This window comes from Cyprinus carpio, chromosome B4 (assembly GCF_018340385.1).
Source record: "Cyprinus carpio isolate SPL01 chromosome B4, ASM1834038v1, whole genome shotgun sequence".
Lineage (NCBI taxonomy): Eukaryota > Metazoa > Chordata > Actinopteri > Cypriniformes > Cyprinidae > Cyprinus > Cyprinus carpio.
Window position 1 is genome coordinate 20061805 of NC_056600.1, and position 60948 is coordinate 20122752.

A 60948-nucleotide genomic window follows, 5' to 3' on the forward strand; every position below is an offset into this window, starting at 1 on the left:
ACAATATGTGACAAATGACAGGAAATTATATATTAGAAATGGTTTCTATTTCTACAGCTTTGCATGTAGACAAGACAAACTGTGTGTCCAAGATGATAATCTGAGGTACTTTTTATGTGTTTTGTCTAGTGTTAAAAGGTATAATCTTAAAGTTGAACGTTTAAATGGCTAATTTATCTGAGATCTTGAAATTAAATGAAAGGAAACAAAGTGCTTGTCGCTGGAATCTAATAGCATTGCGTTTATTAAGTACACAGTGTCAACTGCATACATTAAAGTGCATACAGTAGCGTTTCTATAATATCACAATGTCTGTTATTATCTCTTTGCAATCTGGAAGCAGTGCACTTAAATAGCATAAAACATAGCTAAGAAGTACTATACATATATGCAGTATTTTCAGTATCTTCTAAGACTAGTTTAGAACATAAATTCAGGAAAATGTCATCATTTCATTCACCAATGTATTACACATTTATATGCAGTAAACAAACAATATTTACCTAAAATAAAGGGAATAACAAAATGTGTACCTCAATTTCTGAGTCAGAAGCACTGTGAAAATGTAATAGCACACATACACACAAGCTAATTTCATCTCCACACGTTCAGACCTTATAAAAGATTCAGTAGCTCTCAGCGCTGTTACACACACTCAAACCGGACTAGCTGTGTGAGGCTGTGAGGTCATTTTATGTATCCATCCCCATCCATCTGTCCCTGAATAAAACCTCATTGACTTCCTCTGCTAATGGTTTCACACTGGGACATTATGAGTGTTGGCAGAACAACACAAAGACTCACTGCAAATTACTTTGAGAGCTCACTGACAGTGTCTATATTATTCTCCAACATTTAAATATAAAAGCAATTACACAAAGACTAAACTGTGGGGAAAAAAAGTGTCATTCTCAGGCCAACCCATTTATATCCCAGTGGAGGATCCTGACATAGGCGATACAGGATTGCGCAATTTCAAGTTTCACATTTGCAGTGTAATGGATAGGTTAAATAAATAAATAAATAAATGAATGAATAAAACTGCAGTCTTTGCAGCTTAAAAGGTTAGTTCACCCAAAAATTTTAATTATATCATCAATTACTCATCCTCATGTCATTCCAAACCCATAAGACCTTTGTTCATCTTCGGAACACAAATTAAGATATTTTTAATGAAATCCGAGAGCTCTCAGACCCTGCATAGATAGCAACGTAACTTACTACCATGATCAAGGTCCAGAAACGTAACAAGGACATCAGTAAAATAATCCATGTGACCTCAGGGGTTCAACTGTAATTTTACAAAGCTACAAAAATACTTTCTGTGCGCAAGATTTTTGGGTGAATTATCCTTTTAAATTATCATTTAAAACATGTAACAACAGTGAAATCATTATTAACTACATAATACTGCTGGCAAGTTTATGCATGTAAAGGCTACTATAGCAGGGCGTTAACTGCAGTTGGGTTGTGCTGTTTTGAGTAGGTCCTGGCCTGTTTTTGAGTCCCAGCCCATCTCTGATCATCATTTTATGCATATTCATGTCAAGAAACGCCCACTTAAGACAGGAAAAACACTGATTGATGCTGAATTTAAAGACTGTGGGCATGCCATCAATTTCCCAAAGAAGAAGAGCCTGACCAACCTCAAACACAACTTAAAGCGAAGTTCACAAGAGGTCACTTGTAAGTTGCTGGTCTTAGGAAGCTTACATGTGCTCTTACTAAGCATGGCAGCAATTGAAGTAAACCTATTAAGAGCACAGCAGAGATGAATGACCCTGGCCTGGAGAAATACTAACAACAAAACTAATAAAGCTAACAGCTAACAAGCTCCCTGATAGCTCAGAACGAATGTTCTACTAATGCTGTCTATTCCTCTGTCATTCGGTCTCTACTTGTGTAATTAGCATTGACCAGTGGCCTGGTTTGCTGTTCTGGTTATACTGTCACACTTCATTGCATCGTGGGACTATAGCTGTGTTGGCAAGACATGTTTTAGTGTTGTCACAACACACCATCAAACTCTCAGCCAGTGTCTTAATATGTGTGGATGCCACAGGACAAGTATATCAATTATCCTAAATACTACACTTTTAAAAAGCAATGGAAGCTAAATACCACTCCAGATACAGAATTATTAATACAGATTTGTGTACTTAAAGAATCAGTACATCCAAAAATAAGTTACTCATCGTTCCAACCTTCTTTGACTTTAATTCTTCTGTGAAATTCAAAGAGAGTATTTGCATTGCATTGCAGGTCTTTCATTTAATTAGAATGAATTTTCAATTATTAATTTCAAAGCACTATAAATATTTCCTAAAATTAATCCATATAACTACCTGCTATATTTGACAGGTTTATGTGAGAAAAAAAGTTGGAAATTTAAGTAATTCAAACTGGTCTAAATGTTTTATCCACAAATCAGCTCACTGACTCAAGGATCCAGTCATAGTGATTGTGGTTAAATGCTCACTGGAGAGGAAGATTATCAGTGAAAACTTACATTTCAGTCTATCGTTTACAAATAACTTCACAAGGCATTTGTGATGCTGCTTATATGGTGCTTTTTTGTTGTTGTTGTTGTTCATTGTTTTTGCTTGAAAGCCTCGGTCTCCATTCATTGTAAATGAAAAAGGACACTACTTTGCTCACAAACAGGACATTTCAGCTGTGGAGAGACAGCTTTTTTCCCATATGAACAGTTCTACAAGTTCTTTTTACAAGGTTCTCAAGGATTGCGGATCTTTAAATACGGACTTATTGAAGAGGACATGGGAAAGGACACTTGATATACAAATCACAGACGATCAATTGGAGGAAGCATGAAAGAATGCAGGGACATTAAGCATATGTAACAGAGTAAAAGCAATACAGCTGAAAATTAAGCACAGAGCTCACATTTCTCCTTCGCGGAAGCACAGGTTTAAAGAAGACTGCTCGCCAATGTGCCCGAAATGTAAATCAGAGGAAGGAGACCTAATTCACTGTTTCTGGACTTGTAAGGAAATTCAGAAGTTTTGGGTCATGGTTGAACAATAACTTAAAGGGTTAGTTCACCGAAAAATTTAAATTATGTCATTAATGACTCACCCTCATGTCGTTACAAACCTGTAAGACCTCTGTTCATCTTCGGGAACACAGTTTAAGATATTTTAGATTTAGTTCGAGAGCTTTCTGTCCCTCCATTGAAAATGTATGTACGGTATACTGTCCATGTCCAGAGAGGTAATAAAAACATCATCAAAGTAGTCCATGTGACATCAGTGGGTCAGTTAGAATTTGTTGAAGCATCAAAAATACATTTTGGTCCAAAAATAACAAAAATGACAACTTTATTCAGCATTGTCTTCTCTTCCGGGTCTGTTGTGAGCATGTTCAGACCCGGAAGAGAAGACAATGCTGAATAAAGTCGTAAATCTAAAATATCTTAAACTGTGTTCCGAAGATGAACGGAGGTCTTACAGGTTTGGAACAACATGAGGGTGAGTCATTAATGACATAATTTTCATTTTTCGGTGAACTAACCTTTTAATTCTATCTTATCTATTAATATTGGCTATGGTCCAAAACACATGTTGCTTGGAATATACAATGACATAGACAAACATAAAAAGACACTTTGCAAGTTCCTAACATTCTGTGCAATAAAATATGTTCTTTTGAACTGGTTAGTTGATAAAGCCCCTTCTAGGTCACTATTGCACAGGGTTATATTGGAATATGTTTCTTTAGATTATCTAACCTGTGCGTCTTATAATAAAGATGTCCTATTTTATAGAAGGTGGGAGCCATTTCTGATATATATGGGCTTAGATATATCCTCTATTCTTATTAGAGGGTTTGTTTAATGAGGTTTAAATATGTGTGGCAGATTGGAGCAAAATTATGTAAGATATATTGTTTGTATGATTATGCTATTCTCTATTTCATTTATTTCTTAAATTGATTTATTGAAGTGGTAAGCCATTTAATTATTATTATTATTATTACTATTTGATTGATTTACCCTTTTTATCTCTCTCTCCTTCTATTGTTTGATTCGAAATGTTGTTTTGTAATGTTGTTTTGTAATGAAATAAATATATTTCACAAAAAAAAAAAAAAAAAAATCATTCGTAATTTGCATGCTCAAATAGCTTGGTATATCTTTATTAAAACCAGTCACTACTGGACACCTATTCATAACATTTTTTTTCCTGCTTTTCCAGACCAGCATCCTGTTTCTAAGAAACTTCTTGAGGTGCATCTCATCTGTCTGTGGGTACACATGAAATGATTACTTATTGTACCTCAAAGGCAGAAAATCCAGTTCCAATTCTTTTAACCAAACACCAATGACCAAAACAATCATAATTTTCTACTTTGACATCACAGAAAGATATAACCATCAGATAGCACAGTATGAATATTGCTTTGTTTGTGCTCCTTTATTTTACTGAGCAATGCTCAAATCTTGTGGATTTTGGTCTAGACTTCGAAATACATCACTTTTTTTTTTTTTTTTTTTTGCACAAAAAAGGAAAGAAAATAAATCAAAATGGTGTTGGATAAACAGGTCTTGGTTTGGATTTAGGTGTTGAATCTTGACATTTGGGGACTTGTCTATGCCTGGCTCTCAGGGTTTGGGACTTGGTCTAATGGGGTCTAGTATTGGTCTGAATCTGGTGTTTGGAAGTCTGGTATTGCCCTTGGTCTTAGGCAGTCTGTTATTGATTTGTTATTGTCAGAGTTTTGCGGAAGGGCCTGTTATTATTGTGGGTCTGGGCTTTAGGGAAGACTGGTATTCATCTGGATCTGATATTGGTCTGGGTTTTATCAGCCTCTAGAGTCTTTGGGAGTCTGGAAAAGGCTTAGTCTTAAGGTCTTTTGAGAGTTTTGGTAATAGTATGAGCCTTTGGGAGGCTCGAATTGGTCATAGCCTGAGGAGGTCTGGTATTGAAGTGTCTCTGGGACTTCAGGGGCCATAGAGTATTAGGTATTAGTTTAGGTATTTAAGGAGTTGGTCCTATTTTATATTAGTTCTCCTTAATTACTATGTACTTACATAAAAAAAAGTACAATGTACTTACTGTGTTCACATTGCATTGTAAAACACTTCTGCTGCTATTGAGGTGGGATACTGGTGAGACAGGGACAGGTTTAGGTGGTATGGGTTAAGGGGTAAGAGATGGGTCAATGGTGTAACTATAAATGTAATTACAGAAATTAATTACAGATGTAATTACATGCAGCCATTTTTAAAATATAAGTAGAATGTAAAAACATGTATGTACACAATCAATGCATTGTACTAAATAATTCATTTACATGCATAGTAGTTATAAGGCTACTTAATATAAATTGGGTCCTAAGAGTTTGACATTGTTTGAGTCTACTAGGGAGTCTGGAATTGGTCTAGGTTTTAGGGGGTCTGGCACTTGAAGACTTTGGAGATTGATATTGAGACATTATCCAATATTAAAATTGAGGAGATCATTATTAAGTTACATTTTTAATGCCAAGGCAACAATATTTCAGTAAAGTATAATACATGGTTGAATGGACTAGTCTGTCATCATCTTTAATTATTCATGTTGAGATCTGTACGTTCTTAGTTTTGCGAGCCTAGGGTTGAGACATGGTTGGCGTATTGTTGTACTGTGATGTGTGCTGCCTTTCACAGCAGCGATACTCTCATTCCTCTGAGAGGAAACATAAGCTTTCTCTCTCTGAGTCAGCTGCAGCCTTTCAGAGCAACAATAAACCTCTAACTGAATGCCGCTGTCGCATGGTAACCTGCCTGAAAGGAAGAGAAAGCGAGGTGAGGGTGTGGGTGTAGTAAATAAGAGACAGTCTCTCAGAGTTTAGGAGGAACACAATTGGAGGAGTACTGAGGGAGAATTTTCTGAACCACCAGGCTTCTGGTGGCATTTATCTCTATAATGTGTGGGGCTCTTCCAGGGGGGCAAATTACCAAGACTATTTAGTTTTTAGAGGTATAATGAAAGTCATTTTCATATATTATTCTCTCTTAACATCCTTGTTTTCTCTTTCTGCTGTTTTATTCTCTTCTGTCTATCTAGTCTCTGTGTAAAGAGCTCTGTATCACTGTTGGCCCACTCACTGGCCTAATTCTGTCCCGCTCTTCAGCTGATATTTTACAGGCTGTCACAGTTCCTGCCAGCGGCACCACTGTCATACTAATTATAAGTCAAGGCCACAATGAAGAGACAGATCTGACAAGCAACCAATGATGCTTTATGACTTTGAAGTTTATGAAGAGAAAATTTATTTTTACATTTCTAAAGATATGTGAAATGGTGTGTTATGAATTGTATGTTAATGTATATAAAATTTATGTTTATGTTTTTTTAGATATTTTTTGCCTCTACGATTATGGTGGAATATTTTATGATTGATTATTTGTAAATGTAAATGTAATGTGAGAGGTGTTTGCCGGTTCTAAGTGGTTGTTAGGGATTATTCATATTCTGAAACCGGCATGTGAGTTGGGTCCTTCTTTCAATGTAAATGTAAATGTAATGTGAGAGGTGTTTGCCTCTACAAAACTAGCCACAACGATTATGCTGGACTATTGCCTGCAGCACAAATAATGCAAAACTATGTGTTGAAGTGTATTACTTTAGTTTGTTCAAATCACTAATGATAACTGTAAGCAATAGTAAAAGAGTGCAACAGTCGTGCAAAAACAGCATTCATTTTCTCCATAGGGAAATAGATTTTTAACGATAAACCTTTAGACCTAGCTATAAGAGATATGAGGCTGTAAGTTAATGGTACTAGCTTATGTTTAAGTTGCCAGCCTGCATTACTTCAATTAATTTTTTAAATAATCATGTTTCACAGTGGAATTATTGCTGAAAAACAACATTACCCATGATGCATGATGCAAAAATCCCACCAGTCAGAATCAAAACACACATAATTTGCCAAAAAATCTATCTAGCTCTGTATACTGCCATTGAGCACTGCAAATGTGCAGTCAAGTCAGCTTCCCGACATTTTATAATGAATTGCTTTATATTTCTCTGTCATTTTTAATATCATTCACAATGTTTCATGGGATCCTAGTTCGTTGCCTCATTAAAGCTGTGAAGTATGCAGTCTTGAACTTTTTTTTTTTTATATATATAATTTTCAAATACTTGTTTGCTTCAAATTCAAGTTTGTAATGTTTTGCTTCACCTGAATGATTGGCTTGGTTCATGGTGTTTAACAAAGACTTTTTAAAGGAACCAATTCTGCTGAAAAAGGGGATGGGCACGTTACACTCTTCAATGAAATTCATACTCACTACAAAAGACGATAATGCGTGGGTCCTATAAAACAAAACAGAACTCTACTGACATTTGGTTGCTCTTATATTGTACAAAACAAAAGTTAAAGCTGGTGTTAAAGGAATAGTTTCCCCAAAAATGAAAATTTTGTCATCATTTACTCACCCTCATGTCTTTCCAAACTTGTATAAGTTCCTTTCTTATGTTGATCACAAAAGAAGATATTTCTGATAGTTCTGAAGAACCAAATAGTTATGATCCCCACTGACTTCCATAGTAGGGAAAGAAATACTATGGAAGTCAATGCAGACCATCAACAATTTGATTACCAGCATTATTTAAAATATTTACTTTTTCTTAAGAAACTAAAAGAAGATGCTGTGCCGACTATATTGGTATCTGACTATAATATTGCACCTCAAGTGTGCTTTCATTACGTGGTCACTATTGCTTCGCCCATCTATGAGTAATGAATGCTGTCAAACATACACAACTATTAGCCAATCACAGCAGTGGGCGTTTACCTCCAAGTCTACAATCCACCACGCCTATTTAAACAAAGCTTTCCAATGATGGGGGTTAAAAACAAGACAAAAAATTAGCTTACTACTTCTAAATTATGAAGTTTAAAAATCTTGACATCATTATAAGTGGACCTTAGAGAACAGTACAAAATAAAAAACACAGGCAGTTCATGACCCCTTTAAACAATTTGGCAAAAACTATAAATGATGTTTATAGCCTTTTCTAATTTCTTTCTGGAAACCAAACCAAACCAAACAAAACATGATGTCTACTGTGTGGAGGGAGGAAAGGGAAATACGAGACAGAAAAAATGGGATAAAAATAACAGTAAAGAGAATAGCTCATAATAGAGTCTGGTGTTAAGCTGGGAGATTGAAAGTAAATAATGCAGGAAAAGGAATCCTCAGCTCTGATTCACTAGGAACTGTTATGAAACACTTATTCCCACACATGTGTTATGAATATTGAGAATGGTAATTTTCAAAACCGAAGCCTCAGATAAATAATGGTTGGATTTTCTTTGTGTCCCAGACATTTGAGCTTCCATGCATATTTCTACTCTGAAGCTTAGCATTCAGCTTAAATGTAGTCAGCTTTCACATAATATAGCTTAAACTAAAACATGTCCTTTATATGGTTGAATCAGCATTTTCATTTGGTTTCAGTTTGTGTTTGGTATGTGCTGCCAGAGAGAAGGCAATGAACTTTTCATCTCTTAATCTCATTACTTAACCCTAATGGACATAGAACTATGACATTACAGCAGACACACACACACATGCTGCCATGACTCAATAATGTCTATATATCACATCAGAAAACCATTATATATAAAGTTAGGTTCAAAAGTCTGACACCACACTGAATCTAAGATCCAAAATGTAATGTAAACCTCTTTGTAGGTCACTAATCAAATAAGCAAATTTGTGAGACATATTAAATAATAAGACCTTCGAAAATTCATGAATACTGTTGATAATATACAGTAAGATGTATAAAACATATTACATTAGAAAAACAATAGAAACCTTCTTTAATAGTGGTCTCAGACTTGTGGTTCTTATTCTATATCCTCACTGTAGTACAGACTGTGGCTTGTAAACTCAAAATACAGAATTATTTTCCCCATACAAATGTCTATTAAGCAAGAGTTACTTGATACTGAGAAAAGTACATTATTCAACAAAACTACATTAGTTATTAATGATATATTTGTTGGATAGTGTGTACATTTAAAATTTTTGAATGCCATCTTACGTATCTTACACAGGCATGATCATTTTGCAAAGAAAATTTCACCAAGCACTAGTTATTTTTATGTTATTATGTGTTTGAAAGGCATGAATGTATGGTAGCAGGCTAGCAGCTACAATTGCAATATGTTAATATAGTTTCAGTTACAGTATTAAGTTAGCTACATTTGAATAATGTGTAGTAATGTTTTGAGTTGATAGGACTTACACATTTTTTATTATTTATCATACAAAAATAAGAAAAAACGTATCAACAAATAATTGAACTTTTTATAATTAGACATTTTATGGACTAATTTTGCTTAAAAATAATGCACCAAATGAAGCCATACCCCCCCCCCCCCCCCAAAAAAAAAAGTACATTCACAATTATCAAATATAATATTATTATATCATATCACATATAAACTTGTTACGTATATATCTAATTTCTAGAAAAATACTAAAACAATACTGAAGACAAAAGTGTAACAGGAAATGTCTGTGATGTCAGCACAACTACTCTGCGATGACTGGTAATGCTGTGTTAAATGGGTCAGAGCTATAAGACGTGAACACATGGGATAAACACACACACACACTTAAAATAGACTCTGAGTCATACGTCGGAATTGATGTCAGCAGAGGGTCAAACTCAGCGTCTGTTCCACACACACTCCCATCAATAATATCTGTAGCCTAACTGATAGATAATGGTGCTCGTAACAGCAAGATCATGGGTTCAACATCCAGGAAAAGTAAGTCATTTTGGATATTGGTGATTTGCAATGTGAAACTACAGTACAAAAAGGACAGAAAAGCACAATAAAAGCCCATAGGACTCTGTATTTCAAGAGGCGATAGCTTTGTCTGATGAACAGTCAAATATTTAAGTCATTGTCCTCTGAAACGCTTAAATCTCAATCATGTTCAATTCAATTCAAACTTGGGATCAATTAAAAAGAAAATATATATATGGCTTTAGACATGTCATGCCAAATCTTACTTCAGAAGACCTATTGTTGTTATCATGTATCTTTTTACATCCTGTAGCTCAAGCAGTAGAGAAGGACAATGCCAAAGTCATGGGTTCAATTCCCAGAACTGAAAAGATATATGTTCTTTTCAGTTTGTAGACATTCCAGTCAAGCAGATACAGCTCTTATGTTGTCATACAATCAAACTCTAGATTGCATGACAAGACTTCCATTCACAACAACCACAAAGTTCTACAACGTTGTAATTTCTAGCATTAAAAATTCTCCCATTCACATATATGTGCTACATCTTTGAAAGGAAACACATCAGAGCTCACAGACATGACTATAATTCTGCTTCTCCTGATGCTCTAGAAGTTTTCCTCAATCCTTTTCCTGCTTTATATTTTATATCTCTCTCCCATTCATTTTCCTGTAGCTTGTGTGTGCTGTCTCACTCCCTCTGCAGAGCTCATGTGGGTTCTCCTGTGTGTGGGAGTCTGCTGACAGTAGCATGCTTAGGGTTATATAACAGCTGATTGTGACTGTGTCGTCCACTAATGACCTTCGTTTGCTGTTCATATGTCATTCCAGTGTTTACTGTAGCTGTGATGGACACAATGATCATATACACTGAGCTAATTATATTGTCTATACCTCTAACTCTTACAGACACATTGCATTTAACATTTTATGCATTTGGCAGATGTACTTTATTATTATTTTATCCAGATTCAGTTTTCAGCAGTTCACTGATTCTCAGTGATAATAAGTTGAATTTGATTTGTTCCTCACAATGAAGACTTCCGAAGGCTTTCTATGTAGAGTCGTGTGGATGACTTTTATCATATTTATATGCTGCTTTTACATCTTTTTGTAAAGCTTAAAAAGCTTCAGTTTCTATTTCTTCAGCAGAATAAAGTTGGATCAACATGACAAGCTTGATTTTTGGCTGAACTATTCCTTTAATGAAGACATTATTTAGTTCCATTAGCAAACAGTTTTCTGCAGCAACATTTTGTCCCCAGTGTAGGTGTTTTAAGCTTTACTATCATAGTGCTAACATTCTGATGCATAAAAAGATGGCAAATGCTCACTCATGACAACAACCATACACACGCATCTAAAAGATTATTCACTCACACACATCCACACACAGGGTGATCAGGCTAAGCAGTCTAAAATGGCTAACAATTGTAATTAGCTTGCACCAGTTGTGTTTGTTTGTGTGAACAAGCCTTAAACAATGTGGTAAAATGACCACATGAGTGTGTCTCTTCCATTAAACCAACCACATAAACACAATCCCACTGTCAAGATACAGAGGAAATTGTGGCCATTCACAAAACTGAAGACTATAACATCTAACATAGTTTACCTATAGCATGAGAATGCACAAAGAGACCTTCAAGAACAAACCAAAGTGCTGAATCATTACTGAGCTCTGGATTTAAATTGAAACACAATATTTATAATAAAGAAAAGTCTTCTTAAAAACTTGTATATTGGCTATTTTACAGCGGCTTTAAGTATGGCTCATCCCATAATAATGCAGAGTTAGAACCAATATAAGAAATGTTTATGTAATGAATGTTTAGATAAAATGTTTGACCTCTGAAACAGAATTCCATGAAAATCTCATCAATTTAGGACAAAATCTCTACTGAATTAATCAAATTAAATTCTGAACAAATCTTTCTGTTTTGTCACAAGCTCTAGTTAATTTTTCACCCTGGCCAGAAGTATTTTTTTAGAATAATGGTCATTATAGTAAATACTTCATAAATCATACAATAAAAATAAACTGTGGAAGTATGCTATAGTAATACTATTAAACTTCTCAGCACATTGTCATTTGGGTCAGGCATTGAAAAGGATTGTATCATACCGCTGTAAATTTTTTATATGGTATACAACACATGCTGTGTTCTACAATATTCATAAACTGTAGGTATGAATGAAATACTGCACATATAAATAAAGGGCATCCCAACTTTTGTTTAGCTTTATATTCCATATATCATACATTTAATACAAGCACAGACATCCCTCCAGTACTTACGTAGGAAGTGTTTCTCCAGTAAGGCAATTTCCAAATGACCCTTGACCTCATTGAGACGTTCCGATTCACTCCTCAGGTCATGCATGACAGACAAAGTCCCTAAACCAGCCTAGAAAAAAAACCACAGGGTTATTGACAGATAAGAACCTAAAACAAACCACACATAAACTAGTCTCTCCAAGCTGTGACTTACAGAATACCAGCCCTCTCTATGGTGTCTTCCTCCTGTTTTAGTTAGATAAGGCTCAAACTGGAGGCCGGTCTCAATGACAAACGTAGACTGTAATATTCTGACTCACTGATAGCACGGCATGAACCTGCTCTGACTCCATCCCGCCCCACACACACACACACAGGCTGAAAGAACGCAAGATCTGCAGAAAGACGAGCCGCAGTGAGAGAGAGACAGAGAAAGTAGGTGAGTGAGAGATTAGGAGAGAGGGCGGCACTGCAGAGAGAGACAGAAAAGCAGAGGTATCTCTTTAAGAGGCCAATGCGACTGACAGTGCAGGCATGCTCTCTTCTCTGACACACACACACATGCATTTGATTTCATAGCATAATACCTCCGACAGTAAAATGCTTGCTTCACGCAATTTGCAGCAGAAATACATCCAGGCTGATGAGACATATATAAACACATAAGCAACAGTAGGGCAAATAGAAAATAGGAAAATGTGATAGCAAATTAGGGATGCACGTGGAAGAGAAATTAAGGCAATGAGAGAGACCCAGAAGAGCACAAAATAGCGAAAAAAGAAGCATTTAAGCAACAAAGTAGCTTGATCATGGGCGCTTAGTTCTGGGCTACGTTTCCCAAAAGCATTGTACAAGTTGATCGTAGCTCCATTGGTTTCAAAGGGTCAACGATGTACTTAAGCTAACAATGCTTTTGGGAAATGTTGCTCTGGGCTACAGGTTTTTACGAGGCCATCACGTGCACCATAAATGTCATGTGACCAATCACCCTGGAGCCACAGGAACTTTTATACATAATAGCATAATAATGCTAATTATATTACAGGGCTGTTGAATGCTTGAATCTGATTGGTTGACGAACATTCTAAGGTGTGCAATTATTTTCAGGGAAACACACGGCTTAAGTAGTTCCAGGCAGGGCTCAACTGCATTACACGTCCATAACACTTCACCAAATGATTTCAGCTATTTCAAAGGTCCTTACAGCTTACAATGGCAAAAGAAAATAACAAGAAGTTAAAACTTCAACAAGTTGACTCCAGGCCATTGAATTATTAGAAAATAATGCTCACCTGAGGTGTAACGGCTGCATCACCACCTCAAGTGTGCTTATTTCCTAATAATTCTGTAGTCAATTATTCCTTACTTAATGCATTAACTAATGTTAACTTATGGGATACTTATTGTAAGGTGTTACTCATGAATCAGTATTAATAAGAATACCGCCAAATTCCGAATCATATGCAATCGTAGTCAACAGCTTGTTTCCATCACCCTATTTTAATGTGCATTTTGAAGTATCACATGAGAAATGAGTGATGGAAATGCGAAATTTCAAATAAAAATCCTTTTATTCGCCAAAAAGTTTTTTACACTTGCTTGAGCTGGTTTTTGCAAAAAAGGGTTAATGCAAATATGGGGAGATGGAAATGCATTTTGCGAATAATTTCCTCCAAGCACATCTAAAAAGTCATGTGACTTTGTGCTATGGGACAGCAAAACCTTGACTAACCAGTGGACCGATCTCATTCCACAGCATCTGAAATGTTGTTATGGGCATTCGGAAGAGCCAGAGCAAAGTCCGTCATCAAAGTATTTCTGTATAATTGCCTACCTGAAATGTCTTACAAGACTGTATTCCCAAACAGCAGGCATCCACCTCCGAAAGCAATGACTGCTTTCATTGTGTATCATCTGCCTCCTCTGAGGCACAAGTAATTTATTATATATGAAAATTATTATATTCAGTAGCTCCTCCTACTTTTATTAGTGATTTATAGTGCCAGATTATCAGGAAGTGATGATTTTGTTCTCTTTTGACTCTAATAATAATTTTGCACATAAGTTAAATTCGCAAATTTGGATGGAAACCCTGCTATTGTGATGACAGTCTCAGCCTCAGATGTCACGCCCACAGACCACTGGCTGAACGTCTGATGCATATCGTACACAAAATTGAAAACACTTCAGGAATTTAAAAGACATCACTGGATTGGTTAAATTATACAGGATTTCTGTGTCGCTTTCTCTAACGCAGAGGTTCCCAACCACTGGGTTGCGACCCACTGCCAGGCCCTGAAATAATTGCTACTGGGTTGCAAGAATGTTCTGGGAAAAATGTGTATAGATAGGCTTACAGTATATGACACTATATTATTTATTGCGTGGTAATTATTGTTCTAATTATTCTGTATTTCTGTTGTATGCGATTGATATGGAGTAGCAATTTGACGATTTCTTGTTAAATTAGTAAATGAAAGATTATTCTTAGGGGTTAAACAGAGCGCAGTTGATCCATGATTCATACAGACCAGACCCAACTGTTCGGCATGCATCTGATTTGCAGGTTAATTTGCCAATTTACACATTCAAGCAATTTTAAACCACAATAAGAAACAAAACAATTAGTGGTTACCAGACCCAACATATATATATATTGTTTGTTTTATATTTTTTTCTTTAGGTGTTTTTCATAAGGCATCTTGGGCGGGCCTTGGCCATTCAAAGCTGCCAAGGTTCCCAGACCTTCTGCTGTCAGTCTGAAGGTCTGGCTACGCGAGACTAATGTAAGTATGCCAACAAAGTGGCATACTCCAGTTTTATATACAATTTAAAAAGAACAGTAAGTTCTTGATTTCATTCCCTACTAGCTACTGTAATCTGCATCTTGCACCTCTGCGACACAAAACAAAGTGTCCCAAAACAGAATATGTCAGAACGGTCATCAGTAGAGCATGAAAGAGGCAATTTCCAGCAGAGAGACTGTAAGGCAACTGGCTCTTATAAATGGGATATTCAGAGTCAATCAAACCCCTGCTTGTGTGAAAAACTGATCTCATTACCTCCAGCCTTCAGGGACTCATAAGTGCATGAATCTAAAAGTAAAAAGTGCTGCAATGACACAGTCTAAACTACATGGATATACAAGTGCATGGATATACAGTATCGGACAAGTGTTATGTTCGCTCCATGTGTGCCTGTGTTTGTATGTGTGTGCCAGAGCTCTTTGGATCAGCATGTGAGCGATGACTCAGTCCTCACTGCTGTCTAAACTTCATGGCACGACTAGTCACAATCTCTGTAAGCAGGCTGTTGCATTCAATGCTAAAGCTGCCCATGACACAGGTAATTACCAATGCAAACACATGCAAAAAGACTGGTCAGCTTTTTAGCATGTGCAGAAATATAGGTTACACACTTCCTGAAAGCCATCGCAGAAGTATATTGAGTTTTAGCTCTTCAAAATGTTTTATTGCCAAAACACAGTTATGTAGGAAGGAGTTCAAGGTCTGTGGAAACCATTTTCACATCACCCCACTCATTTTTAAAAGATGAGCCTTATGGACAAGACAAAACCTTTTAGGTATCATACTGTAGGTGCACTTGCAACACAGCAGCAGAAAAATTTGAAAAATATACTTGAAGCTATAGGTGTCTTTAAACTGTCATCTTAAGGTTGCTATTGTCCCTACTCAAAATTCAATGTAAAGGTACAATGCTGCATAAACACACCCATAACAACCCCTAGTATCAAAGTATACAGTTGTTATTGCTGTGTAAATGCATTTGTGCCACCTCTGAGCAGCATTAAACAGTCTGTGGAAAGACACCTAAATGCCACATCAGATGTGCTATAGTTGCCTATATCGTTGCTAAGATGATCTGGGTTATTTGTTGTTATTGTGTTGCTAGGTCATTCTGGCTGGTTCCTAGGTGATTTCTTACTGACCCAAGTCAAAAGATGCAACCCTCAAACCTCTATGATATTCTGGTGCCTAGATATGGGTAGTTCCTCCTTCAGTGCAAGTGACTGTATGACAAGTCCATCAGAAAAAAACTGTCTAATCAATTACACATAAAAAACCAAACACCACCAATGCATGGAACCTTGGGAACATTTGGATATAAACTGACACTAGCATGCTAGCCTGTAATCTCAATAGATGTTCTATATCTAAAAGCTTTAAAATCTAAATAAATCCAAATAAGGAATTTTTTTTATATAATGTCCCATTTCAATGTGAAAGAAAACAAGAAACAGTCAACATTAGCTGTTTCCATCCACCTGTCACGTGGGTTTTTGGGTTTTATTTTATGTTCATGTTTTCATGTCTTTTATTTTGGAGTTTAGTCATGGCCCCTGTTGGTGTCTTCTTCTTGGTGTTTAAAGGAACACTCCACCGTTTTTTGAAATAGGGCTTATTCACATTATTTCCTACATTTAGATAGGTGGGCAAATGCATTTTTGTGTCAGTGCATGCATTGTTTTAGTTTGACTGGGCGGCGTTAGCTTAGCTTAGCACAATGAATGGAATCTTTGTTGCCAGGCATGGCCTGAGTAAAAGTGATCAAAAAATTTTAAAAAACCCACCTAATTACTTCTTGTGGCCTGCGTATTCACAACGAGTACAAATAGCGATCTAGATTAACACTAGGCGATTTCCTAAGCAGATATTGACTTGGGACTATATTATGGGGAAGCACAGGCGAAGCACTGCTGCTTAGGCGAAGCACTGCTACTTCGGCGCAGAGATATCACGCAACACATGAAATCCCATGACTTCTGTCAACATACCGGCGTGAATAGTAGCTGCCTGGCTATTTTCCTTACAGTACACGAATGGCGATGAACATGGTGATTTTGAGATAGACGAAGAGGGTGACTTCTCAGACAGTCAAGAACCAGAACCATACCTATTTGAACCAGAGTTTACAGAAGACGAGCTGCGTGCTTTGGTTAGAACGACAGGAGGAGGAGGGGTTGCGATCGCTCAACAGCCTGAGGACGTGAGGATGAGAGCCAACATGAGCTGGTGGTGTGAATGTGGGGGAATATGCCAATCTATGCCGACGGAAATAGAGTGTCTGTGCTGTAGAGAGTGGGACATGTTTTTTGCCATTGATGACCAGGCTCACACGTCAGATCAAGATGAGCGGTGCCCGAAGTTGTGCTCACATCTACAGAGGATTTCACGGCGCTGATCATTCTTCAGTACTCGATTTTTTTTTGGGTGTGACAAAGTGAATGAAAAGTGAACTGGAAAAAACGCCCCACGCCGAATGGACCAAATGGACAGCTGTCCACAGAGTAAGTGATTATTTTAATTATGTTCATCGCCATTCGTGTACTGTAAGGAAAATAGCCAGGCAGCTACTATTCACGCCGGTATGTTGACGGAAGTCGTGGGATTTCATGTGTTGCGTGATATCTCTGCGCCGAAGTAGCAGTGCTTCGCCTAAGCAGCAGTGCTTCGCCTGTGCTTCCCCATAATATAGTCCCAAGTCAATATCTGCCTAGGAAATCGCCTAGTGTTAATCTGGATCGCTATTTGTACTCGTTGTGAATACGCAGGCCACAAGAAGTAATTAGGTGGGTTTTTTAAAATTTTTTGATCACTTTTACTCAGGCCATGCTAGCTGGCAACAAAGGATTCCATTCATTGTGCTAAGCTAAGCTAACGCCGACCCAGTCAAACTAAAACAATGCATGCACTGACACAAAAATGCATTTGCCCACCTATCTAAATGTAGGAAATAATGTGAATAAGCCCTATTTCAAAAAACGGTGGAGTGTTCCTTTAATGGTGGATGGCATACAACGTTTTGGTGCATTACTGCTACCTACTGATTAGGAGTCCCTGTTGGTGTCATGCTTCCCTTGCCCTTATGTATTCCTGCCTAGTATATGTGTTATGTTCTGATTGGTTCTTTGGTTCATGTGTTGTGTTCTCATTGGTTTTCTAAGTTATGTGTCTTGTCATGTGACATGTATTGTTTGATATAAATAGCCCTCATGTTGCCATTGTCTCTTGTCGAGTATTGAACTGTGTAATCTACTGTTGGTGAGTTTGTGTTTCTGTTCATGCCAAGTCAAGTCTGCTCAAGCAAAGTCAAGTCTTCCTTCATTTGTTTGGATTTAAATGAAAGCTGCACTTGGGTTCATCACAACTCGCCTTCAGTGGAATGTTTGTTACACCACCTTAGTGATGGGAGAAACTAAACATTTCGAAGCTTCGAATCAATTGAACCAATTGCTTCGAAAAATTATTCACTGTTTCGAAGCGCTCGAAACACCACATGCTGGTGACGCCTGCTGGTCAAAACTGTGTAAATGCAGCAAAAACTCAGACCAAAACATGCATAAAAATAGCTTTTACAAACCCAATGAAAACGCTTTCTTAAAGTATAATATATTAAATGCAATCAAAATAACAAAATACCATTAAAAATTAAAGGGATAGTTCACCCAAAACTGTCATTAATTACTCACCCTCATGTTGATAATCAACGTGGATTTGCGCAGCTTGTCAGTTAACAAAGGCTCTGTGTAGTAACAGTTGCTCTATGTGAAATCACGCACCTGATGGAATTTACCACTGATTAGATAACCGGCTTTACTGATGAGATGCGCATTAATTATCGGCCGATATTTATCGTGCACCCCTGCACACACTAGATGATTCGCTAGGCCATGAGGCCAAACACCTGCTGACTGTAGTAACAAATTTACAGTGTTTACTGGTGTTTGTATTGTTTTGCAAATACTTTTGTGATGTTTCAGCTGCCAGGTTTCGCAACATCTGGTAATGAAGCTTCTCCAACTGTCTAAAGACATTGCAGGATAAGTGAATTGAAAAGACTAAATTGCTGATGTGAATGTGCGTTTGGACCAGCCATCCATCCAGGGTGTTTCCCTGCCTATTGCCCGATTCTGGTATAAGCTCCAGCATCCCCGAGACCCTACTTATGATAAGCGGTTTGGAGATTGCATGGATAGACGGAAGGTTTTGCTATCTAGAATTGTGAACAGCCAGCAATGCCTAAAACTACTGCCTGGGTGGGCAGCTCACTAGGTTTTGAAACAAAGCCATTGTTGAGGGATGAGCCCTGAACACACTTACATACAGTATGATGCCCTACAGCATCCAAGAGATGTGCTAGAGCGAAAACCCACAGACCTGTCACTCAACATCTCAGTTTACAATTTTAAAACACACGCTCATGTTGCAGATGGAAGCAGAGGAAGTTGGCTCTTCTGTGAGACACTTATGCAACACCATGACTAATCTGAGGCGCCATCATTGAGGGGAAATTCTAATTACAGAGATAGGACTACAAACCTCTCAGAAAACATCTCTAACACGATTACGGCAAATCATTCTTCCATAAACCATCTGTGAAATGAAAAGGTACCAGACTGAAGCTACAGTGTCTGGTGTTAACAGGATGGTAAAGTGCATTAAAGCATCATTAGCTGCAAGGGCTGAGGCCTTCCTGTACTTCTTAGGAACATCAGCGAAGTTTAACTAGGCGAATGAGATAATGGTGAGACAGAACATTAAACAAGCTCTTTCTGCTTTGCTGAATTGGGGGAGATAAAGAGGTTGTTGACATAAAAAGGTCAGACTAAAAGAGAGAGAGAAAACTGATTTTTAGGAACTGCATCTACCTTCTAAGGGGCCACTTGCACACAACACATTTTTGCATTCCTCTACGTTACTATTCCATTGTTTTTGTATGTAAATGTGCTAAATCGATGCTTTGACCTGTGTTCATGTCTTGCACATGACTCAGCATTTAAAAAAAAAAGCATTTCTCCATTCCACTGCTCGCACTTAGCATTTTTCAACACAAAAATGCATTCTGTGTGAATTGTACCTAAAACTTGTTGCACACTAAAAGAGAAGTGTCATGCCGTGCTACGTTGTCGCTAAGACAAATGATATTGCACACCAGTCAGCAGTCCAAAGCAGTGAATCTAATCACCCGAACAGGCAACAGTTCACTTAAAAAAAATGTGCAATTGATGAATGTGACATTTAGTGTTTGAAAACGGAAAGAGAAAGGGCAGTCTTTATTACTATAGCTATTTATAAACAGCATATAGACTTTGACTATATAGACTATGCAAGCATTCTTACATTTTCCAATTTTATACACAAATATTGGGTGAAATATTGCAATTTTAAATAGTTTGATTGGTACTTTTCAGTGCTGAAAAAAATATATCCATAATCTATATTTCTCTTGACTCATCCACCATCTTGGGTGTATATATACTGATTTTTTTTTTTTTTTTCATAACTAAGCTTGAAGCAATACTGCCTGATCTAAAAATGATACAGCTGGCAACATCAGCCCTCAAGGTTTTTGTTCGACATTGTGGTATAGATCAGTGTTGGCTCCACAAAGGGACACTTTGAGGGCCTAAAATAAGACATCAAGTCCAAATCCAAGTCACCGTTACCTTAGTTGGCAGCGTAATGTTGTTGGAAGCAAACCTATGAAACCTATGGAAACCGACCTTCTATAATTCATGTATTACATAACTAGCTGTAGTACGCTAGCATACAGATGTTCTTAAATAAGTTATTCATACTTCATGCTTACTCAGTAGAAAGTAGTCAAATGTAATGAGAGTGTGTGTAATTACTTACAGGGTCTCTTTGCTCGTCATTGTCTCGTATTGAAGGTCGAGGTCTCAGCAGCATGTCATCACTACATTCAGTGTCTGACCCCGTGGGGGACTCGGGTAAATCCAGGAAGTCATCTCGCTTTGGACCACGGAATCTTATTTTGTCCAGCCGCTTTAGCATGTTCAACACAGCTGCTTTAGGCTTTACCTTAACATTGTGTATGGCGGCCCTGCAGGGTCAACAAAGTACAAAAAGTATCAAGGATAACAGTAACACATTTACATAAACCTTTAAAAGTAAGCACAAACTTTTATATTTTAAAGAGGACACAGGTGTTACACTGCAAACCTGCCGGAGAAATCTCACTTGCACATATTGAAAATGCAAAGTGGCTTTATTACAGTAAGCCAGTAGTACTGACAGACTGATATATATCATCCAAATAAAAAATAACAAAAATGATAAACAGTAAAGATAAGACTAACATATTTAAAACCTTATGCAAACATGACAATAACTTTCTCTGAAATAAGTTATGTACATTTTACCCAGAAGTCACCTCTCTGACGCATGCTCATATCCTTAGGACTTTCGCGAAAAACACGTCAATGAATATTCTCAGTAGTCTCTAGGGCTGACCTTTAAAAACGAAAGGGAATTCATTAGCTCTTCTGTTCTGAAGGTGAACGCCAAAAGAACATCTCAAATCGCAAATTTCAGGTGCTTTTCCAGCCTCGAGCAAGACTCACTGACCAAAGTTTTTCAAAATACTGAGGAAATCCCAGTGGAAGTGTAGTGCCATGTGTGGATTTCCCACAGAACTTGGGCATGTCACTACCTCTTTTAAAGTGCTTCAATTACCATCATAATATAATAGGTTCAACTATTGCACAGTTTGTAAGAATAAAAGGTTTTGTAACATGCTGTTACATAGTTATATAGTTTATGGAACCACTGTAGAATTACTCATTTTTGCAACTACGTTAAAAAAAGCTATGTGCATCAAATGTTTACAGGCCCAGCAAATCCACCTGAATCTAGATGACTTGCTTGTTATGTTCCTCATTTGCAAGTCACTGTGGATAAAAGCATCTGCTAAATGAATACAATTCTACAAATAACACTGTTTTCTTTTGCAAATGAATCACATCTTGCAACATCAACACTGGTAATAAACTAAATTGAATCAGCATTGAACTGATTCGAACTGAATAATGATATTGCTCCCTTTTGTAGAACTGCTTATTGCTGAATTGAACTTGTCTCAACTGTTCTGAACTGATCTGAACTGACTTGAACTAAATAATGACACTATTGTCTTTTAGAGCTGCTTGAGTTTCCATAATTAATTCATTGTCGTTATCTCTGTGAAGCTGCTTTGACACAATCTGTATTATATTAAGTGCTATAGAAATAAAGGTGACTTGACTCGACTTGAATGTCAATATAAATTAATTAATACTGTCCGTGGGAGCAAGAAAGTTCAAATGGTTTGAAATGTGAATATGAGGGTCAGTATTTTAAATTATTTTTATTTATTTATTTTTGCTCTACCACATATAATTTACTAAGTTAAAATGACAAAATAAACAGGTAAGAACAAAAAGCGCAGATTGTAGATGCAGACAACAAAACGATGGCGTCATGAGCTTCAACTGTAATTCAATTCTTAAATGAAGCAACAGAACAATAAATTGACTGATTGATCAATGATTCCATTATTTTCATATTTGAATTGATTTCGCAATGGATTAATGAACCAGTGATTCAGTGGGCCAATGAATCTGCAGATCAATTAATCAAAATATTATTTAATCAATTACTTAGCCGATCAATTACTAGATTCAATTCTTTTTAAATGATTCTGTTTATTTCAGAATGAAATAGTGACTCAATATGTAAATAATTAAATGAATCCATGGATCAGTTAATCAAAGATTCTTTCATCAATTATTTAAAAGATCAATGGATCAATGATTGAATTTATTTATTGGTGATTCAATAGGTCAATAAATCATTGAATCCATAGATCCAATAATCAAAAGAATAATTAAACAATAACTCTGCAGAGCAATGAAATAAAATATCAATGAATCGATGGATCAATTATTCAACTGATTTCAATAATTCAGTTGATTTTACAATGATAAATAAATCAGTGACTCAGTAGATCAATGAATCAACAGAGAAAATAATACAGTAAATCAATAAATGCACTGATCAGTCAATCTATCTTGCCTTGACGGAACAACGAATAGATGGCTGAGTTGAATCAATGAATCAGTCAAAGAATCAATAGATAAATTAACCAATGAATAACTTCCTTTCAGAATCACGCGACGATCCGCGTTCATCATCGCAACATCAGTAACACATGTAATCACTCTCACTTCATCATATGCATGTGTTTTGTGGGCCGTCTGCGCGTTGTGTGGATGCAATGTATTCAGTCCGATGTTCTACAGAATGATACATTGTGTTCCAAGGATTCTGAATGACAGTATAACGGTCACGTTCCAGGAACGCATTTAAACGACATGCCAAACAAAGCGATGCCACATTCGATTATGACGTATACATACTTAGCTATTTAAATCAGCGGGTCTTAGTGCGACACTAATATGTTCTCTGATATGAACAGCTTCATTTTAAAGATCGTTACTCCGAATAGAAACGCTTTCATCGATGAATCGTGACAGTCCTCCTGTACACACATCCTGTAAATCGCCTGTTGCCCCTTTGGGATTATTAAAGGACAGATGTTAAAGATCCGCTTACCTAGCTCGCAAATCGTAGCAAAGTTTCATGAACCCTGCTGACAGTCAGTGATAGATCCTACAGTAACACCTGCTGGAAAAATACACCAGATCCCTGAGCGGCAGCGCGCTCTTCCTCTCTTCTGTCTAAAAGAGCTGTGCGATGTCCCTAGAGTCTTGGTTTGTGTGTGAGTTAATGTCAATCCCCCTAGAGAACACGGATCTGCGTGTCTTGTTGATGTCACCGAACTCACACACACAGCAGACTGGCAGATCTTCTAAACGCGCCCGCTGAGCTCTTAAAGGGGCCGCAGCACTGTCTATTAAAAGTTTGGAGGCGACACATGTTGTTGTTGTTGTTTGGGTAGATGATAAATAACCATATTTATTTATTTATTTGATTTTTAACTATTATTATTATTATTTCATTCATATTGCATGCAGCTTTATGTACATTAACTATTGACAAGAGTGATTGTTGGTGAATAATTCAAAGGTTCAATATTTTTTTCCCTCATAACATAATTTTACACCAATAAATACATTTTACCTTAAAAATATATTTATATTTGAGACAAAGACTCAACTCATATCAGATTAATAAGAGCTGTTATTTTATTTATTTATTTACATTTCCACTTGTCGGAAAAAAAAAAATAATCATGGCTGATTGCAAAACAGCAACAACAGCATTAACAACAACAATACTTCTACTACTACTACAACCAATAATAATATGTTACAAAATAAACCATAAACACTTTTTGAACTGCGTAATATTTCATATATTCTCTCAATTAAAATGATATTTTAAAAAACGGTATTTACTATTCAGCATGACTAATAAAATAGATGAAATCATTGAAGTGAAATATATATTTTATCCATTAAAAATAAAAGGGTATATGCTAAACTAATTCTGTCTCTAAAAATAATGGGAGTTCAGGCAAAACACCCTAGTTACTGTTGTAAAATCTGAAAAATACTGTTCCATAAAACAATGGAAAATGTGTATGAAATTTTTAGATTCTTTGCCATTTTAATTGTTATTATTGCAACAATAGCTGAAGTAAATATTTTCAAAAATACATAAGTATAAACAGCAAAAATATGATTAAATAAACAAACAAACAAAAAACAAATAAATAAATGTTTGTTATATGGCAGAGCCTCTTAAGTTTTACTTACATTTTTCAAGTGTGACTCTCTGTGACCAAGTGTGGAACACTCAAACTCTTTTCCTGGATCAGGCTTGTGACCTTTGACTGCTAGACTTAGTAAATAATCTCCTTTTAAGCATTATTCACATATTCTACTGATAAGATTACACTGTATGCAAAGCAAGGGTAAATCAATCACTTTTGGTCAGTCAGTCAGTATATAAAGGAAAGCAATGCCTTATGAAAAGTTACCAACCCAACAAGAACACGTTCAATGTCTTTATTATTAATGTCAAACTCACCTATATGTGTTGCTTCACCTCTAGATGGCGCCAGATATTACAAGAGATTTTTATTGTAAAACGTTTGTCTTTTTAATCACATTTGTTTGCTGCTTTGCTTCATGACCGAGTTTTGATTTCTGTCGCATATTTAATTCTCATGAAACCGTGAATTACGCAAGATCCAACAAGCCTTTGTAATATATATATATATATATATATATATATATATATATATATATATATAGAGAGAGAGAGAGAGAGAGAGAGAGAGAGAGAGAGAGAGCTTAATACTAGGTTTCTTTACGCAATAAATCATTCGTAAGGGTTAATTATCTTATCACACTATACAAAACCTTACATTAAGCCGTTAAACTGTGTTTTTCAGTAACAGATTAGGGACTGTATCATTTAGAGTTAATTCAAAAAGTACATCAGAGTTCACTTCGAGTAATTTACAGATATTATATAAAGTTCTTGAAAAATAAGTCCCTCCCATGATCAAGACCAGTACTTCATCATTTGAGGGCCAGATTCAGACCAAGACCTGTTGGTTTATTTTATTTTTTATTTTTTTACATAATAATAATTTTAAAAATCTCCTATTATAGAGGGAGAAAAAAAAATAGATAGTACATTAGTACATTATAAGTAGCCTACAGTCTTGCCAGAGACCCTAAGACCCAGATCCAGACCAAGACTGCAATTGTTGTGACCATGTTCAGAAATGCCTCAAAACCAAGACCACATGATTAAGACTTTGAAAAGGGTGACAGAAATACGTCTGAAACTCAGCAACTAGAAGACCTAGACATTTACAGGAAACTTATAGAACAGAACCATAAAGTTTTACCAAGGTGTGAAGACAAACAGTAGCAAAATTATCATTTATTGTCCTGCTTAAAGCCTTTTGACGACCATGCGATGATAATAAAACATATCAGCTACTGTAGGTAACTGATTTGCCAGTAGACGGCGCTAAAAGGAGGTGAAACAGCCTCACAAAACAAGTAGCATTTTCATCAAGTATCTAAGCAGATGTAATATGTATCTCAACTGTTTAGCTGACTTACTGTGTCTTAAAAAACATATTAATCTGAGAGGACTATTCAGGAATTAACAATACTGAAGCACAAGTCACCCTGAGTTTTCCAAGTATTGAAGTACAGTACATGAGATAAGTGGTTGTTCTCCTTTGGCAAGAATAAATGAGATAAAACAAAGGTAAAACTAATATGCATAATACTATTTCAGCGTGTCTGCTATCAAGTGAATGAAAGCTACAGTATAATACTGTACAATTGGTTAAGCGCAGCTTACCCCAAAGCGTGACACATTGCCTCACCATTAATCATTGTAGAAGAACATGTTTTATTCAGTCATTCATGGCTAATCTTCTAAATCTCCCTTCTCTTTCTATCCCTCTCTCTCTCTCCTTTTTTTACAAAATAATATTCACAAAATTTACATGCAAAAATAAAATAAAAAAAGTAAATATTACATTTCTTATATGTTTAATTCTGTCAACTCTCTGAGAGTTTTGCATGCTTATATACATGGCAATGTTAATGTTTTGTCTTGGCGGAATAGATCTGCTACGCTGCTGCTGCTGCTGCTGCTGCTGCGGCAGAGCACGTACAGAGACTTGCTACATCCACAGAAATACTAGTGCTGCACATACAGTATAGCATATATGAAATAACTCCCATATATAACATACATGAAATTACCCTGTAGCTGATCTATACAGGTGGAGCTGGGGAAGGTGGAGGGTTTCTGCTACAGCAAGCACAAATATTTGAATGTTGAGCAGCAAGTTCATTGGCTGCTGATACGAAAAGAAACCTATTGGATTGCGCCATCTAGAATTTCATGACAAAACTATATATTTAGACAGACATATAAATCATATATTTTAGACAGTTTACATTTATATTTAATTAGCTGGACTTCTGATTTAATAAAAAAAAAAGGTTAAACATACATATCTTACATGACAACAGACAAATATTTTTGAACTTCAGAAATATTTTCAGAATTTTTGGGCAAGGAAAAGATTGACATGATCATATATCTATTCTGTTTATCTGGAATGACACTTTGTGTGCCACCCCCTTCCCACAGCACCCTTCAATGAATGTCAGTCTATACATTGCGTGGGGATATTTTGTAAAGGACTATTTCTGCAGGTTATTACAGTATATTTTTACTTCATTAGGTGGTGACAAGTGACTGTATTTATGAGTGAGTCATTGATTCATTCACTTAACCAATTTGTTTAAAACTGATTCTTTCACAAATTAAACTCGATGAAACTTTGAAGTTATCCTTGTCATTTACTATATAGATGAAGAGGGTAATACAACTTTCATGCTATCATTGCATTTTCTTAGATCAGCAGAAATCATGAAACAATAACAAATGGACCTGGGTGAGGATAATGCACTCTCACAGATTTATTTGACAACAAACATTTTGTATATAGATTTAACCTATTCTGCTGTGAAAATACTGAATAAATACCCCAGTGAAGAGAGAGGCTACTTCCCAGAGACTATTTCCAACCTATGTTGCCCTCATTTTCCCATCCACTCTGTCTCTGATGTCATTGAGTATGTGAGACTTCAGGAAGGGGCAAAGTTTATCAGCACCACGCTGACTGACAGCTAAAGTAAGCTGTAACTCTATCCACCAAATTAGATTTCTTCCCAAACAGTGTCAGACCTGACAACAGTGGAATGCTGTTTTATATTAATTGGGATTTGCAGTCCCTTTCATTCATGTACCCAGTTTATTTCCCCAATATTACATAATAGTTTCCCTAATAGTTTATTTCCCTATTATTACATGGTGAAATCCGTTGTTCAAGAAGAAAAAAGCAGACCGGAATCTGATTGTGATTGGATGATAAAAAACATGCATTACATACCAGTGGATTGTGAAAGACTACTCCCTCTTGAAAAGCCATCGGCATCTGCTTGTGAGGGGGGAGTTTTTGACAGTGATGTGGAGGCAGATGGTCAAGTTCACCCCTCAGAGTAATGGTAATGTTTCTTTTAAAAAATGTAATTTGCTAGTGTACAAAAGTTATTTCTAGTTAACGATTTTGGTTGGCAGAGCGATTTGTATCACTCTGCATTTGCACATACTATAAAGAAGAATTCCAGTTGGAAATTCTGTTGCTCACTCAGTTTGGGAAGTCTGGGAAGTTTACCTCACATGAGAGTAGACAAATGCGGTTACACTTTATTTTAAGGTGTCCTTGTTACAGTGTAATTATACATTTAAGTAGTGAGTAATATTAATTAACTATATGTACTTACTATATGGTTAGGTTTAGGATTAGGGTTTGGCTTAGAGTTACATGCATGTAAATATGTATATATTATCTGTTATTATAATATCAAGTACATGTAGGATGTGTAACAAAGACACCTTAAAATAAAAGTGTTACCACAAATGCGTTATTTAGTTATTAGTCAGTGTGAACAAGCTAAATGTGACTTTCAGTTTTAATTGATCCACCAGTGTTGAACATAAGTTTGCAAAGACTGTGAACATTTCCTCACGTGAGAACAGAGAAACTGATTTTATATTTAACTGAAATGACACTTAACTGGTGCCCCTTCCCTATTTCTGCAGGCTACATAGTTTCATCATTAGGTGGCAACAATTGACTGTCTTTATGGGTGAGTCACTGACTTCTTCACTTAACCATTCTATTAACCATTCTACCATTCCACTCCCATGTCTTAGTTTCTCATTCTGAGCATGAGTTCAGCTCAAGTTAATATTTCATGTGCCCTTTGAAGCGAGGCAGTTAAGAGCACTCAGGATAATCAAGCTCAGCTGAAGATGAATTCTTGCTCTCTGCCATCTGCGACAGTAAAAGTTTCATACTGGAATTTAGGGTAAAGGGCAGAAAGCAGGCCTGAGTGAAGTAAGCCACAAAAGGCACTCAGATGGACCTACTGGTGAAGTTTGCATAGGATCCATTATAACTAGTATACACAATTAGAGTTGGCAAGGAGAAAATAATGTGCAAAAGAACCTTTATTGCTTTATAATTTCTGACCACTTTTTTTAAGCGTGTATCTGTGCATGCCTTTTGGGCTGATATTACCCAAAATTCCTTGCACAACAAAAGATGATTTGTTTGTTAGGATTTTGTTTAGAATTTTTTACTGTAAAAAGTTGTGATGCCTTTTGAAATGATAGATCAACTAAAGCTACGCTTACATAAAGAGCATGTCACAGAGTATAAAGACCCATTTATACTGGCGTCTTATTAGATACTTCAATAGCTACTAATATAAAATTGAGCAATAATACATTGACAATTAGGTCTCAAATTAACTGCTTTAATCACAATTAAGGTTAATTCATGAAATACACAGTGCCTTATAGCACTAGCACTATAGCCTCAAGATATAAAGCAGTAGAGTAGTGCAGTTGTAAAACATAGAGCATATGTTTTTATAATACTTATTTTTACAGTCTATAGCTAAACTTAAAAAATAAAAAAAGTGTTAGTATATCCTATTATACTTCACCTCAAATTTTGTGCTTGGAATGAGAAAAGACAATATATTATACAACAAAAATACAAATTCAGAGAGCTTTTATTTTTACAGCTTCAATTTTTGTCCAGTGTCTCAAAACATAAAAATAAATACAGCTATGTCATAAGAAATCCAGTGTCTTTTGTTATGAAAAATGATTTAAAACACCTGCAAGTCTTTTTCTCTGCTGTTTCTTTGGAATATGAATCGTGAACTGTCATTTAATTACAAAATAAAACACATTCATTTTCATTTCCTTGAGTCTAAGGGCTATGTCTTCACAGTTCAAACGTTATTAAACATCGCCACTGAATATTGTCAAAGTTGAACAGTAGACTTTTAGTCTTGTGTTTTGGGACTACAGCACCATAGAAACCCAAATTATTAACTCTGCAAATCAAGTACAAAACATTTTCCATTTAACCACATTGGATTAAAAAATAATCTTGCATTAAATGTTATTAAAAATGCTTTTCAATATACAAATGGCCTTAAAATATTACAATTTCAAAAGAACAAACAAAAAATATATATCTACAAAGTAATTACATGACAAAGGTATTAGTTAAGAGACGGATCTCCTCAATGAGGACTGGTCGAGTTGGGCACTTGGTGAAAATTTCAGCATTCTGAGATGTACTTTTCGGAATCAGAAAATGTTTCTACACAGTTCCACACTAGCACAGCTTTAAGAAGCACTAGTGGTAAAACGTATACAAAACGACACAAAGTCTTATGTGTCTCTTTAAGTCCACCTGTCACTCGATCAGAGCTTGCCGCTCGGCATGCTGGGAGGGTTGTAGTCCCACGTCTAGTGGTTTGGCACAGTTTTCATATATCCTCCCTGACCCCGTCTTGCATATTTACATACATTCCCTTCTCTTTCCTTATCATTTGTTTAACAGGCAGATGTCTGCAGTAATACTGTTTTCCAATGGAGCCTGGACCCCAGGGACACGCTGGAGAGCAAGGTGCACCTATAGGGAGGGTCTTTGGGTAATCCACTGTCATTTTCCACATTCCTCTGACTGTCAAGGGCTGATATTCTCCCCTCACGAGGGCAGAAGTTCCTCAGGTTTCCTGCTGGGTCAGATTGATGTTTCATTACTGCCGCTGTAGTGAGCAGAAAAGGGAGAGAAAAGGAAGGAGGATACATGCGGGTTAGAAGGGTGTTCGGGCAGGGATACAGGCCAAGTACAGCAGCCGCATGCCACATGAACAACAGGTGTAAAGAAGACATTCACTGTTTCGACACACATGCTTCAGTAGACACAAAGAGCTGAACAGAATTAGAGGGCTCACTTTTAAAAAGCATGCGAAAACAAATGTCAGTTAATTTTTAAAAGGTGTTATTTTATCCTCTTTTTAAATATATAATGCAGAGATATTTGGTACCACTACCAAGTTGAAGAGACAAAAAAATGGTAATGATATCAGTCTTTCGTCAGTTTCGCTATTATCAATTCAATTCAGAGTAATTTCTTTTTTTGTAACATTTTACAATATGGTCTCATATGTTAACAGTAATTAATGCATTAACTAATATGAATTTGGAGTAAGCAATATCGCACAGAATTTCTTAAACATAGTTAAAGGGATAATTCACCCAAAAATGAAAGTGCCATCATCATTTATCTGTATGAGTTTCTTTCTTATGCTGGACATAAAATAAGATATTTTAAAGAACGCTGGCAATCAAACAGTTTTTGGTCTCCATTGACTTCCATAGTAGGGAAAGAAATACTATGGAAGTCAATGGGGATCAACAACTGTTTGGTTCTTCGAAATTCTTCAAAATATCTTCTTTAGTGTTCAATATAAAAAAGAAACTTATAAAGGTTTGGAACAAAATGAGGTTGAGTAAATGACAAAATTTTAATTTTTGGGTGAACCATCCTTTTAATATTAGGCTACGTCCACACGAAGCCAGAGCTTCCCCTATACAATCTTTTTTTTTTTTTCTCGTCTCAAGAAATATTTTTATCCACACTAAACCACGAAACTGACACAAAACTATGTAGTATACATGCCAGACCAGCATGTGGTGCTGTAATTCTGCCACAGAGATACACTAAAAACATGGAACAAAACATTTATTAATCTGTGTTAATGTTAGTCAATAAAAAGACAATCGTTCGGTGTTTGTTCAGGTTTTTGTTGCTGTTTCGTGACATAGCAGTGTTTGACTAGGTGCGAGACATGGGCTGATGACGTCATCGTTTCAGAAAATATATGGATTCGCTGTCCACACAAAAACGCAAGGGCGGCGTTTTCAAATGTGTCCACTCTGGGACCCGGTTTCAAAAAATATCGGTTTCACTCTCCCAAAACGCAGGGCGGCGTTTTCAAACCTTAAAATCCAAAACGCATCTCAGTGGGTGGGGCCTTAAGATACAACGTATGCTCTTAAAAATGTAACAGCAAATGTTCAAATTAATATGAACTAGGATTAATAAATGCTGGCATAAATAATGTACTTAACAAATGAGTCGCAATTGTAAAAAGCTACCATATTTTATAGTGAAAACATTTCAACTATTAGTTTTTTCTGGTATCAAGAATTGTGAGATTTCACAGTAAATTTGATACCGTGGCAACCCTAATGCATTTTATAATCAATTACTAAATTCGACTACTAAAATAATGCTTTTATTTTTGTAATGGATAAAAAAAAATAATAGATAAATAAATAAAAAAAGGTGACTACAGAAAGGTGTCTTACTCCGAGTCTGACAGGTTGCCGCCGTTAACGGTCCCTGATCTCAGATTCATGGCCATGCCATTCTGCTGCTCTCGTGGTGGGACGGCCAGCCGATGAGGTGACTTGATTAGGACGTTGTGACCATTGCCCCCATCATTAGAGGCTATAGAGGGCGCTCTGGAGGAGATGGTGGGTGGGTTGTAGTCCGATAATTTCTCCCTAAGTTTGTTTTTCATGTTTTTGTCTGTCAGAGGAGGAGGATACGTGATCTTATTCTTTAGAATCCCTATGAGGAGAAAGTACATGGGAATGTTAGTATATATGTAGAATGTATTACACAGAGGCAACATAAAATCAAAATTTGTCTTGATGTTAATCAACTCTCACCTTTCCTCTGTTCTCGCTGGTGGTTGCTATTGGCTTGGATGGAGGCTGTTGGGTGGTCTTTGTCCTGAGTGGTCTCTCCAGTGTGATTGAGTTTATTTTCCTGATGGAGCTCCACGTTAACTTTAGTCTCCACTCTAAGTCTCTCTGCCCCTCCGGGATCTTCACTGTCACTGGCTGTCATGGGTTCAGTCGGCCAGTAAGGCTTCACATGATTGGACACAGTGTCCACTGAGACACAAAAGAAGGGCTTAATGTTATTTTGACACTCCACTTAACTTGTAAATGCATCCATCAATGTCAGATTTCCATATTTTAATGCAATACTGAAGGAAAAATACCTTCTCTTGTACCCTTTGGAGTGCTGTGTAGTGGTTGTCTTTCATTATTCCACTTTGGCTTTATGTCCATGTCTTCATCTTCGCTGTCGGACGAGTGAGAGGAGGCGTATGAGCTGCTGTGATCATCCACGGAGAGCTCGCTGTCCGAATCTGAGTCTGAATACACACAAATTTATGTCAACTCTTTATTTGAGGTGACGTACAGCAGCTAAGTTTGGCAGTTCACAAATATAGATGTCACACTACATTGCACTTGTCTACATGTGGATAACAGGCAGTAAATACACGTATTAGTGTTGGCTTGAAAAGGTTTTTCAACTTTTTCCTACCATCTGCTTTAGTGCCATTACGGAAGAGTGAGCCATCAATGTCAGTGTGTCCGGCTTTAGCATTTCCAGATGAAACACTGGGCTTCTGACCCAATTCATCCCTGTGTAGAAGTGAAATCAGAAGAATGTGAGATATACAAGACAGATGCCAAACACATGACCTCTAGTTGAAATGAGTTTTAGATTGCAGTGAAAAACTATGTTTAGTGGTTTAGCCTCATAACATTGTCTAAATAAAGTTGAATCCAAACTGTTAGTGTGAAATTCCTTCCAATAACACAATATGACTTGCCAATATATATCAAATGTTTAAATAACACACTACTTTGGAAAAGTAGAAGTCTCTTATGCTCACCAAGTCTGTATTTAGTTGATGAAAATACAGTAGAAACAGTAATATCGTGGAAATATTCACATAATTTAAAATAACTGTTTTCAATTTGAATATATTTTTTAAATGTCTCTCTTTTAAACTAGTGTAATTAATTTCCCTACAAATCAGTTCCTCTGAACTGTTGAGTTGGTGAGCATATACTTATCAAAATACTGAAAACTGTTCATTTAAATGAATTTATTAACCTATATTTCCTAGTCCTACTTAGTGTTATTTGAGCATTATTTATATACTATTATAGCATTTAGTAATATTTTGAATGACTTATTATTGTTTTTTTGTTTTTTTTTTAACTTTAAATTTTAGTAATCTGTGTTTTAGTCATTAAGCTTTTTTGAAATGCTAAACTATTTTAATAGGTTTGATATTAATTTAAGTTAAGAATAGTTAATTAGTTGGTCTGCTATTATGCTATTGAGGTGAACTGTGCCTTCGAGATACTTCATACCACAATATTGAACCCTGTCAACAAATTCAAATTATTTAGACATGATGATACATACTTTGAAAATTACTAATGAGCTGAATTTATAAACAGCATGCCTGCGTTCAGTGTACACAATACACATGCCTACACAACATTCATAGGAATACATGCACGAATGTGTTTTGGAGTTTGTGTACATTATCGCAGCACTGCAAAGCAAAGCAGAAGCAATGCACCTTTGCTCATGCATATGAAAAGAGAAAATGAATGAGAAAATTATTTTGAATTTTATATTGTTTACATTAGCACGAGAGAAAATGAAATGTTACATAATGAGAGCGTAGCGCCGTGCTCCAGCAGTAGCATGTTACCTGTGCGTGTAAGTAAGATAGCTGCTGTGACTCTTGGCTGACCTGACTGTGCTCTCCAGTGACACCGTCGACTCGCCGATGGCCGAGCGGTATAGCGTGCCGTCCTCTATGTATGTGTTATTACAGTTCAATGTACGCTAAGGACAGGGAAAGAGCAGAGTACTGTAAATCAAACAAAATAATACATTTCCAAATGCTAGACCACTTCACAGCTTCCTTTGAAACCAAATTACGTGAAATTACTTTCTTATTGCTTGCAAATTACTTAAATGACTTCCTTATTAAATTGCTACTACAAGAAAAAATTACATTTAAACCGATCCTAACTGCTGTTTCTAGACGAGTGAAAAACAATTCATGTGTAAATATTTAATAACGTAAACATGTTGTAGTGACTTACTGTCAGTAGGGTGGTGCGGGTGGCGCTAGACTCATCAGGTAATGCTTTCTTTCCCGTGAAAACGTTTTTCAGATTTTTCCTCACCTCTTTATTGAACACGATGTGGAAGAGGAAAATGAATATGCCCTGAAAAACAAACAGGAAATGGTTTGTAAAGGGATAGTTTACTAAACAGTAAACAAACACCATACTATACTATATAGAACTATGGAAGTCACTGGCTACCCAGCAGGCACACGACGTCATAAGATATTGGTATTTGGTGTCAATTCAATGTCTAATGTCAATGTTAATTTAATTTCCAGTACTGATGTCAGCTGATGCTGCTATTTGTAGTTTTAAGGTTGTGTAACCAAAATCCAATTTTCATTTTTGGGTGAATTATCCGATTTCAAATAAAATTTTCAGTTTGAAATTTTTGCTATGCCCATTTTTATAATTGTTTTAACATTTCAATTTATTTTATTTTAGTGTTTGTAATTGCACTACTTCAATTTAAACTTTTAATTTCAACAAGTTGCAAAGGCAATATTTCTTTACATTTTCTAAGTGTACGTTTTTCGTCTAATATTTATATTTCAATATATATCAACTCAGTTTCTATTACAGAACTTATCTTTTACTTTTAGTTAACAATAACAACACTTGTTGATGTATTAAACACATCCTGCATCTGTACTGCAGTCTGCGAGTTTTCCGTACACAAGAACACATAGAGGTTGTTTAGCGCTTTTGCATGTATAGTGAGCCTTACTGTGTACAATAGTTAAAATTACGCTTGCCTTATTAGTCTGTTTTGGAAAAATTGAGGTCAAGAATAGAACAACTTGTTACCTGCAGACAGCTGAAGATGGCAAACAGGTAGTGGAAGGTCATGACATTACTGTTAACAGCCATTAAACCTAGCAGACAGGTGGCGCTAATGAGCAACAGGATCAAAAAGGCCATCCGCAGAGCAGGACTGGAGCACATGTAGAAAACCACAATAAGTACCATATTTCATAAAACAATCCTCAAAAAATGCTCTCAAGGAACGGGGTAACACTGTCTTACATGACTCCAGACTTTTCATAGGAACGTTGCCTACGGCCACACGACGCCTTTGCTGCCAGCACAAAGATAATGATGTTGACCTGTTAAAGGATTGTTTATGACATATGATCAGCTGAGTATGGAGAATGGAATGAGATTAGTTAAAATGATGAACAAATGATGAGTAGATGGACTTACCAGCACCACTAAAGCGATGGGTCCTGCAAAACTCCAGATGAGGGTGTCATGGACGGACAGCCAGCAGAAGTCAGGGTTCCCATATCCTTGAGGATCCAAACCCACAGCCAAACCTGATGGGACACAAACATCAACATAACTTTTAAAACATCTTAAGAAAACATACTGCTGTGGTTGATTGCCAGGGCATTGTTAAATACTTGCCCGTAATTTCTAGGGTCTTGCTTAGTGGTTGCTATAGTGTTCAAAGTGCTATTAATGTGATGCTATGCTGTTGAGGTTGTTTGGAGTTGCTAAGGTGTTCTGACTGGTTTCTAAGCATGTTGCTTTAGTGTCCTGAGCACAGACTTTAAAAAAAAGATGGACGATGTGTCTTCCTTCTACTATAGATAAGTGATGCCAAAACATCCCAGGTATGGTCGGTGTCATCTTGCGCCAGTGGCACCATTTGGAGAATGCCCCAACAAATCCCTCAACAGTTAATTGATGCCGCGTTCTATTTATGACGTACTGACACAAAATTCAATTGAGTTTTAATGGTCGCTTTGTCACGTCCAGTGTAGACAGACTTTAGCTGTTGCGTCGCAACATGATAAGACAACTGTGTAGACACAATGTGAGTCTGCGCAGTAGTGATCGCGAGGTAGAGCGCGGTATCAAAATCCTGCCCAAACCCAATAACAAGCACTTAATCATGACGCCACATCCCATTTTTATAGCATCAAATAACTAAAAGCAAACCTTTTAGAAAAATTAACAATGGAACATACATCAGCACGATAAGAACTATCTAAAATTATGGGAACCATCTTTGGGAAAAATGTATTTGATGTATAATTGGATTTTTTTATTTGGCTCATGTCCCATTTGTTTACATGGAGAGGACAGAGTTTATAACCCAGCCAGCCACCAGGGGGCGACTGAAATGTTTTGGCTTCACTTTTCAGGACATGTGAGTCCTAAATGACTGCTATGGCCCTGTCCCAAATCCCACCCTAAACCCTCACAGTCTATCTCTGAGTCCACACTTCCGTGAGGTAATGTCGCTTTGACTGTTGGGTAGAAATCTACAGTGGAGCCTGTCTCAGTGCGGGTTCAGAAGAAGTGTGCAGTGAGGGCTCATACTGGCACCAAGGGGTCGCTTGCGGGCACCCTTCTGAAAGCTAACATGACAAATGGGACACCCTATGGTCTCATGGACTTAAAAGACACACACACTTGGTGGCAAATGTAAGTTCACAATGTGATCACTTAGAAAAGTAAAAGCATACTTCTCCTCTATAAGCAGAACAGAGCAGGATGAGTTTCACACTGAAAATCCCTAACCAATAGTATGAGCAATGAATTACAGAATGGAGTAAAGAAAGCAGGCAGCCATTCATTAAGCTGGGAGGAGCAGAGAGGAGTCGGGTCAGCCTCTATTATCTCTTGGATAGGGGCTTTTTCACCGCTTTGAGCATGTGCCAGTGGAGAAAGTGACACCCATTATGGAGAGCAGAGCCATCGGAGAGAAAACAAAGAAAGAAAGAAAAAAGAGCGAGCAAGAGATTGAGAGGTAGTAATACGAAGACATTGGCGTCCTGTCTCGTTCCCACAGGGAACACACACACACACCATCCAAAAGAAGGGGCGAGTCCAAGCACGATGACATGAATGCGTGTGTGTGCTAGTTTACAAACATTTTTAATAGTCTATTAGGGAAATTCATGAGATGAAGGTGTGTATCCGTGTTGACACAGTGGACTTGCACTGAGCGTACAAATATGAACTTGCACAGACACTTGGTTGGGTGAAATGTATGTACATGAAATAGTAATTAGTGGATAGACTAGAGAGGGTGTGTGTGTGTGTGTGTGTGTGTGTGTGTGTGTGTGTCAGACCTGTAATAATAGCAGGTATCCCCCAGCCAATGGCGTAGTAGAAGCGCATGTGGCCGTGGTTGATGTTTCTGACTTCAGTGAGCATACGGTAAATGTGCAAACCCTCCACAAACGTCCAGGCAAATGTGCACATGTAGAAGTAGTGCAGAAGGATGGCTATTACCGTACATACAAACTAGAGAGAGAGAGAGAGAGAGAGAGAGATGGTTAATTTTCAACAGAAACATATTCTAATCATTTTAATACATTTTTAGATTTAGCTTTGGATTAGTTTTAGATTGAGTATTTTATTACTACTACTACTACTGTAATATAGTATATTTTGGAAAATTATAAGAGCAAAAAAGTTTATAAAAATTTAATATATATATATGTACATTTTTATAAACTTTTTTGCTCTTATAATTTTCCAAAATATACTATATTACAGTAGTAGTAGTAGTAGTAGTAATAAAATACTCAATCTAAAACTAATCCAAAGCTAAACCTAAAAATGTATTAAAATAAAATTCTGTTGTTTGTTTCAAATGCTAGTAAAGCATCTGCAGCATCTGTATACAAATCTAAAGTACAGAAATCTAAAATAATCTGATGTAATCCAGTGAATGTCGCCCAGCCAGTGGCACAATGGAGACAAGAAGATGGTGTCAAAACACATATAAATGGATTTAAACCATTAAGGCTTTTCTTTACTCAGTAATGATGACAAATACCCAAAATAAAAGCCACCTCACAGTAATTGCAGCCATTTGTCAAAGTAACCTCAATCCACAAGTATATGCAGTTGTTAATTACAGACTTAAGAAAGTTATTAGTGGAATTTGAGAATGCAAATCTAAAATTCTGGATATCGCTGAGAGGAAAACTACAACATGAGACTCCCTCGATGAGAAGACACAAAACCACATATGAGATCGAAACGCTCACTTGTGTTTTAACTTGATGAAAGATCAAACCCATAAAGCCAGTCTTATAATTTCATGCGAGGTCTTTTGAGTTCCTTCTCACTTTAATTTTACATTATTTTGCTGTTTCTAGTTTTAAACCCATGCCGGTTTCACAGAAATATTCTGAAGATGAGTCCCTCACCGGGTTGTCAGTCTGGTTGATTCCGATGAGAAAGACCAGCTCGGAGAAGAACAAGGCGGCCACCAGGTTCTTGTGGATGCTGTGGAGATTGGAGCGAAGCTTGTGCAGGATGGCCAGCAGGATGAAAGTGATGAGGAGCGCCAGAAGAGAGGCGGAGACTGTTGTGTAGGTGACAATCTTCAGGGGAAGAACATCACCATGCTGACAGAATGAGAGAAAGTCAGAAAAAGTAAAAAAATGAATGAACAATGATAATAGTTCACCGAAAGCCGTGTAATTCCAAAGCCATTAAACTACACACCCAACATTTTTAAGCTTCAAAAAGTTCATAAAGAGATCAAAAAAGTATTTCATATTGAATCAAGCGGTTTAATCAAAGTCTTGCATTAGAGATGATCATTATATATAATGTAAATGTTTCATTATGCCTTTATTCACATATAAGCATTGCGCATCAAACATAAATTGAGCACATCAAATATGGTCAACGGAAGCTCAAATGTGCTTCTCAAATGATGAGAATATTTTAAAATGATATTTTATCGTGTTTTTTCAAAGATGAACGAAAGTAAGGGCAAGTAAATGATGACAGGAGTTTCATTTTTGGTTGAACCACCCTATAAGCGATTGGGTACGATGCTGTTATTTTAGTCACAGTACCTCTCTCTTGGAGATATCCATAAGCACGGCAAAGCTGGTCATGTGATTGCACTGGCAGCTGATGTGGGTGTGGTTTCTGGAGATGAGGTCACAACCTTTAGATGACCAGGCGCCTGTGCCTCCAACACTGACATACCAAGACATATCAGACTGGCATTAATCATCTACATACAGTACCAACAACTTACTGAAATAAACTGATTTTATTTTCAATCAAGTGATATCTTGATTATATCTGTATGAAGGAGTTGTGACTCACGCGATTGAGTGGTTCCAGAACACACACACTGGTTTAGTTCTCTCCTCTGTCTCCAGAAGGTTGTAGTCCAGTGTGATTGGTTGCTCCAGTGGAATGTGTAATGGCTCGCCTTCACTGTACACAGTTGTGCTTACGATGGGAGTGTTAATGACCGGACGGTTTGGCAGCCTGTGGAAAAAACGGGCAGCAATGACATGCTAAATGGATCTTCTTAGCATGGCAACAATGTTCTATGTTTGACTGTGGAATGCCACCAAGACTAAATATTTGGACAGGCGCTTTATAGTTGGACAGGTACTAAAAAGTGACGTTCTGTACCTGAGACTGCGGCGATCGGGGTCATAGTGCTCTGGTAGAAGCTGGCCCAGAGATTTATAGATGATGACTGCAGCCACAGGAAATGGTGGCAGACTCTCAGCATGCCTTTTCCTCTTGTTTGTAGCCAGGTCGTGCTCTTCCTCCGAGCGGCTCTGAGATTCTGGGTCATCTGTGGGAGAAACTACCAGAGAGAGAGAGAGTTCATGTGAAAATGAGTTGAAGAGAGCTAATGTGAAAAATGCAGTATTTATTAACACTCCAACATTTCATATGGTGACTAAATATTAGTACTACTGAAAAAAAAAAAAAAAAAACATTGTTAACATTTTTCAGAAGAACGCAACAATTTGCAAGAGTGATTTGCAAGCAAAACATTGTTAACATTTTTCAGGGCACATTAATGTATGTTTTTACCTTGATGCTCTGAAGATTTGAAACTGAATTCTGGGAAAATAACAGATGACTTAAGGTCTTTGGGACACTCCTGGTCAGTCGTTTGAAAACGAGGGATTTTTGCCATATCTGGATAAATGGCGTCTAGATAATCCACTGCAAAAACTGACAAGTCAAAGAAAGATTAAGGTTAATAAGAACTGTATAGTGCTCAAAACAATGTACTTGATAATTGGTTGAATCGACATTAGTAGCTACATTAGTGATTTTAGAAGTTACTCACCCATGTTCTCGGTTACAATGATGAAGGGTTTCAGGTAGGTCTTCCTCATGTTCTGAGCCACAGTGTTGGCGTACTCCTCAAAGTTTTTTAAAAGATGTGCCGTACCTCCTTCTGTTCTCTGTATCTGATCCCAGTGCTCTTTATTACTGGCGTCCAGGATTGCGCTGCCAGCCTTCACTAGGTTCTGCAAAATTCAAACACATTCTGTATTTCAGAGTAACATTCTGGACGTTTTAAAGACATCAGAAGTCTGAATCTGGGTCAAAACGAGACATAATGAATCCTTATCCTAAAACTATGTATCATGATAAGTACGTTCATGTTGCCAGATGTGCTTTAAATGTGGGCGTTTTCATTCTCATGACATCAGTCTCTATATGCTGTGTTATTTACACTAATCCACTAAACCCCAGAGCTGAAGTACAGAAGAGACCAATAAAAAATTGCCTACAACATCCCATAGTTGGTATAGCTGTAAAGGATGGTAAAAATACTTGCATGTGCAAAAGTTGACGTCATAATGCACAGGGTTTTGCTACTATATGTGGTTGCTAAGGTGTTCTGAGTGTTTTATTTTTACTTATTGCTATGCAGTTGCAAGGTTGTTTTGGATGGCTGCTATTTAATTGCAAACTAGATTACATTTACTGAAGAAAATGTGCCTGGTAAGCACCGGTTACAAGTCAAAAGAGCCAAACCCCAAGTCTTTGTAATATTTTGGATATTGTGATGTCTACAATGGGCAGCGCCAGTTTAGACAGCTCTTTTAATTATAACAGGACCTTATTTTATCGTGTCACAACATGCCACATTTGTAGACACAGTGTTAGAAAAATGATGTCTCCTCAACAAGTTGGATTATTTGAGGTTTAATTTGTGAAGCAAAAATGGTGTGGCAGAGTTCAGCTTAATAGCTTGTTTAGGGGTCTGTTCAGATATCTAACCCTACTGTACGTGTTAGCAACAGTAACAGTGATGCTATTTTGAACAATAACCACTATTATCTTTTAAGTATTAAAACTGAAGCAGATTATATTGACAGTAGAGATGGAGGAGTAAAACTAACCTCATTGAATTTGGCGTCGCGCATGGCAGCCAGGTTAAAGCCCTGCTGCTTACTCTCATAGTGCAGGATCCAGGAAATAAGCTGGTAGGTTGTCTTAACATCGTTTCCATAAAAGGACTTGGTCTGGTCAGTGGCGTTCTGTAACATTCGAGCAATGTCCTTTGATTTCTGCCCATCCATTGTGGATTCATTACGATGCAACTCCTCATTCTGGTGGGATATGAACAAGAGAGAGGGGTAAAGAGAGGTTACTTGAGATGTTTTTGTGATGACCGCAACGGTATGAGGTTTTTTTTTTTTTTGATTTTATAGTGTTTATTTTCTTTTTATTTTGTTGAGGTGATGGAATGGTGTTGTGGTTGAGTTGTTAAGTTGGGGGGGAGGCCAGCCTTTCTCATCGCTGCAGTGTCTGACAGCAGTGCCTAAAGTCAGTTAGAAAACAACATAATTAACAATTTAATAAATAAATATTAAATGAACACACACACACACACACACACACACACACACACACACACACACACATATATATATAATTATTTCAAATAAATGCTTTTACTTAAAGTACAGGTTCAGAAGTTTCTCAAGCTGAAACCTCACTCCAGCAAGCACTTGGGTAAATGTGTCTTTATACAAGCGCTGCCAAGCTGTGTCCCACAATTCTTTTGTGTTTGCCAACCAGCTCCCTCTAGAGATGAGGCCTCATTAACATTCAGTTACCCAACCAATGAAAAGATCTAACTGCAGAGTTCTGCCAATGAAAATTCTTTGTTAACAGGGCTGGGTAACATCAATGGGGGCGGCAGTGCCAAGTAACAGAAAGCCACTGAAAACAAAGCCATTTGCACAAGTTTAAGCCCGTTAGTTCACTTAATTGTCATACACTAAAATATAAATCATTGTAGCTAACCACACCAAAATATATAACTAATTTTATAATATTTTATAATATTATAATATAATAATATTTTATTTTGTAACTAATAATTTATGGTTACACTACTTTGCATCTTTCAGAATTGTAATATTTAAAATAAAGTTAGTCTGAAAAATATCTACCTTGTTATTGACTCAAACCTAAATTTATCTTTCACAAAACATACTCTTTTTTTTCTATTTTTCGATTTTTTGTATTTTATATTGTATTTTAGATTTTAGATGTTAATTTTTATTTTTTATAAGTAAAGTGTTAATTATTAATAGATAATTTGTGATTTTTCATGGTTACTGGGCGTCCAAAATTGGTCTTGGGCCACCAGATTCCAGCGTCATAGGCTTTTGGGCAGCCCTCATGCACAACTAAACAGTAAAGATAAGAAACATAATGTTACCAAATTTGTACTTCATTAGTGTAGATTGAAACATTTGTCATTTAAACTCAAAGCAGGTGGGAGGAAATCAGTATTTACCCTCACAACCCGTGTTGGTCACTTCAAAGAAGGGGTTGTCACAACGATTACACTGTCGCCCAATCACACCCGCCTTACAGGGGCACTGACTGGTCTCTTGTTTGGGTGTGATGTGATTGGATTGGAGATGGAATGGATGACAGTGGCAGGGGGGTGTGGTTTTCTTTCGGTCGATAGTAGTTGTCCTGTGTAAAATAGGTGTACGGATAGTCTCTAAAACATCCATCAACATTTATGGACAACAAATATGCCCAGACTGAAAAAAAAGGCTTGGGTAAAATTATGTAAAATTTAATCTTCACACCTTGCAGCGGCATTCTCCAGTAGTCTTATTACAATCAGGGTTGAAGCCTTTACTGACATCACAGTTGCAAGGGCCACACATGGGGCTGCCCCACCAACCCCGAGGACATGGTTTTTCCACCCTGTGGACAAAACAAATCAAAAAAACGATATTTGAAATTATATTATTAGCACAACAAATTGGAAAAAAAAAATATCCTTAAAAAATATTAGTAATTTTAATGCTTGTAATTGAGTCATTTTTAATAGAAAATCCTAAAACCTACACTGCATTTCTGAAACAAACAACTATTTTCATAATTTATTAATAATTGATTAATTTCTTAGGTAACACTTTAGTATAGGGACCAATTCTCACTGTAAACTAGTTGCTTATTAGTATGCCTATTAATAGCATATTATTGGCTGTTTATTAGTACTTACAAAGCACATATTCTGCATGACCATATTCTACATCTATAATCCATCCCAATAGCTAAACTTAACAACTACCTTACTAACTAATATTAAGCAGCAAATTAGTTTATTGAGGAAAACGTCGCAGTTAATGGGTTGTTAATAGCGAGATTTGGACCTTGATTATTTATATGTAATATAAATAATGTAACACTAAATGTGATTTATTATTTATTTATTTATTTATTGCAAAGTGACATCATTGACAAAGGTTACACGTTTTAACCTGTAACATCTTAATATCTCACTTTCTGATCCCCAATGGATCAAGCAAATCGATCAACAAGTAAAAACCTTCCCATCAATCATTGGCAGGATTTGTCATGGTATAGAGATCAAGAGATTAGATGTGAGGGTTGGCAGACTTTAGACGATAAGTAATAACAGAACACTGACGACTGGAAACTGATGAGAAATGGGATTGTGCCTGTTTGTACAAGCGAAAAAAGACAGACTGCCCAGGCAAACAAATTTTAAACATCATGTTCTTGGGTGGTCGAAGACTCTGCTACAGGTGTATGTATGCATAGTTTATCCTGCGCCTTACACATAAAGCAGGTGATTTAGAAAAGCCATATGTCTCCCAACATACTGTAAAAGATTGGTGAGTCAACAAGGGAAATGGCTCAGCAGGGGAAAACAATTCAAAATGCAAACAATATAACACAATGAAATCATGCACAGTTGGAACAGCTTAATAAATAGGCATAACAAAGGTTGTGTGTCCAATCAATGTTGGTGTATTTTAATGTAAATTCATCTTGGTAGAAGCTGGGCAAACTGGATAAGCCTATACGTTGTTAATTGGATAAGCCTATGCCAATTTGATTTATTTTTCTTCATGATTTTTTTGTACTGTTTTGGTTCAATATAGGTCAACAAGTTTGCAGTTTGTTAGCCAAGCATTTGCATAAAGTATGTTTTTGGCCTTTAAAAAGTACTACCAAAGTTCAAATTGTTACATTTTTTGTTGCTTTTTTTCCCAATGATGCCCAGTAAAAGACCAGTTGGAGGTCAAACACAAGTCAGGACACCGAGGCTAAGGAAAAAATTCCTTCTCTGCAATCCTCTCCTTAAAATGTGCAGACAGCAGGACCGCATGGTGCTTATTAACTCAACATCAGGTGCTAGCAGCGTGTTTGGGGCTTAATCTAATATAGGACAGTTACGTCAGCAGAATAAGTTAAGAAACATCATCATCACTGATCAGAGGGTTTAGCAGATTAAATATGAAAATAAAAGGGAAGGTTATAATTCTGTGGAGCTTGTGTGGACTTGTGACAGGGTGTGAATTGTGTTGTTTTCCCCTGCTTTGTGGAGAAAAGCCAACACAGTGACAGACACACCCACCCACCCACACACACACACACACACACACAAACAAACACACACACACACACAAACACAGTCACACACACACACAAACCACTGGAATGAAGATGACATCCATAATGCAAATCATTTACACTGACTGATACACTACACAACTGCAATGCGAAATTTCAGATGTTGTCAGAACTTTGAACATTTCACACTAAGTGATTTTGCTCTGTTGGCAAGAGATCTTTTTTCAAATCTCAGAAATCAATATCTAATACTTGACATAATAAAAATCCCATTGCAGTGCTCCAATTCCATTCTATACATCATGTTATTAAGTAAGTTGTAATGTAAAGTCAGCCGGTCATTAGCACAATATAAACCTTGATAGGGTTGTCAGGACACTGTACATATTTGCTATATTTGTGTAGTGCAATATATACTGTATAGCATATCTGAATTACTTGATTGCTTGTATCGTTGTGCAATATAAACTATATCATTGACCAGTTCTAATCTGGTAAATGTGACTGTAAGGCATGAAGATATTCTGTTACGCTGGTTAAAAATATATTGTGAAAAGTGGTATAAAAATGAATTTGACTCGACTAACTAAAAAGACCATGTTTTAAAAAGGTCAGTTTAATTCGCAATAACCTATGGAAGCTTGTTCCCACTATGAAATAATAATAATAATAAAAACACTTAAAAGATAATTGTGACTTTTTATCTCACAATTCTGACTTGTTTGCGTGATATGAACTAAATTGCAAGTTATAAAGTCAGAATTGCAGGATATATACTCACAATTGTGAGAAATAAATTCAGAATTGTGAGATAAAAACTCGCATCTGACTTTTTTCTCGCTATTGGGAGATTATATCTTGCACTTTTGACTATTTTTTTTTCGCAATTGTAAGTCTATATCCTGCAGTTATGACTTCTGAGATATAAACTCACAATTGTGAATTATAAAGTCCAAATCTGAGGAAAACAAGTCAACTCACAATTCATATTTTCAAGTACAGTTTTGAGTCTATATCAGTTACAATTCTAACTTAATACACTCTTAAAAATGAAGGTGTTTCACGGTGCCAAAGAATGACCTTTTTGTCTAAATGGTTCCACAAAGAACCTTTAATATCTGCAGAACCTTTCTGTTTCACAAAAGGTTTTTTGTGGCGTAAGAAGGTTCTTCAGATCATAAAAAGGCAAGAAAGAGATGGTTCTTTAAAGAACCTTTGACTGAATGCTTCTTTGTGGAACCAAAAATAGTTCTTCTATGGCATCGCTGTGAAGAACCTTTTAAGCACCTTTATTTTTAAAAGTGTAGCACATAATTGCTATATTATATCATGCAATTCTGACTTTATTGCTCACAAATGCAAGTTTATATCACACAATTCTGAAAAGCAAAGTCAGAATTGTGAGATAAAAATTCACTATTATCTTTTTTATTTGTTATTCAGTAGCGGAAATGGGCTTCCATTATAATCTGCTATTTAAAAGTTTACCTGAATATTCTACTTTTGTTCCAAAGTTGAATGAAACTGGCCAGATTCATAGGTCAATCAGCTTCATTAGAAAGTCTAGTCATGCTAGTTTGATAAGAAGTATGTTGGTCCAGCAGCTTTACCAAAATCAGCACTAACTAGAATAAACAAGTCTGGTCTTATCTGGTATTTTATCCGCTATGCGACTTACTTGTTCTCACAGTACTGCCCATAGTAGTCCTGACTGCACTCGCATGTATAACCGTGAGAGGAGCTCGGCTTACGAACACACGTGGACAAATGCTCACAGGGGTTCAGATGACATGCATCAACACAGTCTTTGCCAAAGAAACCTGTGAGTGACAGAAAGACAGAAAGAGAAAAAGAATGAAAGAAAGAAAAAAGAGAGAATATGATAAATGCCTTCTGAAATCAGATGCGTCTGTACAGATGCAGTGAATGTGATGCAGGTGTCAGTACCGGGGTCACAGACACAGGTGTGTGCATTCCAGTCATCTGTGCACTGGCTGTTGTCAGGGCAGATGTTGGAATCGCAAGGGTTGGCCATATCGCAGCCTTCTTCCACGTGGATCTTTAATGCCTGCTGCATGTTGATGTTAGCTGTGTTGGTGGCAGTCTCCCCCATCCTGACACCCTGTGACACGTTTGCATAAAGTCAGTCACTTTTCAATAATTCATGAGATTTTTTTTCCCCAATATAATGTTGTCTTACAAGATTATACACGCCTTGTGTATCAAAGCCAAACTTGACACATTGATTGTTTGAACACAGATAAATGTTTATGATAATTAATATGTTAATATATATATTGATAAGAATTATTAAGCTAAGATATTAGTAATATAAACAGAAATGACTCAGTTCAATATGATCAATGTATTACACATATATAATTCACAACAGCTACTGTATCATGCAAGTTGAAAGATTCAAAGGCTTTCTCTTGGCCTCACCTGCATGCATCCCTTAAAACCCTGCTCGACGCTGTTACTCTGTCCCAGAAGTCCACCAATGAACAGACTCCTCAGCTTGAGTCCAGGCAGCTGGTTTCCGATCTCTGCTGACTTCTGTAAAGCATGGAAGACTTCAGTAAAAAGGTTTTTAGCAAAGGACTGTTCTGTTTTGTTAAGACCACATAACTGACCATGAACATGTCGTAGTCCAGGTACACATTTGCCATGTACTTTGTGTCTTTCCCATCTTTGCTGCTCCTCAGCTCCACAAGCAGGTGATGCCATTCCCCGTCATTCACTCGGACTTCTGGGAAATCCAGCATGGCCACTTTCTGCTCTCCCAGAAAAACTTGAAACCGCACATACTTGTCCCTTATCTTAGGAAAAGTCAGGAAATGTTTAGTCATACCTGATTAGGAAATGGTATAAGAATGAATTTACATCAAATAAGAATGACCTGTATGACATTCGACACTCACCAGAAGGTGAATTTGAGATGTGTCGCCAGCATTGACTTGCATTAGGGTTGCAGATCCAATGCTTTGTCTGGTGCGAAACATTAGGCTGATGTACCAGGGCACAGCGATGGTGATATCAGGGTCGTTCCATGACACAATGGCACGACCATCAAAGTGTTGCGGCGAAGGCATGACTGCAAGAAAGTAAGAAACAGCTTATGACTGACTTCATAAAAAATAGAGGCTTTTTTCCAGGAAAATTGAGACTTTTGGCATTAAGCCACATATTTAAAGGAGTGGAAAAGCCTTAAACAAACCAAGACTTATCAGCGATGTACTCCCGTCTACTGTTTGATTTGTGTGCAGGCAAATCAAATAGCAGAAGTGTGATGGTATGGAAATGCTACAGTAGAGTCACAAAGTCAAGTGAGGACCTGAGAACCCTTCAGCTATGAGCCCTGATCACTGGCAGAAAGAGTGTGAAGAATCTCTACACTAGCACAATCCACAGTTCCTGCTGCTGCCTTGAAATCACTCTGTTATAGAAGACGTTTCCCTGAGAGAGAAGCAAAGAATTAAAATTGAGACTTGCTAAGTCCTAAAAAAGCAAGCCTCAGTAATATTACATTCACACTTATGCTTTTGACATACGCTTTACTGTGATTAACACTGAAGTCAAGACCTCGTTTTTATCACTTCACACACATTCACTGCGAATCAAATCCATGGCCTTTATTTATTTATTTTTATTTTTTTCCTCAAGTACTATGCTCTGGAGTTTGAGCTATATACATAAATTCGAAATTTCATACATACTTTGGGCTTAATCCATGATTCTTGAAAACCTGTAATATTTCTAAAATTTGAAGATGCATAATGAACCACAAATATTTCCAGACGATACTAACATGACTGAAATCTGAGAGGTCGCCAAGGATCTGCCAGCCACTGCAGGCAGAATTACGTGTTTTACTAGAGATGGACATTCTATCTGTGCTATGGCAGAAGCGTAGAGGTGATAATATCTAAATTACGCTCACTCTGGAAACAAGCCATTAGCTCTAAAACAGTGCTATCCTGTAACGAAAACAAACCGCAAAATTGGGGCTACTTCAGGCATCCATCTAATCAGCATCAAAAATAACAGCCTTTCCTGGCAGGCACGCTTCCCTGCCAAAACATAAAATTGGAGAAGGCTGTTTCAATCAACACGGTTGTTTGTTAGATGATGACATGACTTGAACATTCAGAATGCTGCCCCAACAGGCCTGTGGAGGGACCTGAACAAGACCAGCGTGATTCCCTCTTGTTTGGGTGTCCCAAGCCTTACAGAATGTCCAACCGCAAAAAAAAACAGCCAGTGGCAATGTCAAGTATACTATCATTTGGGTTGTTCAAGCACATGCAAACACAGCCACTTTCAAACACAACTTTCATTTAATCACAGTGGAGCTGTAAAGTAGTGTGTAAAGTCCTGTTGAGTATGTAATAGAATTGACTGCCAAAGATGGAAAATGTGGCAAATTTATTGGCCTGTAAACTGTGACAAGCATGTTTTTTTAGGCAGCAAAAGCACTGACTTCACAAATCCACCAAAAAATGAGGTAAGAACAGAAGGTCCTGTACTTCCTGTATTTGTGAGGAAATGTGGGAACAGTCATTTTAATCTAGACTGACAGTCACTTCAAAACTGACGATTAAACTCTGTTGCAAAACCTCATGACTTGTCTGATTAAAAATTGTTATGTTCTAAGATTACTCATTTTGAGCCAAATCTAAGACAGCTTTGCTGTATCCTTAACAGAGTGGCAATCCCAGAATGCACTGCAACAGGCATGGCAGAAGAGTTGAGGGAAACCTACTATATTAACATATGTCATTTAGGGCTATCACGATATTAGCTTTTAGATAATAGTGGCTCCTGATAGAACTCACAATAACAAAATTATCACAATATCAACATTTTCAGTATCAGTCATATTCATCTTTATCTTTTTTTTTTCTGGTCATTCAATCACACTCAAAAAAAAGTATAGAAAGATTAAGAGAGAGTTTAGCGCTGGATTATTTATGATATTATCATATGTGTAATATTTACATGAAATCAATGTTATTATTATTTTTTTAATATCACTGTTACTGGTATATTCCTACACCTCAAATATCACTCAATATCCAAAATCTACTAAAACTGGACTATTTCACCCAGTATTTGTGTGTGTTATGTATGTTTATTACATAATCAAACTGTTACCTTAGCATCATGCTAGTGTAACTGAAGTTGAGAAAAATACTGATTAGAAATATACTTATATTTTATTAATTAGTGAAAAGTAACAATAAAAATTGTTACATTTAATAAAAATTGACTATTTTACCCAACATTTGTTTTTTTTTTACATTTATTCCACGAGTATCAAGGCGTTAGCTTAGCAACAAGCTAACATCATACATTTTGTGAGAATGCAGTTTGTATGGGCTGTTGAATTGCTAAAAATCTTTTTTAAAATTGTCTTTTTTAGAATGTTGCCTCAGCACATTATTATCTGAGGATTTATCTTGCATGCAAATCTGAATATAATTACATCTGGTTTGCCTTTTGGTTTGACCCAAAGAACCACAACAACAGGTTGTAAAACCAAAGCATTGATTTGAGTGACTACATTATCGTGCAGAGCAGAGGCATTATGGGAAATACACTGGCAACGCTACTCGAATATTGCTCAGAGTATGTGAAGTGTATATCCGTAAGGGCTGTAAAGGAGAGTGACTGATGCTTATCTGTGAAGACATTTCCCTTTCAGGAAACACCATCAAATAACGCCACTGCCTGCTTCCTTTAAGTCCATGAGCAATCAACACCTACAGTAGTTCAAAATAACAAACGCATACACGGATGTTCGACGCATGCATGTTCATGTAATCATGTCCATTGGCACGCTACCATATAGTCCCACCTACCCTGATCGCAGTTCTTGCCACCCCGGCCTTCAGGACAGTCACAAAAATAAGTGTTCCACTTATTTTCACACTGAGCGCCGTGCTGACACAAACCCTCATAGCAGAAGTTCTTCTTCGCTGGACAGCCTGACAGTACAATAAATATATTGGTTTTGAGTTACAACAATCTAAAAACAAGTTCACAAAATGATTTTGAATTGTTATGGTTTATGTCAGACCTTCAGTGGTGCCGTTGTTGGCGATGTGACTGGCCATGTCGATGGATTTACTGTCAATCATCAGGTTCCTCATGCAACCCACAAAGTCACGGTTTCGTATGGGGAAATCCTCTGGAAGGTTGGGCACCCCGCCAAGCAGAAGAGGCCCAGTGAGATCCAAAGACCTGAAGAGGGAAAACAAAACTTTAAAATGTCCCACCAAACTCTCCAACAAGTTAATGGCATCAAAATGGCACCACAATTTAGCGAACTGTCCTGCTTTCTACTATCTAAAGCCTAAAGTATACTTTGGTTTTTTATGCATATGATAGTATATGTGTAGATTTAGTGTGCATCAGTACAATATGCACAATTTTTAATGTGCCTTGAAGTTTTTACTAATTAGTTGGTCCACAAGGTGGCAAGGTGGCACTTGTGTGAGGGGGTTAAGAAATTCCCACAACTTTTATTTTTCTTCTGGAGAGAAAAAAGTGCAGATATTTGATGAACCTTTTTAGTGCAAATTCGTTGAGAGCCTGTGTTCCTAGATGCTATCAAATGCAGTATATTTTGAAAAGCTATGCATTCAGTTGTATGAATACATTAAAGCTCAAATTAAACTTCAGTTTTGATGCAAACTAGGCTCTGCATGCAGTTTACTTATACAGTTCACCAATGTTACATGCAAACTTATTGTAAAGTGTCACCATTTTTTGCTTTTGAAATAAGTCTCTTATGCTCACCAAGGCTGCATTTATTCGATTAAAAATACAGTAAAACTGTAATGCTGTGAAAGATTATTACAATTTAAAATAGCAGTTTTCTATTTTAATATTTTTTAATATGTAGTTTTAAAAAGGTGTTTCACATGATCCGTCAAAAATCATTCTAATATGCTGATTTGGTGCTCAAGAAGCATTATTATTACCATCACAAATGCAAAGAGTTGCAGCTTAATATTTTTTCGTTTCTTTTTTTTTTTCAGGATTCTTTGATGCATAAAATGGCAAAAAATAATAATAAATATAATACAAAATAAAAATAACAAAAAATAATAGGCATGCTAATAAGAAACTACTTAATAAAAATGAAAATTGGTCCCTATACGAAAGTGTACCAGACCATCTGATCCCCCTTAATATCACAGCTTGATTAAAAGCTTTATAAGACAGAAGCAAGACAGGTGAAAGGGGGCGTGACCTTCCTTAACCAATCTGTCAATCACAGTGTCCATGACAACAGAGCCATAGGGACTGGAATGCTGCCATGCAGTATAAAACAGGTCAGTGCTTATCAGACTGGAGCAACGGGTTAAACCTTCACATTTATCTGTTGTTCTTTCTTTGAAGTTTTTTAATGCACAGCCCTGTTCCAGCATGCAACAACATCTGATGCTGTAATTGCCACTTAAAGTATGAGAAGATCCTTCACAAATGAAAGATTTTTGGACGTGTGTCCTGAAGGTCTCTGAATGGGCGTGAGAGAGTTAACATAAGTGCAATTATGAATAATTACCAAAGGCTATTTATCAAGAGAATGAGTTATTGTTTGATTTACACAGAGAGAGGCGTAAACTCACTTCTTCTGTCCCTTCTGGGTGCCCTGGGCAGCGCAGGAATAGTTGCTGATCTGACTTCCGAAACGCACGGCCATGGCGATGTCACAGTCGTCCACCGCGACTACTGCCACCTTCTCATCCGACGGCCCTTGAGGCAAACCCAAGTGACTTATCTTAGGCTGAAAGGAGAAGAAATAGAAAAGATCAGTTACAGATTAAAAATAAACAGAATGAGCACAGATTCACAAAAACACATTCTGAAACTAGACTTTTTATACTTTTTAGTATATGACAATGAGAGTGTTGTTTGTTCCTGCAAAACTAGCAATACTTTTTGTTATGTACTTTCCCTTGTGAAAAAAGTTGTAATTGTATTCAATGTACATTTGTCATGACTGCTTTTTTTAACATACTTAAGCAGACTTTTAAAATGTGCACTTTGTAATAGTTTTACTATATTTTAAATCATTGTTTAATAATCTTTTATCATGCATTAAGTAACTACACTGATTTTTATGTTGACTAACTACGTTTAAAGCACTTATTACAATTAACTATAGTGTGATATTCAATATTACATTTAAAATGCATTTTAATTTAATTTTTAATTCAAATGTATTTTAAATGCACTAAATGCAATTGCAAATAAATTGAAATAAATATAATAAATGTTTCAATAGAAATAACTCGTGCTGAGCAACGATTAATCACAATTAATCGCATCCAGAAAAAATTTTTGTGTACATATTATATGTGTACTGTTTATATTTATTATGTATATATAAAGACACACTCATACAGTATATATTTAGAAAATATTTACATGTATATATTTATATTCATAGAATTTATATTATATTTAAATATATTTTAAAATATAAACATAACATTTTTCTTAAATACATACATGCATTTGTGTGTATTTATACATAAATATACACAGTACACACACATATAATATGTACACAAAAAAGTTTATTTGGGATGCGATTAATCGTGATTAATCATTGCCCAGGACTAGAAATAACATGAAATTATATTTTAGTTTACCGTAAATGTTGGTAAGTATCTTTGGCAGTACACGCTAACCATATTTCAAAGACATCAGTAATTATGAAATTAATTAGAAAGATGTTCTTAAGTCCTACTTAAGTGGGTCAAGCTAATGATATTTAATATAAATTTAAAATAAAAAAACATTTTATTGCAAATAACATTTAAGTGTCTGAAAACTTTACATTCAGTTCTTATAATGCATATTATTAACATAATAAGTACTCTTTTCACAGTAAAAATTTAGAAATGTTTCAGTTAACACCTTTCATGTAATCTTTAAGTGTTGAATTTCATTTTGCATAGCGACTGGATCAAATCTCAGACCTATTTTTATCTCAGCAAGATTAATGGACTGAAATACTTGAGCTAAATCTCATTTCAGAAGTCAATTTCATGAGTATGTTCCTAATGTAAAGATGACTCCGGATGTTTACAGAATCCTTTGCACACAGCGCTCACAGATCAAAGCTGTTTACAAGAGATATATCTATGTGCCATGTGTTGGCTCTAAACACCTAGCACAGGGCAGATGTGGGCCATCTGTCTGATTGTGTAATGCACGGCAAGAAAGTGACAGTCGGAAAGTAAAGTTGTGTTGTGTGTAAGCATTCACTCCCAGCATGGCACACTTTCCAGTTCACAGCAGCTTTATCTAAACTATCACTGCCACTCCTACAGAAATAACTCTTTCCTACTGCAAAAGCACTCACACTTTCCATTAGATGACGTCTAAACATGGTGCAATTTTAGTCTATTTTTCTTTTTGCCTTCCTGTTGCTATATATATGAATATTTATCTTAGTGTTCGCTTCACCTACTGACACACAAAGTCCCAGGGGTTGACTTTTAGTAATACTAACAGATTTCAACTTGTTATTTATTTGATCACATTAAAACCATTTAGAAACTTTTTTTTACTATGCCATTATTTATTTTTTCAACTTTTTAAATGCCTATTATTTATAGATTTTATGGTTACCCATGTCCTAGACCAAAACTTCCAATCTTTAACTAGGCTCCATAAAATTGTAACTAGGAAAATTATACTTTGATTAAGAAGATTACAAATAATACTATTCATGAAAAAAAAATGCAAAAAAAATTATATTTGACCATGGCAATTGTGAAATACTACTGCTGCTACTACTACTACTACTACTACTACTAAGAGTGTATATTTTAAATGTTAATTTTTATTGATGAAGCTAGCACTAGTATCTTTAGCAAAACTCTGAAATATCTAAAAACAGAAACACAATGAACCCATATTCCTCTAAAATTTGTCAGATTGCAATTCTCAGTATTGCCACAAGGGCTGCTATATCCGGTATTAATATAGACTGTCTTTTTCTGTGGTCGGTTTTGTCTTTCAAGTCTGGAATGACGATGCAATAGTTTGTAAAAAGTTTGCCCAGCAAATGGGTTAAAGTTAGTCAACATTTCTCTTAAATTCTTATTGGGGAAATATGTGTTTGGGAATAAAAAGTTAACATTTAAGTCACATTACATAGCGTCACGCATTTTTCTTCTGATGCACCATAGTTTTGAAATGAATGTGTTTTCAGTGTTCTTTGACACAGCATAAACTCTACTATGTAGCCGCCCACAGGCTTTTATATATTCACCCTCTGACCCCATAAATGAAGCACTGGGCATTAGGTATGAGTAAGACACTTTGTCTTTCTATAAGTTCTCTTAAGTGCAGCGGTACCTTAAAAGGTTGTGAAAGTATGAGCAGATTCCTTCTGAAATCCTCTCAAATCCCAACAGACCTCTTTCTGGTGCTGTGTAGAGGTGATAATCAGGGAAAGCATTAACTGATTGTGGAGGAATGTCTTTAGATCTGGACAGTATACCCACTCCTGACAGTTCTCACACTCCACGAGACATGGCTCGAGACAGTTTCACCTCCAACTCCAAACGTGACCATACTGTTGGTTATTCTCACAGAGACTGGCTCTCCTGTGCCAATGCATGTGTTTAAACAATTCACTATGGTAAATCACTGCACACACTCGACAACAGCTGCAGGCTGTCACACACTTGCTGCGTCTCTGGCCTCCCTGTGACTTTTTACTGTGTGTGTGTGTTGGAAGCAGGTGGAGTATTTTTGACATAGCGATGTGTGAGGACTCCCCCTTGGCTGGTGGTCTAACACCTTCTCGGCACTCACTATGAGTTGTGTTTATATAGTGTGCCTTGTAAATATTTTTTTTTTCAACAATTGGAAATTTTTAAAATTGGATTTGGTGCTCAATCACAACAAAAAAGCAAATACTGCATAACAAATAGTATACTGCGTAGGAAACAATTTACACTGCATACTAAACTAGATTTTTTGGTGCTTATACTGGTCCAAAACTCTCTCACATTATGTTGTGGTGGATTGTGTGGTTGCCAAGTCCAGATGCTTTGAAAATCACAAAAATCCCAGGATTTTCTCTACCATTCATGTTTGTACTACACACACTCGTAATTTAATATGCAGTTTGCTCAAATGCATGTTCCAAAAACCAATAATAACTGAATTCTAAAATGTTAAATAGCTTGCCCTGTTGGAAAAAAAACAAAACAACAACAAAAAAAAAAACATATGCTGGTTAGGTATGTTTTGAAGCATGGCAGCTGGTTTGAGCTTGTTTAAGCTGGTCCTGAACTGGTTGTAAGCTGGTCGTGACCAGCTTAAACCAGCTCAAACCAGCTTCCTTGCATCAAAACATACCTAACCAGCATATGCTGTTTTTTTTTTCAACAGGGTTATAAAGAACTTAAATTCATCTGTTGTTGTATCTTTAGAAAGATCCAACAATACACTAGTCTAAAATATCTTCAACTAATGCCATTGCAGAAAACTGCATTAGCCTCTATGCAGTGAATTAACAACATCTCCCTTGAAATTCAAGACCTCATCATTGTTTTCGTCCCCAACTACTGCTCACTTTATATGAGTACAAGGATATGCTTGAAGAATACATGGAAAACAATCTTTAAAGCAGGATTATGAAACTCAAGTTGGAGTCTCTTACAAGCAGTAAGACTTCTGGCACATCACAATGGCATATTCAGTTTCTGATGTTCTAAGCTTGGAAGAGTCGAGAATCACAAGGACGACTAAATAAAGATGACTGTGTCTTTTGTTACCCATGTGCATTATTTTTTTTGAAGCTTTACATGAATCTTGTGGCCTCCAGTTAGCAGATTGTCTTTCTGAGACTGTCATATGGAGAGGACAACGCTAGATAAACTCTAGTCTTAATCTCCTTGCGGAAGAGTGAGCAACGCATGCAAAAACATGCTAGTAGGTGCATTTAGACTTAATTATGCTAGTCGTGCTAACATGCTATTGCCTTTGGGTGTGGAAGCATTTGAAAACAATCTCCAGTTGGGTGAAACGCAATGCAAGTCAAACATGGAGAATCTGATAACTGCTATGAAATAATCTCCTCAGGTTAGATGCAAGTGGAAAGTAAGAAAACCATCGTGGGAACAAACAACAACTATAACTTGTCCTGTTTTTTCTCCAGGATAAGCGAGAATCTTCAGTAACAACTCAGTTCCAACAATTAAAAGGCTTACCTTGTTGTAATAGTGAAGCTGAACCGAGTGCCACTGGCCGTCGCTAACTCCACCTGGTACAAAAGGTGCAACAGTTGTTTTAGCCTCACCTAGAAGAGAAAGACAAGAAACAAATATATAAATTTTTGAATGATAAGAGAAAGGCATATGCATTGTATATGTAAGCTACTTTAAATTATGAGTAGGCAAAATACAGTTTTAAAGTTGCGTAACACATTCAGGGCTTTTAAAAAAAATAGTTAGCTATACAAGCTGCTAACAAAAAGCAGCAAACTACACTTAAGCTATTCAAACAGGAAACTTTGAACACACACAGTTACACTAAATAAGACTGATAAAGTGGTAATATAAAAATATAACAACTTAAGTTATGCTAAAACTGCAAAAAAAAAAAAAAACAGCAATTAAAAATTTAGCAAAAAATTAGGGGCTCAAATTAATGAATCTTGAATCTTTTTCAAATTTGCTGTCTGAACAAATTTAGCAAAATACATTTAGTTAGTTTCTAACAGTGCATATTAATAATGTGTAATTTGGAAAAGTTGGTAAAGACTTTTACTTTAAATGGTCAACAATTGTGAGTATAAAATAAAAACAGATATCCAATAGTGTGTTTTGGTATGCGATAAAGGTGTTTCTTGTATAATTTATGGCTTTGTCACCTCTGGTTCTATATAAAGTCACTTAGTAGCTACAGCACAAAGCTGCTAACATAACAACTATCAATCATGCTTAGATATTCTCTCTCATCAATGGAGTTCATTTAAAGGGCAGGGAAGCAAAAATGTGCATTGGGTTTAGAGGAATATTTACCCAAGGCAGGAACCCATACTGGTATTCAAAAAGAATCAGTAAAGAACAACCAATCATTGTAGCCTCATTGGTAAACAATTGCAACATCGTCTAAGCTACTGTATATACTAATTTAATGTCTTTGTTTATTACACTTGCACCCTTTAATCACTGAAAAACTTAGAATGGTGGGCCAGACTACTGAAATGGTCAAAAGACAAAGTCTTAGTACAAATGGCATGGGTTACAGCATGTAAAACAGGCTCCATAGCATGACACAGCATTATTCTCTTTGTCTGGGAAAGATTTATGTGTGCTATAAGATCAACAGTCCCATTATAGGGCTGTGCTCATCTTGTGTTATTTATAACCACCTGTGAGCTAAAGTGTGTGCGTGTGTGTGTGTGTGTTTTTTGGTTTTTTTTGTTTTAGTGTTTCTTGGTCTAATTTGGAAAGACCATCTGGGTCACTGCATAGCCTCATTAAGGTCCGGACACTTTACAACTTATAACTCTTTTATCGTAAACACATTCACCTAAAGCAATTCTCTCTCTAAGTAACACATGGCTACACAAACAAGCTGTTTAACGTAGCATGATGTCACCTCATGTTACCGTATATTGTCAACGCTACTGTCTGCTGTCCCAGGAGTGAATATGACATACAGACAGCAGCAAACTCTATATGAATACACAAAGCCATATGTGACTGCTTGGCTAACATACTGGAAGTGCATGGTGCTTTTGTACATGCTTAAGGTGTGTTACTATTGTTATAACAAACTTCAGTACTCGAGGGGATGATAAAGTTACCTCCATATGTCTGTGCCATTAAACTGATGGTTATTATTTTTATTTTGGTTAGCTGTGTTTGAATGTTTAGATTTTATTTATTTATCTTGCTTTTTTAAAACAATCCTTAATTTATTTCTATAGCAGTTGTTATGATCTATTAATTTACTATTAATTTACTATGACATTTACATCAGTAAACTCATAATTACTGCTTTGAAAGGTAGTTGTTAAGTTTAGGTATTGCGTAGGATTAGGAATGTAGAATATGGTCATGCAGAATATGTGCTTTATAAGTACTAATACTGTAAATAGCCAGCATGCTAGTAAAATGCATGCTAATTAGCAATTAGTTAATAGTCAGAATTGCTCCCTGTACTAAAGTGTTACTGACTTCTCAATCGTAACAGTGGTAGGACTGTCATACCTGCTGAGAAGGTGAGTTGAATCTGTTCCTCAATGATCTCCACAGCTATGAAGTCGTGTTTCTCGTTAAAACGACCGTTGTAGAGAAGAAGGGCGTTTCTCTCTCTTGTGGCAAACCTGGACAGAAAAAAAAAAAAACATTTATTAGAACAACCAGAACTACAGGTTTTATTGAATGTTCGCACTACCCCTCATAAATCTTTACATCTATCAAGGTTTGAGTGCACTTTTCATTTGTTAGAATTCAAGACCTAAATCAAGAGAGTTACAAGAAGCCTCCAAGCCAGACAGAAGAAATAACATCTATTAATCAAGAGAGGAAAAGAAAAAAATCAGAGGGGAAGTGAACTTAAGGCCAGTGGTCAAGAAACAGGAAGTGGTTCCTATGCCCTGGGTGGGACATCCCACCTCTATCATGCCTGGGCCGTGGAACAGAGGGCAGAGGAGTCAGAGTCCAGCTGCTTTGCAGGAAGATGATATAAATAAAGAAAAACACTGATAGTGCGCTCTCAACACATAGCCCATCCTGTTTTTACTCAGCACAGGAGACCCAAATATTTCTCTAGTGACCCTGTTTCAACATTTGTTGCTTAATAAATCAGAACCTTAATTTTCAACTTTACAACGGTTTTAAACAAATTATCCATATCTTTCTAGCTTTATAAATCCAACAGCTAATAGGCTAAAAGAAATTCTACAGAAAGGGCAAAATTGATTTGAGCTTGACATCAGGATTATCCATGTATGACCCAGAATGAGTAGAAGATAAGTCCAGGCATGCCGCCCAGCCAGACAGAGCTCAAGGGCTCCTTATGCAACCTCTTCAACAAATTACACTTTACAGCATGCAAAGCTTCTGGCAGACGTGTCAATGTAACAAAAAGGTAAACAGGGGCATGACACAGAGGTCATAAACAATTTTCTTGTCAATTATAGCCCATCACTTACATGAAGGAGACAGTGAAGTGGAATCTCTGTCTCAGGCCTCGGAAGGTAATGAAGGACTGTCCGGGAAAGCTGCGTGTCGTCATCTCACAGAAAGGTTTCTCGTACTCTCCAGAGGGGCAGTTGCATGTGAAGCCGCCCACTAGCAGGTTGACACACTCACCTCCATTTTTACATACCCCAGGGACACAGCGACCAGAGCGGGCATCTATTTCACAGTTCTCACCTGCACAGGATTATCAGAAGTAAAGTAA

At 36.6% G+C, this 60948-nt stretch overlaps 2 protein-coding genes across 9 annotated transcripts in view; both read right to left on the bottom strand.

Moving 5' to 3' along the window:
- Positions 1-24710, bottom strand: part of LOC109062579 (GRAM domain-containing protein 4-like) — a 54141-nt gene extending 29431 nt beyond the window's left edge. The window contains exons 1-4 of one of the 8 annotated variants that reach the window (XM_042722349.1): positions 24639-24659; positions 21236-21333; positions 20716-20923; positions 12080-12188 (exon numbers count right to left, since the gene is read on the bottom strand). In XM_042722349.1, coding sequence (XP_042578283.1) covers positions 12080-12188; positions 20716-20923; positions 21236-21237 — 319 coding nt within the window. In that variant the 5' untranslated portion in view covers positions 21238-21333; positions 24639-24659. Of the gene's footprint in view, positions 1-12079; positions 12189-12272; positions 12545-20715; positions 20924-21235; positions 21334-23472; positions 23798-24638 lie in introns of those variants that run through there. The other 7 variants (XM_042722348.1, XM_042722353.1, XM_042722352.1 and 4 more) reach the window with 7 other exon arrangements.
- Positions 24711-29238: 4528 nt separating this feature from the next.
- LOC109071066 (cadherin EGF LAG seven-pass G-type receptor 1-like) lies at positions 29239-42215 on the bottom strand. The gene is made up of 18 exons (XM_042722356.1): positions 41979-42215; positions 40913-41096; positions 40651-40794; positions 40237-40417; positions 39919-40086; positions 39660-39786; positions 39000-39200; positions 37911-38085; positions 36031-36143; positions 35854-35933; positions 35635-35761; positions 34801-34926; positions 34401-34537; positions 33209-33309; positions 32880-33035; positions 32542-32769; positions 32176-32440; positions 29239-30533 (listed from the first exon to the last, which is right to left on the bottom strand). Exons 1-18 carry the CDS (start codon positions 42156-42158, stop codon positions 30506-30508), a joined length of 2721 nt encoding a protein of 906 aa, XP_042578290.1. The 5' UTR covers positions 42159-42215; the 3' UTR covers positions 29239-30505.
- Positions 42216-60948: the final 18733 nt, after the last annotated feature.

Bases quoted from the DNA above. Each gene is read 5' to 3' on its own strand.
- LOC109071066 (XM_042722356.1), bottom strand. From the start codon at position 42,158: ATGGATGGGCAGAAATCAAAGGACATTGCTCGAATGTTACAGAACGCC. The intron at 40,795-40,912 runs GTGAGTAACTTC...TTGACTTGTCAG, and splicing joins CATTGTAACCGAGAACATGG to TTTTTGCAGTGGATTATCTA. The intron at 32,770-32,879 runs GTATTTTTCCTT...TTTGTGTCTCAG, and splicing joins TCCAAAGGGTACAAGAGAAG to TGGACACTGTGTCCAATCAT.